This window comes from Leptonotus elevatus, chromosome 10 (assembly GCF_054856555.1).
Source record: "Leptonotus elevatus isolate MCC_2025b chromosome 10, RoL_Lele_1.0, whole genome shotgun sequence".
NCBI classification, from domain to species: Eukaryota; Metazoa; Chordata; class Actinopteri; order Syngnathiformes; family Syngnathidae; genus Leptonotus; species Leptonotus elevatus.
The window spans coordinates 4,239,048-4,311,136 of NC_141248.1; the positions used below are offsets into that span (position 1 = coordinate 4,239,048).

General features: G+C 39.2%; 1 long non-coding RNA gene across 1 annotated transcript; it reads right to left on the reverse strand.

Annotated features, from left to right (window-relative positions):
* Window positions 1-20,077: 20,077 nt before the first annotated feature.
* On the reverse strand, window positions 20,078-27,693 carry LOC147166786 (uncharacterized). The gene is made up of 3 exons (XR_015096230.1): window positions 27,561-27,693; window positions 24,436-24,468; window positions 20,078-20,144 (listed from the first exon to the last, which is right to left on the reverse strand). It is a non-coding gene; the product is annotated as an uncharacterized LOC147166786 (long non-coding RNA).
* Between the last annotated feature and the right edge of the window lie 44,396 nt (window positions 27,694-72,089).

Here is a 72,089-nt window from a genome sequence, read left to right on the forward strand (position 1 = left end):
GAATAATTACATTGCCAGAGTTTGTCACCAGAAATAGGTGATTCGTGAGGATAAGCAGTACAGAGAAGGGTTGAAGTGATGATTTTGATTGATTGATTCTGAACACAGCAACAACTCCAGTTGTAAGACGGTGGAGGCACAATGTGTGCAACCACATTTTTCCTTATTTTCCTTTCCTTGTTTTATTTTGTTCTGGTGCCATTATTTTAATATCCTAAAACCATGGTGACCGGCTGTGTAGATTTTTGATAGCCACTCAATCTTCTGCGAATTCCCATCTGTCTTTTAGTGAGAAAAGTAGAAGCAAGACTAACCCTAAGAGGAGCTCTTATCTGTCAGTGAAATCCGCAGAACATGGGCTATTTCATGTTTTAAAACCTTTGTGTGACGGTTTGTCTTTAAAGTGGAGAGTTAGGGCATGCTTTAAATGGAATATACTTCACATACATCAAGAACTTGTTAAGAGAATGTATGGATCAGTCCCAGGGCTAAAGTGATATGTTACAGTAGATCCATTTTGCTGAAACTACATTGCTGAAAACTGGACAGTGTAATTGTCTGCTGAGCCAATAGGTGGAAGCCTTCAATGATAACTCACTCAAACAGTCCATTGCTGACCATTAAACCGAGGGGCTAAGGGGGTGGAAGGAAGTCTTAGAGCGTGGTGTCAATGGGCGCGGAATCAATATATTGGATTATAATATACAAATGTTCAGAATGACTCTCCATTTGGGGGCCAACACAGAGTCTTTTCCAGCAAGGAATAATTGGTGAATATTTGTCAAGATGTGCAGATGGATATATGCTCTGAACTCTTCATTAGGTGCGTTTCCATTAGAGTTTTTCGCAAAAATAAAAGCGATATTGTACTATTTCGATAAAAGACAATTTTGACATGTCGGCGTTTTCATTGAAAAGCGTTTCGCTTCTGAGGCGCAATTCTCATAATATCCCGTCTTGCGGGATCTCGCAGTTCCGTAGGAGGTGCTAATGATGTTTACGAGACAGACGCCCGGAATTCTTAATATCACTTTAAAACCATCTTCCGCCCCTCATCGGGCAGGTTCGGGCATTTGGTGTTGGTGTTGTGTGCACTTATAACTCGTGTTATGGTGCGGACGGATGGATTTCAACGACAACGTGCACCATTTGTCGCTCGTTTGCTCGTTGCCCGGGGCAACAGCCATTTCTCAATTAACGATATGGGACGTGCATTTAACGGTGGCACATTGGCTCCATAGCTGAATCGGTTTGTGCTTGAAAAGACTTGTTATACCCTCCGAAGGCAGCTCCGAAACGAAAGCGAGTGGCCCTGTACTTCCTACGTCCTTTTCTTCGTGCTGGGCGGTGGTCACATGACTACAGGGATTGCATAAAAAGTGTTTCCATTACACTTTTGCGAAATACTTCTATTTCGACACGTCTCAAAGACCACCTCGTGAGAGCGTAAAAACATTTTCGCGATATTTGAGAGTTTTTTTCAGAAAATCACGTGTTTCTATTACCAGCTTGCTTTTGCGCAACTTGCCCTCTGTGCAAAACTGAGGGTAATGGAAACACACCTATTGTGACCCCTTTTGTGTTGCAACGCCACGGAACAGATTTGAAGTGGCAGCTTGGAGGCAAGTTTTCAAACTGAGAAATGAAATTGAAAAAAAAAACATATTGAAATTGATCTATCTTTGAGAATTACCTGATAATCATGTAGCAACCTGCCCTCATAGAGTGTGGTACAAAAGTATGAGCCCATATTAAACTTTTTGACCTTTTGTCACATTTCAGGTTTCAAACATAATGATATAAAATTTGATTTTTATGTTATTTATTGTATCATGAAGAATTAACACCAAGTGGGACAGAATCATGAAGTGAAACAAAATGTATGTGATATTCTAAACGTTTTTTTTGTTTTTTTACAAATACAAAGCTGAAAAATAGGACATGTGAAATTATTCACCTCGTTTACTCTTAGTTCAGCCAACTAAAACTCCTTGATGATTTCTGAATGATCCAATAATGACCTACAGCAAAGGTGGCCAAGTTCGGTCCTCGAGAGCCAGTCTGTTTTCCATGTCTGCATCCTTCAGCGCAGCTGAATCTAATGATCAGCTCATCAGAAAGCTTTGTAGAAGCCTGATAACGATCCTGATCATGAGTCAGGTGTGTTAGTGGAGAGAAACATGGACAACAGGCTGGATAGTCGCTCTCAAGGACCGAACTTGGCCACCCCTGACCTACAGTTTTATCTGTAATTCAAACGTATAAGTGTTTAAATTTTCTGTAAATATATCATGAAAATGTGACTTTAACCTTGCCTTGATAAAATTTGTGACTTTCCATTGACTTTGCATGTAATCGTAATGCAACATGTATTCCCTCTTTATGTGTAGCGAGGCTTTTGATTGTGGATAACGATGTTTCCCTAATCAAAGGGAAGTTTCCAGAAACCCAACACAATTGTCCATTTTTTATTTGTCCATGAACTTAACTATGCTCCCCGCTGTGTTGCGAACACCTTGCAGTGAGTGATACAGTAAAGCAATAGGTTGCTGGAGAAAAGCCTCATTGTCACTTTTTTTGTTTATATCCTTTTTGCTTCCAGGACGACCCATCAATAATTACACGCAAAATCCCTCTGGCTTCAAATCTGCCTTGCTGTCCCCCTACCTTCCCACTTTCCATTTTGTCTTTGATTTTCTCTCCTCTGGATGTCAACACAGTCAGGTCCCTTGGTAGTGACATAGCTATCCACTGTCGCATCCCCCTCTCCCTCTACCCTGTCCCATTACAATGACAATAACAGATAAGAATATTTATTATGTTGGCTTGCCACTCCCCGTTCCTCCAAACATCTCTCGGGGGAGCCGCTCCTCACTATCACCCTCAAAAGCCTTATTCAGTTAACAGGAAAAAACATCCACCCCTGGCCTTGATGCTTGCCTTTATCAGTTCTATGAAAGAAGTGCTGGAGCATGAAGGCGTCTCATCTCCTCGGCTTCTTTTCTTCTCTCTCAACTCTGCCGCCTGCTTTTAATTTTCATCTCTCCTTTCCAACTAATTTTGGAGAAAAAGAAAGGAAAAGAAGGAACGGGGCACAGCAAATGCAAGTGGGACGCAGGCTTGCGATAACTGCCACGCAGAATGGACATCTCCCTTGTTTATTGGCTTTTGAAATTCAATCCATTGTCTGGGTTGGAAAGTGATAAAGGGAGTGGAAATACAGACGCTCTTATCATGCCAGCTTTCTGAGAGAACCCCCCCTCCTCCAGATGCCTTCGTTTGTTGAGGAGAGCGTTTGTTGCGCGCTTCGCCACATCCGAATAATGGTTTCTGAGTTTCTGAGAAATGCATTCATTCAGCTGATTATTCAGATCCAGCAATGCCTCTGACTAGAGTGTGTAGTCATCACATTTTTGTCGAAGGCACTCTATTGAGAAGTCACACTTGTCTCCTTGGCGTTTTTTGGATGCATTTTGTTTGCATGTATTATTGTGAATTTAATGAAATGCATCTTTTATGCAATATGAATGCCCTTTTCATCACTTTAGAGCTCTACTTGCATATTTGCTCGGTCATATGATCATCATTGTTGAGTATTATGGACATTTTGATGTTGTGACTTAATCCAAACATGTTCAACAACCAACACATTGACGGTTACTAAAGAAGGCTTGTATATTGCCATTAAATGATGTTTACAATTCACACAATGACATTGTGATTAAAAAATTGATTTGAACATAACTGAAAAGAAAACAAACAAAACTGTCTGCCTGCTGCCTGGTCAGCATGAAATTAAAATTTAAGTCTGGTATGAAAGTCTCTTTTTAGTGGCCTTACCTGGGTAAATAAAAGGTAAACAACAACTACAAAAACTTCTTGTGATTGGGTGGCGACCATATCAAGGTGTACACCAACTTTTGCCAATGCGGCTCAACACTCTAAAAAGAGAATTGTTTAACCAATTTAAGATTACAAATTGAATTGTTGACCAACTTAATAAAATTGCTTCAATTGTGTAGGCATTACAATTTTTTTTAATAACAAATGACATATATGATGTATGTATATAGTGTAGGTGTGTATGTAAGTATGTAGGCATGTTTGTATGGACGTATATGTAGATGTAAAAGTTTTGTTAATTTTTTTATGTACGTGTATGTATGTATGTATGTATGTATGTGTATATATGTATATCTGTATATTCTATAAGGTACCTAATGTAACACTCGATGAAGGAAAATAGATCTTGTACATTGGTTATGTTTATATTGATGTCTACGTATAAGCTATGTCTTTGTTCATTTTATTTTTATAATTAGGTTTAGTGTATAAGAGAGTGTGTTTGGGGAGGGTTGGGAAAATGGGTTTTGTATTGTTTTCTTTTTTGTTGTGTTAAAAAACAATAAATATATTGTTAAAAAAATAATGCTTCAATTCAAAGAAAAACACACGATCGAATTAAGTAAATCCAAAGTCAATATATCAAGTTTAAATGATTATGAATTCATTCATCTTAATATATTCCCTTTACAAAAACGGATGGAAAAAATGTCTTACTTTACATTTAGCTTGATTCAGGTAAGAGCAAATGCCTTTAATTATTTTTCTGCAGGTGTAGATGTTAATATTTCATTATTGGGACAGTACCCAACAATTACTGTAACTGCCACATCTCAGCTACAGTACATTGTTTGTTTTTGATAAAACGCTGTGATTGTTGTTTTTTCTTCTTCTTTTTTGGGGGTTCTTTATTGTCCCCCTAATTTATGAACACACTTCTACCTATTTCTTATTAGGACCTTACTCTGACCGCAAACCCCCCAAAACGAGCTTTTAGTTAAAATAAAAACAAAGATCATGTAACAATTTCCAGTTGTATATTTCAATTCAGCTACCATTGAGTACATGCTACAAGTTGGAGTCTTAAGGAAGATTTTATAAAAATTCTGAGTGAGGGTTACAAATTCCGACATATTCCATGTACCTTAAACGCATCAGCAGAAGCTCCATGCCCCGTTCCAATGGAAGAGGAACGTTAGTTTTACCGGGGATTTTTGCCGCGGCGAAAGTAGATGGGAATTGATCGTGGTCTTTATGAAACTGAGAGGGACATCTTCCCCACGTCCTCAGAACCAACTGCGCCCAAATGTCAGACTTCATCATAGTTGCGAGACTGATTACAACTTGTGTCACTACATTTCAATTGAAGCTAGGCTAGCACACAGCATGCTCTGTGATCATGTCGACAAGATCTATCAAATAAAGGCATTAGGTTTGCTTGAGTTTTCTGCATTCTATGACCTTGGCTTTTGTTTACTGTGAGTGACACTACATAAATACAAACAGAGAGACCAATTTACTGACCGCAGGTGTAGTGGCGAGCGACCTGGCAGAATGAGGCGCGTCTCGTAGTATGACATCATCCAAGGATAACATAATAATAATTTGTTTTATGTAAATGATGTTGCTGAATTTTAGTTTTGAAAGGCAACAAAACTACTTTCACAAACTATTTTTTTTATATATAAAATAGATCAATAGATAAATAAATAGACAAAGGGGCACCCATAGATCCCCCCCACACCCCCCACCCCTGCACGTGCCTGTCATTCTTCATGACTGATTAATGTATTATCATGGCCATCCCTAGCATTTTGTAAAAACTTAAAGTGAACCCGTGCCCTGTCATGTTCGGATGCTTATACGACTTTGTGGAGGTCCGTGATTGCTGAGTGCATTTGTTTAAACGGTGTTAGCGCTTAAATGGTTTAAATCAATTGACTTGATAGAAAAATTACCTGGATATTACCACTAATTACTATTAAGGCATTCTCCATTATCATACAGCTTTCTGTTTGTGTGTGTGTCTTGCAGCGTTGTGAGGATGGACTGCACATGCGCATGTCTGTTGCCACCTCCAGATAAATGAAAGATAAATGTTTTTGTCACTCTTCGCTGACTTTCTGTGACAAAATTTTGGGTGCAAAGCACAGAGACTAAGAGAAGAGAGCCACATCGTCTCATCAACTTGCTACCAGCCATGAAAAGCAGATCATTATGGCCGTGCATGCTACAGTCACCCGCAGCTCTTCAGGCTTAATTGATTAGAGTTGAAGGTTTTGCATTGACATTGCAGTTTAATCACACCGGCGAGAATCCAAGTTGACATTTTTGACATTCCAACATACATATTAGATATCTTAATTATCTTATTAAAGTACCATTTTAATTAATCTTTTAGACACTGATTGATTGATTTACAGAGGACAGATTGGAGGTTGCTCTATTGTTACCTTGTGATAATATTTCCGTAGGCCATGTCAGTTTCAAAGGTTTCTAGTCATTTCAAGAAATGTGTCAACACAAAAATGCTGTAATGCTGAATATGGCTACGCTGTTGAAAACAGTGAATGGATATTTCTCTTTTCTCAAAGACTGCACTCTCGTAGATGTGCCAGTGTTTGCCAATTCTAATTCATAATTCAACACATTAATTCGGCACGTTTTCCAGTTTGGCACCTGCTGGTCCCAATAGAGTGCAAGGGGAAACCCAGCGTCCCAGTGTCTTCCCAAATGTCTATTTAAAAGGGGAAAAAAGTATTTCAGATCACTTTGGATGGAATTATATCATAAAGTGCAAATATATCATTTTGTACAAGCCCTCTCTATGGACTCATTAGCTGCTATTCCCTCACTGTCTGCTGTGGGGCTCTGTCGCACAGGACATCGCATACGTCTCTATCTCTCTCCCTCACCATTCCAAAACCCTCTCTCGCTCTTTCCCCCCTCACTCTACCATTCTTCTGATGCAACCTCAACCAGCACCCACAATTTTAGTCCTTGGCATGTCCAATTTTGTCTTCAAGATTGTCTCGGTGATGACCAGGCTATGAAATATGATGAACGTATTCATGTAAAGCATCTTCACAATTTAAAGTCAATGTTTACTGCTTATTGTTTACTGTTGAAAACGCTCGCAGCGATAAGAGCACCTCTGCTCTCCATGCATCACTTTTTATCACGACCACTTGCTTGCTGCCACCGCTAACTCCCGAGTGAGATTTACTATTTCTTACCCATATGGTGACCACAAGCATGGCATCAACATGAACTTCTTCACTCGGGTTTACAGGCGTTGGTCAATGTGATGATATGAATAATGTATCTTACAACAGCAGTTATTCTATCTATTCTTTATGTACTCTATATGAAATATTTTCTTACATGTAACCCATGTTACAGTTAACTCACATATATGGCAGGTTTTTACGCCTCTATTAAGCCATTACGAACCACACAATTTCCACCCTTCTAAGCACATTTTAACTTTTAAAAAGCAACAAGTAAATATTATGCCCCTGTTGTAAATCCTTGCACTTCTGGTGGAAGTTATTTTATGTTTTGCATTTAAAAGCCGAAAAAGAAGACAATGGAGAAGAAGATGACAAAGAAGACGATGACAAAGAAGAAGGGTAGTCATGGGAACTTGCTTTCGGTTTCCGCAACAAGGATTTACCATGCTAAAAGGTGAATTAACCCACCAGGACTGTACCTTTGGCTACAATGTGACGTGGGATTCTAGTTAATTACCATTTATTATACCAATTACCAATTATTACATTTTAGAAAATGTAATAATTTTCAGTACCCACACGATATTGAGTTCAATCTGCCAAATGACAGAATCCTTTCTGCCTCTTTTTGTTATTTTATAATCAGTAGAGAAATGTATCGCTAGGTTGCACAAAATGCAGCCATTACTCCCATGGACTCTCAAACTGAGTTGAATTCATAAATAATGGGGCAATGATGTCATCCACTGTTGGTTATGCATCAGTAAAGTTGTTTCCAAGTTTTACATTTACAGTAGAGCATAATCATATTATCCCCCATCTAGCCCCGTTGAAATTTTTTTTATTGACATGTCAATGGTAGTGAATGAATTTTAAAGTAAGCCATTTTAAACTAAAAAGAAAAACGAACATGGTTATTAAGCGGACATTTCATCGTCCTCCTGTGCTGTGGAAGGCAGAGCGTGCTCGGCTGACGTCAATTTCTGAACACATCTTAAAATCAGCATTTTGTACTTCAACTGTTCATTTTCTTTGGACTGCCTGATGCACAGGGCTCCAGTACTGTGTTTTCGTGGCACTCTGAAAAACCGAAAAGCGCATTTGGAAAATGTTGTGAGTTTTCCGAATGGTCCGAGTGAAGCCGTGCGCTCGAAGCGTATTTCCAAACACACCTACTGTTATGTTTTGATTTTCAGCTGTTTCTGATTTCTCCCTTGCAGTTGCTGGGGAAACAGCTGGAGGGTGGATCCTGCCAACACACCTGCTGCCCATTAGGTCATCAGGCCAAAATAAAAGCCTGGCAGCAACAGAGAGGAGTGTCGCGTTATTGCTCCGTGACGCTACTCACCATACCTGACGTTTTGATACTGCTACCTTTCTAGCGGCAATGCGTCTGTGGAAGTTTGTCATCCATTCACCCGGTATTCGTGAAGTCAGAAGTCACTGAAATTGGTTCACAATCACTGTGTAGTCAATCCAAAAGATGTTGGGCTTCTTTCATGCTGTACTCATCCAACCGGGCCTTTATATACAATCCTGATATGTATAGAAAGTATAACAAGAATAATGATAAACAAAAACATGAAAAGCCCCTTTCCAAACAACATACACAGTAAATACACCAAATGTGCAAATAGATTATGAGTGTTGATGAGGTTTTTAATTGGATAGCTAAGAGGAGATTTGTTCTAAAATCCCTGGTCACCTTTTGCGGGCACAATGTTTCCAAAGGAAATGGTACAGTGGTAAGAAGACTTAAGTGTTAATCACACGATTAAATACATAGGATTCACTGCCGATTTGGTTGTCCTCTTGTGTCAGACCAGGCCGTGGAATTAAGAGAGGGGGTCCGTTAATCCCCTCTCATTTTCCACCTCAGCACAGGCACATCTCAAAAACATTCAGGTGTTAATGACATCAATTTAGTGTGAGTGGGTGTGTGTGAAGGGTGGCATCTAAAAAAATTAATAAATATATTTTAGGTGAGCAATGAAACAATCAATTAGTCGTCATAGATAAATGCATCAGGCATGTTTTCACTTGTTATAGGGAACTTGTGGAATCCGGGGTTCCCTCTGTCTATCTGACCAACACATGCACAGACCTCTAATTAAAACCATTGTTGTGAAGAGATCTGATTCCATCTCAGTGTGGTTAACAGACCATCATGGATAAGTAATGAACTGCTCCTGATGCTGCTAATGGAAGAGGAGAACTGCAACCAGGTTTATTTTTGGATTTCACAATGGCGATAGGAGCTTTGTGGCAGTAGGAGTGTGAATAAAGAATAATGTAAAGACCTGAAATTCCGTCAACCCCTTGTACACAGTAGGTGATGTGTGACTGCGTTTTATGGCACTTAAAGAGTTGTGCGACAAAGAACACTGCAATTTCAGAAATACTGTAAGTTGTTACTTTGATTATCTGCACATTAAGATGTATGATTCACCCATTCGCATCAGTGCATCAACTATAAAAATTCATGACGCGACTGGCCCAATTAAAAATGAGTGGGCTGGGTATGATTTGAGATGAATTTGGGATGAATTCCAACAGCTTCATCATCATAAACGTTTTCTAGTCATCTGTATAGATGGCCTTCCAACTCAAATCTTAATTAAACTTTCAGGGTTTTAACCAATATGAGAGGAAAACCATTATTTAATTCAGTCAGATATCTGATTATTTACACACATATTCAGGTATCTACCACATTGCTAGAGCTAATCTGAGAGATTATCTATCCCTCTGTCCGTATACTTTCTATACATAACATCCTGGTCAGAGTAGTGGGGGGTTTATCCGAATTAACATCACAGAGGGGAATTAAACTCAACCACTAAACCATCAGTGCCTGAAAAAGAGATCCAGGTTTGAGTTTATCCTGTGTCATTATAACTCTTAAAACTAGGTTTAAATTCAGACCAGTGCAGAAAATTACACACCATGTAATGGCTTTTGTGGTATTTAGCACTCACACTGACAGTCAATCTTCGGGTTAAGGTCAAAATTCCAGTTTCTGAAACATTCGGGATAATCAGCTTACATTCTTGATCAGGCAAAGAGTTACTTCCGTATACATGGTCATTGTGGTCAATTGGAAAACCCGATCGAAACCGCAACACACGGATGTTATTACGCAAATAGACATGATTTCCACTTTTAACGTTCTATAAAATACATTATATTTAGGTAGCTCACCACGCTACATAAAGTAGTTGTTTTCTTCCTAACTCTAAAAGTGTGGTTATTTGCTTTGTCATCATGTTTTTTACCTCTGCTTGAGTATTTCTGTTGGTTTGCATGCCGTGTCGAGATGGAAAATAATGTGAAAATGCTGCAGAGAAATCAATGTATTCTAGTGAAACTGGTTTAACGAGTGGGACAACGCTGCACATACGTGTCATCCCTGTACTTCAAAGACCAACAAATAGAAATACGAAGAACAAAACCGGAAAACAAAGACTACAAAAGTACAAAAGGCAATCCAACGTCTCCTTCAATCGAGGCATTCGGAATGTGTTTATATGAACAAGTATTCTGGGGCCTAACCCACGGGTCTTATTTCAGTTTTTAAAAAGAGCATATTCAGGTTTTTGTGGGTGTTTACATGGCCTTACAAAACCCAAATATTGGCAATATTTGGGTGGGTTTTAAAAGGATTATAGCCTGCATGTAAATGTACTCACTGCCAACTTTTACCCTATAAAGCCTGAACCATGAAATGAGAGAAAACTCTTTGTGATTCTTTGTAAAATAAATAAATAATAATAATAATAATACAATTGAAAAACAACTTCCACATATGACTTTTGATTTGTGTCATACTTGATAGATCCGGTCACAATGCTTTCAATTTGTACATTTATAACTGTCATAATATAACAATAAACAGACATATTAAACATATTAGTATTTCAAAAAATCAGAAAGAATATTTCCCACTATTAATAAGTATCGGCGTCTCTGCTTTCTCAATTGGGGGGATCTTGCAAGATCAGCTGGGTGGTACAGCCCTCAAATGGATTATGCGTGCAATGCAGATCATATACGTTAGCATTTTAATGGGGGGAAAAATATACACATGAAATAGAGGGCTCAAAATGTCTTCTATTTAATATGATACGTTTGGCTTTATAGGGTTAACCACATGGATATCGTAACAATTCAATCGGACAGAATTTGTGACACTCTATAAAATTCCAAAACAACAAGATACTTATGACCATTAAAATGTTGTTAATATAATGACATTTTACCAGTTTTTATGTATATTTTCATTGTGCTGATATGCTTTTTTTATTTTTTTTGGTGTGACTCGATGCCTTTGCCTTTCCATGCAGCATTCATATTCAGCTACACTAACCTGAACTGCAGAGTTTCTGATCAATTGCTTTGGAATGCAGGTTTCAGATGATAGTTTTCACATTTAATCAAAAGAACCACATCAGAGTTTGTTTCAACTAAAGTGTGACAGCACAAAAAAATACCATATTTTGATATACTCAACTCAACTAAGAACAAAACAGTGAATTCTAATACCGTACTACTAAAACAAACAGCAGTTAAAATACACACTGCTTTTTATTAAGTTATCCAGCAGATGCAATTCTGTGAAAGAGGACAATCTCAGTGCCTGAAAAACAGGTTTTTAATCACTGCGTGTATTCATAGGTTTTAGCCCTTTAGCTGACACATTGGCCTCCCATTTTCAAGGTTGAGAGTAATTTTCAAGAGATGCTTTTCAGCAGATGAATGTGAAAACAGCCTTCTAGTGTCAAATTGCATCCTGCACAGTAATGCACGAACATTTAGTGTCTGTTATGTAATGATAAGCGCAATACGTCTTTCATGGAAGCATCGGCTATTATGTGTGACTGAAAAGCGAACAGAGTCGATGGTCAATAACGTGTGTAGGTGTTTTGGCATTCATTATATGGCCTTAGGCGCCGTCGTGGGCGCAGATTTAGCCATACACCCACACTGAGTTGTCAATAGCCAGGTTGGAAGATGGGGTGAGAAATGCTGTGAATAGATTGACTATTGTTGAATTGGCAATCCTAACAAAGACATACAGTATCTGTAACAAGCTTTAACCTTGTGTGTTTACCTAAATTTGCTTTGGATGTTTTTCCACAATGATCGTTTTTTTTGAATGTCTCTTGCCCTACTGCGGTAATTTTATTGTGTGCTGTCAATGGGGTTTTTGTAATCTTTTTCGAGGCCCACAGTGAGAATGAGATTTCCCTTGGCATTAAATGATGATGATGATGACACAGTGCTGCGGTAATGTTTTTTTCATATTGGATTTTATTATCAATTCAGCTCAATCTCCACACAGGTGATTAAATTGGGACCAGTTGCACAATTACAGCCACAACTTTTCCCTGATGTATAGCCACAGAAGGCTGACAAAAAGTAACTCCAAATATGGAAGCATGGCTTTAGGCTGGTGATATTTCAGAGGCATGATTGGGACTTAGTAACACTTCTGCCTTGTGCAAACATCATGCAGTCAGTTAAAGGATATGTTAAAAAAAAATACAGAGGGTACTTGTATTTGATATGGTTGTAAAATGAAGTCATTTAGGAAGAAAAAGTGAGTGTATGCTGCAAAACATCTTTTTTTTGCTGTGTGAGCTTTGAGAGTGACCTAGCTTGGACTGATTGGAGTGAATTCTCTGTCAGGCTATTGACAGCAGGTTGTAAGGAAACAGCAAAATAAGGAAGGACAATCTCACCCTGTCTGTTGGAGGAGATGAAAAAAAAAACTTGCGACTCAGGCTGTGTGTGCCATTCCTCCTCTTTTAACATATTTTCTTCTCTGTGCCTGTCGAAAAAGCAAGGCCACTTTGATCAGAGTGTTATCTGCACCGCTGCGGCCTAATCCGTGTATTTGCTCCGAGTCTTAGCTGGATCACCGCGCTCAAATCAAAGCAGTATGGAGTCAGAACCGGCGAGGGCATAAACGTGTGGGAACACTCAGTCATGCAGTTGGCATGCACGTTTTCAAACCCGCTTTGAAAAAAGGCGTCAAGGCAGACTTCAGATGCTCAATTTCCATACCACAAAGTACGATCAAGACCAAGTTAACGATGAATGTAACTTTGTTTTCCATGTCTCCCTCCTTCAATGCATCTGAATCCAATGAATCCAATGATCAGCTCATTAGCAAGCTATACAGAAGCCTGATAACGATCCTGATCATGAATCAGGTGTGTTGGTGGAGAGAAACATAGAAAAAAGGCTGGATAGGTGCTCTCCAGGACCGTACTTGGGCACCCCTGGTGTAAAGTGTGATATAAGTGCGCTCCATTTACCATTAATATGATATATTGTTCAAAACGAATTTGATCAACTATGGCACATGTTTAACTCAAATATAACACTTTATTTATTTAAAAATAAAAATAAATAAATAATACTAATTATTATTATTATTGTGTTTTTTTTTTTGTTTTTTTTGCAGCGCTTAAATAAATAATAAGTTGTGTTAACTTGTGCTCTGCTCTTAGAAACACTTAAGTAATCTTCTTCCATTTGCTTGGCAGGTGTTGCCTTGAGATGAGTAACCCAAATTAAAGTTTTTTCGAGAGATGAGCTTTTTTTCAAACTTTTTTTTGTTGCGAGCAAACATTTGAAATACAAGCACTATATGGTAGCTGTGAACACAACTCACCTCACAAAAAGCATCAGAAGTTTACTGTCAAGTTTAATTGAAAACAAAGAGAGACATAATTACATGTGTAATGCAAACAACCACATAGCTTTTCCGAAGGATAGTCCCTGGATGTCACAAATTACAGAATAGCTTGGTGTTGTTATTTAAATTGGTTGTATGTGTTTTGCGTTATTCAGGCTACGTAAGTATGTGCTTAAACGTCTGTCATGTACTTTCCCTGAATTGTCCCAAACGACATCACGTGATAACGTACACCAGTCCGCGGCATCAGGAAGCTTGTTAGCCTGCGAGCTTTTGGGTGGCTAGTACCAACACTGGAGCCAGCCACGGAAGCTTTAAGTGGATGTTTTTTCAGGGCTCAAACATAAAAAGAAGGGTAGGCATAACACAACAAGACATACAAACAACATATGAAGCATCCACTAGCACTGCCTGAGCCTAGCACATGCGTTAGCCTAGCACGTTAGCTTGACTGATGCAGTCAAAATATTGCCTTAAATTGACCTTGCTGGCAAATCTCACACTCTAACATCCATCGGTCGATCAAATAAAAAACAGCGATCAAAACACACATATTTATTAAAAAAATTCTCATAAATCAAATGGGGCTGGTGAGATTAATCCAGATCAAAGACTGTGGAATCATATTCCGAATGCCTTCTCTTTATTAGGTAATCTAATGCCCTTCTTGTGGCCTCCCAGAGGAGGCAATACTCCTATGCAGATAGAAAAACAAAGCACAGAGAGGGAACACAGAGCTGGCGCGATAATGAAATAACTTACGGAGATGTGACTCTCTTGGCAAGGCTACGAGAGGAAGGTAGCTGCTGTTGACTCAAATGATCGTAAGATCAGTTTGCATTGAGGACGCTTTCTGAGACCTCATTCTGTTGGTCACAGAATAGTGGAAAGTACTTTGTAGGTAAAAACGTTCTTATCCTTTTTCACTATCTATTATTTATGTTAATTTCTGCATTTTCCTCATTGTTCACGCTTTTACATTTGTCATATGGAAATAATTATTGAAATATTTAATAATATACAATTATTTTTGGTATAACTTTTATGATTTTCTCACTGTAACCTATAACATGGCCTCATTCTGGATATTTAAAATTATTTTGATTTTGTGGAGTTGATTACAGATTGATCTCCTCTTAAAACTCTGATTAAAGAAATAAAATCATGACATCAGCTAGAGGAAGTGGAATGCCATCAGTGCTGTGTCACGTCTCCCAGCAATATTTTTCCTGCTCAATATGTCACTGAGACTTAAACAGGACATCGGATCTAATTCCATAGAAAACTTTTCATTAATTCATTGAGCATTCATTTTCCTCATAGCCTACCATGGACCAAAAATGAAATGATCTCAATTACAGTATACCACGAGCATTTCTGACACTGGCCACAGTAGTGTGCCATGATTGATCAGGAATTTGTGCACGAGTGACCATAACTCTATTCCATCTTCCTGCAAGTCTGGAACTGAAATTTTCATGTCTACAGTACACGGATTACAATGGCATGAATCACAATTAATTCAAAATTGATGTAGATACCGATCGTTTTGGTGATACATGTTGATGAAAATTCCAAGTGCTGCTTGAGTACGTGCAAACTTTGATGTTGTGCTTCCTGCATTGATCTCATTGAGACTTTCATGTTAATAAATGAGATCTCAGCACAGCAATACTGCTTTAACCCTATGTATTATGGATGAGGCAAAAAGAGAGCAAAACTAAAAAGGAAGAATCACCTAGGCACACATAAGTGCCAGAATCCAATCTTGGCTCCATTAGTGCAAGACAAATCCTATACAGTGAGGAGGGTCTCCATACGTTTCCATGAAGGAGCACAGAAAACCATTATGGAAATGAAAGAGGACAAATCACATGATACAGATCACTGCGTAAAGAAGGAACAAAATCTCGCTGCAATATACTTTGGAGGGCTTGTACTGAACATCTTCTTTACAAGACTTCCAATAATCTTGGGGGACAGTTTGAAATTTCAATCCTTTCATTTGTGTCATCTTGTATCTACAATGAAGTTGTTTTATTGTTCGCTACTATAGATCAATGATTGCGACTCTTCGCACTCTCTTCTTCACTTTGCCACCTGAAATACTGCAGTTCAACGGCATTCCATCATGTGCCACCCCTTTATCGCTCCCTTCCTCTCAACAACCCAGAACTCATTCTAAGTAGATTGGAAGTCACAACAAGGTTATTTGGGAAGACAATTTGCCTGTGTTTTCCAATGTGTTAGCATCCCCTGCCAGCATATGCTCCATCACTGTAGATACAGATCCTTACAAACAATCTCCCTAATGCTAATTGAGGTAATTAAAGCTGCAGCATCCAGAGCATACAGGTGCAGGTGGAAGGCATTACTCATGTCTTCTTGCCCTTGGAGGTAACCCTCTCAATCTAACGAGGTAAACAAGACACGTGAGTCATTTTTCACTGTTGTCTATGTAAAGGTGAGTGAACAGGAAGCCATATTTCCCCAGTAGTATGAGAGTGACATTGTTATTGTGTATGAAAACAATCAAGATTCCCTTCCTGTCTTTTGAATCACATTTGACTTTGTGCAGAAACTTCATCAACATTAATGCAGTTTTTCAAGGACTAAATCCACTGATTGGCTGGGCCTAATTCAAATCGCGCACATCATATTTACTGTAGTTGTATGGTAACTTAATTAAGAAAATGGAATGCTGAGCCAAAAATACCTTTCAACACTTGAATGAAAATGTCGTGGTAGCAAATGCCACGGATGGCTTGAGATTGGTAGTGATGGGAGCAGGCATCTCGGATCTTGTTTTTATCACACAGAGATTAGATTAATACTCATTAGAGAATATTTGCATCTGGATCACCGTCACCCCAGGCAACTGGAACCATGGAAATTAGAAATAGGAAACAATAACCCTCCTCCCTCCTTGCAAATGCGGTGACAAACCCAGACATGCATGTGTGCTGAAATGAAAAAAAACATAATCAAGCTCACATTAATTGTACGATATGTTTTTATTCAGTGGCTTAAATCGCTAAGATCCAATAAAACAACGCAATAAGAAATTGCAACATGACTTGAAGTCCCGAATAAAATGCAAGAATCCTGACAGTTATTCTGCATCTGGACGTAAACAGACAATTTATCAAACATTTATGACCTTTCCCTGACACTTCAAGCAGATTATTTTTTACTAAACAGGAAGATGCTATTTGTATTCTGAATGTGCATGTTTGCCCTAAAATCCATATTGCTCCTCTGCCAACATCTTAAAATGGAAGCCCATTCATGCAAATTCTAACACCGTTGATCAAACATTTTGGAACGTTTTATCGGTGTTTCATGGTGACACTGACAACAATTTTAAAAAGCCACAATTAGATCAATTGAACTCGATGTCAAGTCAACTGATACTGCGAATGGTAAAGCTGTGCGATACTTGAGATTTTGGTATAGATCGATACCAAGTAAATACTGTTGCCAATATCGCCGATACCAAGTAATTTTAGGTTTAATAAAATATTATGGTATTTTAAGTTATTTGTCATATTAAATAACTTTTTCTTTTTTTGGGGGGAGGGGGGGGATTAGACTTTCTTGTTAGGTTCTTAAACATGCCATAATATAATATCTCAAGGGAAACATACCTGGGCTGCTATTTAAATTAGCAATGTAGTAATAATCCCTCTCACTCTTCTGCACTCAAAGAAACGTCAGCCATCGAAGTTCCTCTAGTCTAGTCACATTACATAAACAATGCTTATATGTTGCGCTACATTAATACGTAGCTCAACTAAAAGTTGGAAAAACTCAAGTGAAGCATAATATGACTCATTGTCATATTAAGTCTTTCACTGTAAAAATAATTATTTGTTACCGCCAGTGCCGCCCACTGCCGTCATTGGCAGGCCAGCACATGTGCTACAAAGGGATTGCATGAGGGAACCATGAGAAACCAAAATAAATAAATGTAAAATATCGATACTAGCGCTCTGGTATCAATCCGATACTGATACTCACGTTCATATCGATTGTATCTGCACAGCACTAGCGGATGTTTCTCAAATGGTTATCACAGTTTGCGCATGCGTTTCAAATTGATACAACAAACAAACTCCTCACTTTTTCACAATTTCTATTGAATCCATTTTATTACCAGATTAAAACACACCAATTAATATACTAACTGTCAATTGTTTGGCCACCTGGAAAAAAAATCGAATCTATACAGTAAGTCACTTCAGGTAGTAATTTTGGGGGGAAATTCATTTTACAAATCCAAGACCAGATTGCCAATGAGTATTCACCAAGTGCTAGTGCTAGTTTAGCATATGGCACCCGCCACAACAAGGATTTTCTATTGACAGCACCAACAGGAGCAATGACTGACCAAGATTTCACCTTTGGCCACAATGTCATACGGGATTCTAGTTCAACTATAAACTGAAAAGAACAACTTTTTGGTAGTTAGAAGTGGAAGTTTCAAAAACGTGTTCACTGCATTGCATGATTAGAGAACAGAGACTTTGGGTGCTAGTCCGAGCTCTAATTTAATAATTTAGTATACAGTACAAGTCGCAACTGAGTATAAATTGCAAGACTAGCCAAACTATGAAAAAAACAGTAGCTCCTTAATGTAGCATTTGTCCTCCTTAAGACCTTGTTAAGAACGACACAGCCATCATCATTGCTTCAAAACTGAAATAAATTATCATCACTCATTATCATTGATAATGTATACATATATATCCTATTTGAAATATTTTCCAATAAGGAGCCAATTTGTATGTGATCCTCATATGTCCTTCCATCCCCTGGGATCAGTGAGAGATGGTGATCTTAATAATTAGTGCTTATAAAGTCACCGCTGCCTTTGTGACGCCACTACTTTAGCTGTCATTATAACTGAATGTATTCATGACATCTTTTTGAGTCATTTTAAGCACCGTTTGGTGCTCTATTAGCTATGGGTTATGATCATTAGGATAAAAGGGGCGTACTTAACTAAGCCCGAGTTTGCCCAAAAGGGACAAACTTCAGAGAGCACTGCTCCCTCAAAGATAGAGGCAAACTTTGTGCTCAGGCTGAGGCAGCTTTAATTATGCCTGTCATAAAGGCTTCACTTCCCTTTGCAAGTGTAAAGGCGCAACTCTGATCTCCTGTGTCTAGAAAAGAGTTCTTCAGATGTTCTTCATGCGATGGCTGCCAGCTGCTGCTTGCAGTGAGCATCGCTATCAGTCAGGCCTCCATAGTGATGGTTAATCCGGCCTCTCTCTGCCTAATTATCCCAAGTACCAGCATCTCTGCTGTGCCCGTGTCCTTCCCTATTTGTGCACTCCAACACGCCATTATGAGAAACATTGCAGAGGTGTGATTAGACGAGTCGGGGCTTGTGAAAAGACAGCAGACGCACGAAGGAAAACAAATGGAAAGATACTTAAATGGCACATTAATTCTGTCAGGTGTTTGTGAGAGTTAACAGGGACTTGATTGGTTTAATTTACATTGCATTTTTCAGAGACATTATTAAAACCTTTAAAAACAATTTATTTTTATATTCGCACAGGTGAATATGTTGAACTATATTTATGTTTTTAAAAGCCCTGCAGCTGTAATTCTCCTCCTTTGCTGTTGCTAGTGAAAGATTGTCTTTTCAGTTTTTGTCATTTTTTGTTTAGTGGTTTGATGTAACAAAGTAGTTTGAAAATGAACTGAAGTTTTTATTGTTGTTCCACGGTAAAGTGCTGTCATTAGTGCCTCTTGGATCAATATGCTCTTAACACAATGTCCATATTCACTTGAGTGCAGGGGCCTTTAAAGAAGCTGTTTAACAGCAATAATGGCCAAAAAGATACAGGCAACCAATTGTGTGTCCCTTTGAAGCTTCTGTCAAATTGTGGAGAGGTGAGCTACTGACTGAAGATGAACTCTGAAAATTAATAGCACATGAATAATCACAGAATAAAAAGTGCAACAAGCAAACAAATTTTAGCTGCAATGCTCTAGAAAGACACTTTGTTCCATTTCCACACAGGCAGGTTTTTTTTTTCTATCCAAGGGTGCATAGGTTGAAACAGGCTCAGGTTGTTGTCAATAGTCATTAGAGGGGACCAGTGGCCTGGGGTCGGAACCTGCCTCACGCTGGTGACAGGCCCAACATCATCTGTCCATCTTTTGCAATGCTTCATAAAAAGAAAGAAAGAAAGAAAGAAAGAAGGAAAGAAAGAAAGAAAGAAAGAAAGAAAGAAAGAAAGAAAGAAAGAAAGAAAGAAAGAAAGAAATTATATACCATAGATGCTAACAGTATGTAGAACGTCTAGCTGCTGCTTCTTTCCTTTTCTTCGATGACATTTGCACAAAGCTTTCTGCTGGTACAGAGTAGGAAGGTAAATGTTAGAGGTGGAGGTTGCTGTTGGTATGTGCATTGGCCATAAGTACCCTTGTTTAATTCAAAGCATGAATTCCACTCGAAGTCGTGTCTGCACAAACCACCTCTTGTTAAAAACACAAGCACAAAGTGTGACTTTTTGTGTGCAACCACACTTCCGAAATCAATAAAGAAAACCTTTCATTTATGTTCTGGCTGGCCTCTTTACAGTCTTATTGATTTTTACACAAATGCAGATTTTATTATGCTACATGGTGCTCTGTGACTGAACCCCACTGTCAGTTTCTTAAATTTGGATATAACCTAAGGCCCTTTTTAATCAACATAAATGATTTAACACAGTCCTATGCGCCAACTCTCCTCTAAATCCAAAATTGATCATGTGGGCAGCACGTTTGCTTCACAGTGTAAAGGTTCTGCATTCCAAAAATGTGCATGATAAGTAAATTGTTTATTCTACAACCAGACATATGTAGACAAAGTAGAGGTGGTCTTCGGTTTACAATGTTGATACACAACTACTTGAGGTTGCAAACGGCACAATCACTTACACTGTACTAACTGTTGCATTCCAAGGTGGCCGTGACGTGACATTACGTTGACATCAGAAGGCACATCCAATAAGAAAGTACCTGATCTTTTATTTCACAGCAATAAAAGCAATAGACCAATCAGCGTGAAAAGCCTACCTCTTACTTCCTGGTGGGCTGCCATGTCAGCAACGTCCAGTTGTAAATTGCAGATGGGAACTTTCACCGGTTCTTTTATCTCGAATGCTCGCTATACTAATAATAACAACCAGGAGACTGCATGTTCTCGGTTGAACTATTTACTGGATGCCAGAAAGATCGAGTACACAGCTGTGGAGCCTTATCTGCTGAATGCGGAAGAAGGTCTGCTCCATTCAAAATGGTCTTTACTCTTATACTGACATGGCCGCCCACCCACTCAGCCTAGCCCATATGAAAATGTGTGAACTGATGGTCTTAGCTGGTTTCAACTGGATACGTGCACCAGAGTGCAGATAGATAGGAAGACGCTAAGCCAGGACAGGTCACAGCAACAACGGCCTAGCTCAAGTCATTCAAATCATTAGGAGGCCTAATCTAACACAAATATGGGCAAGCTTGCATCAGGGCGCTGTCGTCCTTGTGCGCTGACTTGCACACACCAAGAAAAACAAGTGCAGTGTGAAAAGGTCTTAAAGGTGTTATCAAACTTCACTTTTAGATGAAACTTACATTTGCTGAAGACAAATGCTTTGGCCTGTTGTGATATTATTTATATATGATTTGTCTTTTTTCCAGGTCACTTTAAGCCCACTGTAAATTTAATTCCATGAATGGCAAAGTTCTGATAGAAAGCGTGTGTGTTCTTTGGATCTGGTCGCGTCCTATCCCAAATTTCCATGATTCTTTATCTGTAAACTTTGTGGGTTTTGAACCTCTCTTTTGAGTATCTCGATTTCTAATTCAAACGCTTTCGTACTGAACCACCTCCATGATAGTTAGCAGGAGGTTCAGGATGAAGATTTTTTAATGGACATCAGTTCTAAAGTCCCTCCCACTCTCTTGCATCCTTTGTCTTCTCCACCATGTTTTGCTTTCAATTGCCGTCAAGCTCTGTTTGTTTCTGTAATTACGAGCCGTAAGCGTGCTTTCAAAAGTCCATTTTGAAAATGGCAAACGCACCAATGGTTTATTGATAACACATTACCCCCTGCTGCTGTACATGTACTCGGAGCTCCTTGAGCCTTTTCAGGTGGCCTGCCTTCACTGAAATGACAAAATGCTAAAATAATATTTTTCCGCCACAGACAGGACGGTAAAATTTTGGCAGCCCACTCCGTCTTTGTGTGGGTAAAAAAAACATTTAAAAACTATAAACATGATAGTCACTATACATTCAGTTGAATCTGAAGCAGTCAAGAGACATTTGATGGGCTTAATTTGCCTCAGTGGTATCCAGGGAGAGCTATAAATGTGATTCTGGTGATCCAAGAAGGCTTTCCAGGGTTCCATGATATTTCAAATTGACATGGGTGACCCTTCACATTTGCGAGTTGTCATCGCGCATCAATTGGCAAGGTGTACGGATTTAGATTTCCAATTAAGTTTTCAAATTATATGATTATTTTCTGCACTGTGCCAAAGCCTTTTTAGAAACGGCCTGCACTACTAATTTAGTTATTTGCTTCGATAATAGCATCAGTGGCTAACTTGCTTGTGCATTGAGAATATTAATGTATGCTGACTTGTCAACCCAATAACCTGCTTATCATGCACATCTTTCTCTGTATCTCTGTCCTCCGTTTGCAATTTCACCTTGTTACTGGCAAATGGACTGCTTTTTATATAGACAATAACTGCAAAAGTCCTTAATGGCGCAAATGCAGACGTGCCTGCAACATTGTGAAAGCCCCTCAGTAAAATGACACCAGTCACACGTACTATTTGGAGTACCTAATGGAAGATATGGATCTCCAACAACCACATGCATATACACGTGTGCACACAGAAAACAACACCACTCATTGAATGTGAATTATTGATTTGAACATGTTGGCTAGGAGAAGATGCAGACCGTCACTGTGGGGAAATCTTTGTGTGTGGCTTCGCTGTGCTTGAATGTTCACAAAAATTCGACACAAGCATAAGCAAGGGTGTGGCGACCTTTGGGAATGGTCCCACTATACCTTACACGTAAAGGTGTACTGTATTGAAAATAAAACGTGATACATCGATTGTGTAGAATTTGGTCGATGTGTAGATGAAATCAGTTGAAGCGCAGATTCTCAAAACTTAGAACATGACATCACCCAGAGGAAACAAAATGGTCAAATGAGACATGAGATCTCAAACATGTCTCATTTACTTCTCCTAGACAACAATGAGATTGGTGTGAGACCAAACTGAGACTAAGGTGTATTGCTCCTGTGTCTCGTCTTTTTCTCAGGAGCAATGCCATGCACTTAATCTCAAATTAGTCTCCTTTGGAGTTTTATGATATCTCAATAAGGTCTCACATATTTCTCAGTGTTTCTCAGCTCACCGCTTGTGTCTTGTCCAGGTCATTTCGTCAATTTGTTTGTACTATTAGTTCTATAGTTATACTATACAACGCTAATTTATATCTTATACAGCTTATATATATCTATATATAAATCATATTAATCTTTTATATCTTATATATTATACCATATATTACTTACATAATGTACAGTGCAAAAAAAAATGATTTTAAAGAACGTACAAAAGAAAGTTGAAAACACACACATTTGTTTCTGGAAAACAACAAAATGTGGATGGCTCTTCTGAATCAGAACTGCACTACTCGCAAAATACAGTTAAACCTAATTCAGAAAAAGGTAATCAATTATTAGCGATGTGATATAGTTTCACTTTCAACTTCTTCTGGAGGAGTGTTGTGTTTTTTTTTGTAATTGCATGCTCCTGGTTTGTTTGTTTTACACTACTACAAATACAATTGCTATTTGACAGTGTTAGTTTATGTTAATTTTGTTTTCAGGTCCATTCAATAGTTGACAGCTCAGTGGTCTTGTGGTAGAGTGTCCACCCTGAGACTGGGACGGGTCATACCAAAGACTATAAAAAGGGGACCCATTTGCCTCCCTGCTTAACACTCAGCATTAAGGTTTGAAATTGGGGGGTTAGATCATCAAATGATTCCCGAGCGCAATCCCTGATGCTCACCGCTCCCTCAGGGGATGGGTCAAATGCGGAGAAGGAATTTCGCCCCACTTAGTTGGGTGTGACAATCAGTGGTACTTTAACTTTCATTTTAACTTTAGTTTCTGCTCAAACAATCAGACATTGTATTTATTGTACTTAAATGTGCAAAGTATGTGCATGTCACTTACCGGTCAGAAGTTCTTTAAAGGTAAACAGCAGTCACCAATTTTTAAGTAAGTGAGTAAGTATATTATTTCCCTATGGTTTTACCTTTGATATTTTATAGCTTCATATACATTGTGGTCTTCTCTATTTGACGCAGACATTGCTGTTTGTGGTTATCTAGAATTTTCCTCAGTAGTTCCTACTATTAATGCCATAATATTTAGTTAGGTGCTGTCGAGACAATCTTTTTCCATTTGACCAGAGTTTCGCTTCAATTTAATAAAACAAATAGCAAATTAATTAATAATATCTAAGTTGGATCGCTGTTTCACAGTTATGCCACCAGGTGGCACGCCATGTTTCTAACCAGACACAGACACACACCGCGTAAGAAGAAGAATCTCGACTTACCAACAGACGTGCTTTTGAGTCCGTGGCTGTGAGCTGGAATCCAAAAGTGGCAGTGTTTCAGGTTGGTAAAATGTGCATTAAAATAAAACCAACAGAATGTGTATCACTCTGTCATTTTTCACTCCTGTAGCTTAGCATATGTGGTCTTTAGCGGTGGTTTGACTGAATAGATTATTCCGAATCATCCTAAACGTTGAAGCTAAGTTGCTAATCATCTATTGACCATTTGCACCGACGTCACGTGATCACGTGACTGCCCTATGACGGACGGCGGAAAGAAATGATTGTTGAATGGAAGTGGACGTGACACGGAACAACTTACTGACTTAGCGACTGTTATTTTACTAATTAAAAGTTATTATTGCCCATAGAGCCATGGAATCTACTACTTCAACCAAAGTTCGCCTGTCAGTCGAAGTTGCACATTTAGTCGGGACTCATCGAGCGCGATATTTACTTAAGTTGGAGATCGCTATTTTGTAAACAGCCCATAGTAAAAATACACGTTCAGCCATATTGCCTAGCCATAGATCAGACTTAATTGTTGGCGTGATTGAGTGGTACAGTGGTCGTTTCGCAACCCAGAGATTGTGGGTTCGATCCCATGCCATTGTGATCACGTCAAAGTATCATTGAGCAAGATACTGAACCCCCAGTTGCTCCTGCATCATTAGTAGGTGAATGAGTAGTCAAATGTTAAGTTCTTTGAGGGCCTTGTAAGGTGAAAAAGCACCATGATCACCTTCTTAAAATAATTGCCTAAGTGATTTTTTTTGCCTTTTTTTTTTGTTGCCTAAATCTCCTTATGATGCAAATGGTAAATGTTTTTGTTTCCTGAAAAATCTGAAAAAAATGACTTAGGCAATTATTTTAAGAAGGCGTCGATTTAGCATTTACAAGGACAAACACAATTTGTAAAAGTCATTTATGAACCCTTTTTTTTGTCTAAATTTCTGCTCTCATCCTGCCTAAATTTGGCATTGCTTCTCAACAGAACCCAATGTGTCACGTTGCTTCATTTACACTGATGTTTTGCTTGTTGAAATTTCCTCAAAATGTAACTGAATTGGTGTAATTCATAGAGATATCATATTACAATGTGAATTTTGTGATATCAGGAATTAAAGAGCTCTTACGGTTCTCAAATTTGTCTCACATAGAAGAGCAAGCTTTGAGCAATAAAATTTTCGTCTGGGCAGCTATGGGAAGTTGAACTACATCAAGGTCCTCGAGGGCCGGAATCCTGCAGGTCTTGGATATTTCCCTTCTTCAACACAGCTGATTCGTGATCAGCTCATCAGCAAGATCTGCATAAGGCTGATAATGATCCTGTTAATTGGAATCAGCTGCAGTTCGAGTAGGGAAATCTCTAAAACCTGCAGGACTCCGGCCCTTGAAGACCGCAGTTTGCCATCCCTGAACTACATCATCCTGTACAACTACAGCATTATTTGACTTAATAGGAATTCAGAGCATCCAAAGAGGGATTCTCTTAATCCATTAAAACTATAATTAAAAAGTGAGAATTGATTATTAATTTTCTTTATAATCCAGGAATTTTTTAATTATGTGAAAAGGCCATCTGTAAATCTACTATAGTAAACAGTGAAAAAGTCATTTCAATTGAAGCATGTGGTTAATTTCTATTCTTGAGTTGATAGCAGTTCATCGCGTACTTTGCAGCCTCCAGCTTTTTTAAACTGCAGGTTTGTTGTGATGATAATATTTGTAGTAACAGCAGTTTAAAAAAAAAAGAAAAAAGATTTTGCTATAGCTTACAAATAATTCGTTTATATAATGGGATGCTGCTCTATCTCACTAACATTTATACAAAACTCGCAATAAATAAATAAATACAACTTCTAAAACATTTCTGTATTGTATTGCATATCACTATTTTTTCAGAGAGACAAATTGGCTTATGGCCATCTTGCAAATGTAAATTTAATATCGCCTCTTAGTTTTGTTTTCATCTCCACTTACTCCTGAGGGAAATATTAGGTTTTAGTAGCTCAATAATGCAATATGCTCAATACATAGCGCTCGTCTCTACACTGAGCAAAAATTCTTCTTTGAAATTTTGGATCATCCCATAAAGACAGCTGCCAAATTATTCTACAAATTAGTTTCATGAGATACTGATGTAGTGAAGTGTTTTTGTTGACCATAACCCTCCAGGCATTATATCTGAGACACATGATTCCCCAGGATTGTCCACGGAACAACAGAAGCATGTGATATTTGTGTTGTACGTTTTTACATTCTACGTGACACCAGTCATTATCCATCACAATTTAATTCCTAGATGATAAAATGGGGATTCTTCACCTTTAATTTCATCATCCACTTCACGTCTCATTTTGCTCAAGTGTTTACTGCTGCCAAATGTCTGCATTTTATAGAGTTGAATCACTTCAACAGCCTATATGTTCGCCTATATGTGTGTATCAAAGTCCCACTTATAGGTGTTGAAGTGTCAAACCTTATTCAGAACTTTTTGAAGTGGTTACAAGATAGAAGCGAGCAGTAGATTGGGTTGTGCTAGAGCCTCAAATGTGAGCAAGGAGGAGAGAAACAGCTTGTCATCCTTCATGATCATAATCTCCTCGGCGCTTCTTACAGCACACCTCAATATCCAAGGCAACACCAGTCAGATTGTACCTTGTGACAAGTATAGATTGCGTTACAGCAGCTGGCAAATCCTCAACCCATGGATGCATTAGCATATCTCCTTCTAATTAGAATTATTTGCAGCCACTACAGGATTTGTCTTTATCATTCACTTTGCCGTAGAATGCAAATTCAGAGTTCAGTATATTCCTCCTTTTGTGTGCGGCAGAGGAAGAAAGATGTACAATGATGACGTGGTGTATTGTGGTATTAATTCAGTTTTCTTACAATAAACAAACACAGTTAATGCACACGGACGCTATCTGTGTTTGGACGAGATTACTTCCCCTTTCCCCTCTTTGTTTGCAACATTGTTGGGAACGATTTTACTGAAAGCCTTTTCTGTGCTAGCATGATACATTCCCAGCTAACACTCCTTAACCGGCTACATAGTAGTTAGCTACTACTTAGATTGTGTCTCGTGGTCAAAGTCAGAATAATTCTAGAGAACTCACCTCAACTTCCTGCCATTCTTCTTCGGTGAAGACACCAAGGTTTTGGCTTTTTGGCTCAAAACGACTTGATCCAGATTGTCTTTAAGGCAATCAAGTTTTTCCCTGCTACGCTCACTGTGCTAGCTAAACTGTGTTTGTGGCAAGGAGCATAGGACTGATGATCAAAGAAGGCTTATTTCTAGGGTTGGGAAGGTTACTTTTAAAATGTAATCCGTTACAGTTACAAGTTACCTGCTAAAAAAATGTAGTTAGTAACGTAATCCAAGTACCATAATAATAAAGTAATGTAACTGGATTACTTTTGGATTACTCCAATATTGAGTATGCTCCTGAAGACAAAATAAAAATAAATATCACCACAATATATATTCTATACAATGTGCCCCTGCTATATGCGGGTGATAGGGACCCGGGCAGCCTACAAATAGCAAAAATCCTTGTGTAATTAAAAAGCATGTAGGCTATTGATTGATTGAAGGCTGTTTTTGAACTGTCACTGAAAGCAACCACAGCTCACAGATAGATAGATAGATAGTTAGATAGATAGATAGATAGATAGATAGATAGATAGATAGATAGATAGATAGATAGATAGATAGATAGATAGATAGATAGATAGATAGATAGATAGATAGATAGATAGATAGATAGAATGAAGATGATGATGCGTGACATCAACTGCAAAACTAACTTTTATCCCAGTCACAAGTTTAGCCGTGTATATGTTGTGCATGATGTTTAAATAGTGAATTGGTGGGAGGAAGATTTGTTTGGAAGGTGTAACTCACATTATGGTTGTAAACTAGCGGGCTAGCTAGCAAAAAGCTACAGCGCGTAGCATGCCGCTGGACTCTTAGCTCAAACGTTCAATCTGAGTAAATTCCAGTGAATACCAGTTGCCATTTCCTCCTCCCGTCCGTGAAGCTTTTTTAAACTGCCCGCGGGTGGAGGACTCGACGAGTCAGTTCGTTCCTTCCCACCTCCCCGACATGTACCAACGGTCCCACTCGCGCGGGCGTGCACGCACTCTCTCTCGCTCTGTTACTCTGTCCCTCTCCCTCTCTCGCTCTGTCCTTCTCTCTCTCTCCGTCTCTGTCTGTCTCTCTGTCTCTCTCTCTCTCTATGTCTCTCTCTCTGTCTCTCTCTCTCACCCTCTTTCACACTCTCTCTCATCGTAGAAATTGTAATCCCTCAAAGTAATCCCTATTTTTAATAAATGTACCTGTAATCTGATTACATGTTTTTTTCCTGTAACTGTAAAAAGAATACAGTTAAAAAAAATTGTAATCTGATTATTTAATGGTGGTACATGTATTCCGTTACTCCTCAAGCCTGCTTATTTCACAGGCAATAATTGACAATTACGAACATACGGGCATTTCTGACACATACAGTATTTCCGCAATCTAAATGCTTCATTTATACGGTGTAAACAAACACTTTATTGCTTTTGCCTGTGACTAGCAGGCAAACCAGGCAGAGTTTTATAGTAGTCAAATTACATTTTATTACATTTTGAAATCAAAATAATTCTCACAAATCAAATTACGATCCAAAGTCCAATGCTTTTCAATGAGCAGAGAGCTTCCTTTAATTGAGATCAGACTATGAAACAATATATTAAAAATTACAATTAAATACTAGAGTTTGAATTTAAATGTTTTTTTGTTATTCTTATGTTGAACAGTCTGTCTTTTAGAATATTTGTGAAATAAATGCAATGCCTAATATGGACACCAAACAGCTGGAAATAACCTCCGCATGTCCCGAATAAGTGTGTGAAAACTTGCTTTTTAAACTTTTTATTTTATTTTTTTATGTCAGGCTATTGTTTCAGTGGCAAACGGGATACCTCAAATGTATTAATCTCACTCTAACCATCTCACAATCAGTGGTACTTTAACTTTAACCAGCCAGCCTCACCACGTCCCTGCCTCCCACACACATTTAAAGCAAAATTGTTTGCGGAGGAAGCATTTTATCACCAAGCTGCTGAAATACACTTGTCAATTAATTTCGCGGTGAGGTGCATAACATCGGTAAACACAAATACAACCCATTCCCACGTACACAACCGACAGCAACAGTATTCTTAGCTAATGCTAATCTGCGCTTACTTTGCACCTTTGCTTTCCTTCTGGCATTGACATGATAGTGCTTTGGCTGCTGTGTTTTCTTTTATTCTAGATCTTTTTTTTTGTCAATCTTTGTCTTGTACTGTACATTCTTTTAACAGTTTTAATGATCTGTATTTTAAGTATGTGCTTTAGTTCTTCGTTTTTGAATGCTTTCATGGAGGGTTTTTTGATAACACGTTTTTTTCCAGACAGATTCGAGAACTCAACTCTTTAGTACTCTCTAATAACGATATGAAGTGCCAAAACCACTAGTACTTTTGAACCACTAGTACTTTTGATACTAAAAAAATAAAAATAAAAAGATAGATCATTTTAAAGAAATACTAACATATCCCAATATAGCAAATTTCCCTAAAATTGCATTCAATAATAGCAATTTTCTATTGTCATGTTCCATTTGTTACTAAAAGCCTTTTTTTGGGGGGTATAGAACACATGATAAAATGAATTGGAAAAAATACAAAACAAATAATCTAGTGGCCAAAAATATTCCCAATCGAAATATGTGGTTGTACAATTTATTTTTAAAAGGAATCCACTGAAGTGACAGTACCTGGCTCACTCATCCCTTCTTGCATGTTGTACTTTTAATCATGTAAAGCACATTGATTTACATTTTGTACTGAATGAAATGTGCTGAGTTATATTAATTAGCCTAACTGGTCTGTAGCAGAAGTTGCATGGCTTGCTCATGTAGTTTCACAAATAGGCAAATTACTAAATATTGACACTTGATGGGTGAGCAAACACTCCAGAACGATAACTACCGTACTTCATTTGGATACACGCATTAAACACTAAGTTTCCCATAATATTTCCCCTTTATGTTTGAAGATTCTCAACACATTTATATTACTTTATGACATTTTCATTTAATTTATTAACTGTTGTATTTATGACTAAATCAAAATACCAATAAAAGGTATTGGATGGCCCACAGAGAGAGATTGGTTTGTGTGGTTGATGGGTTCACACTGACCGTTTTCTAAGTGTTACAAATTCAAATTCGAAGTCTGATGGCACAGATTTACTTCCATAGTTTTCAATCAGGTTCATATTGTCTAATAGAAAGTTGGTATTTATCCTCTAACTGCAACAAATAATTCAACAATAATTATTGTTCTTCTGACAATAAACCAAAGCATTTATAGAGGTATATAATTTAAAGGCTATATTCTCTACAAGTCTTGATTCTCACACATACTGCTGGTAGCTTTTGATAATGAAGAAGCGTTGAAATAATGGCAAAAAGTAAAATTTTATGTATATAGCACTTTTAAATTGCCATAATTGCTGCACAAAAATGAGACAGAGGCGCAAAGAGAGCAATCAAATCATTATGGTTTATTGGGAGAAAATTTGTGAATCCAGCTCCAAGGACAGCATGAGTGATTGTCTACACATGGGCCGCGATGTTTTACTTGTGTGCTGAGTTTGGAGAGCATATTCCATCTTAAACCTCCTCTTTATTATCTGAGCTCTTTTTCCTGCACAGGGTCATGTACCTTTCAAAACATTTCCTTAAAAGAAGCATCTAAAGAGTGGTTTGCAAAAATACTGCACAACAGTGGACCTTTTTAGTTCCAGACAACTTCTGCTGGGCTGTAGTGCAAGTGAAAGGCGGTTTTAGCCTTGCATTGACCTTCGGGCATGAATAGGGATTAGTCTGTATGGATTCTGGAACGATATAAAGCAGATATGTCGAGGCAGGGCATTTCTAGCGCATGTCTCAGGCAGCACATCATCTTAGCGCTTGCGCTTGTTTTCAGCGTGCACGATGGAAAAGTAAACCGGTAATAGCTGAGGTTATTTCAGGTAAAGCCCTATTCATTTTTTTCCTTGATCTAAATCTCTCCCTCGGATAATCTATCCATCCTACAGCTGAACAGGAGCACTCAGATTGTGCAAAATGATAAAACTCAAGGGAGGAGAGTTTCAGAGTGAGAAATGAAGGGGCAAGAGGTGAGCTGAAGACTTGATAGATTCAATTTTATGGCCAAGAGGAATTTGAAAACCCATCACATATGGGCTAGAGATCATTGCAAACCAGCCTTCTCCACCTTTTCCCCCTCTTGATTCGAATAAGTAGCAGGGAATATGAGACACAACCCCATCCCCTTTCTAAAAGACACCAGTGCATTGCCAAGATTTGGATCATAAGACATACTGCCCAATTGGATCTTCCTATTGCTGATATTCACTTTTACCACTAATCTGCATGTGTTGTAAGAAGAGAGATGGAAAAAACAAGCTTCAGACATCAATTTCATTTTAATTTGCTGTGATCTCTTGCATACTAGCTGCAATAATTGGACCACCAGAGCTCTAGTTGCATGTTGCATGTATTGTAGGTTGACAAGACATTGTGTTTTGACAAGACAGTCCTCAATAACTACGACCACATAGGTCGTTTTGAAAAAGTGCCAAATTACGACCAAGTGTTACATATTTTAGTTTAGCAACCTCTATTGGCCATGTTAAATAGCGCAAAAATACAAAAGCGAGACTTGAACCCGGTCCGCCTGGTTGGAAGATGAGTGTTTATCTGAGTGAGCTATTGTTTTAGTGTTGACTACATGTTTTATTAGTGTTGACTACATGTTTTCTAACGGTCTACAACTTCACTGTGCCTTTTCCTAATCTCAACCATTAAGCCCCGTTTCCACTTCAGGACGTTCGGATATAAGGAGGGACTTACACAAGAACCGTCCTCTCAGCCGGCCCGCTTGTCGCTGTGTCTCCACTGCGGAGTACGACCCATTTCACGACGTTATCAGTTTCGATCGACACGTAAACGGCGTGCCACGTGGTTTCTCCGGTGACGTCACCCAAGCACGGCGCGGCGAAAATCGCAACAACGAGAAAAGAGGAAACTTTAGGTGGTTGCTGTTTTTCTCTGCTTTTTATTTTTGTGTACTTGCCATGGGTGGATGTGGACGGTTTGAGTGAGCGGAGACAGCGTTTCGATGAATAATTTGAAAAGGCTGACTCGCAAGTCACGAGTTTCGATCAACACGTAATCGCCGTGCGACGATTTCCGTGACGTCCCCCAAGCACGCGGTTGCCTTTTTTCCTACTTTTTATTTTTGTGTACTTGGCGTGGATGGACAGTTTGAGTGAGAGAAGACGGTGCATAGATGAAGAATTTGAAAAGGGTTAGATATATTTATATTATATTTAGATATTGTAAGATTAAAGATTAAAAAATATATGCACATTTCATATTGTGTTTATGCGTCGGGTTCAAACAATTAACTTTTAATTTTACTGTGTTGCAGAGTATTCTGTGACGCACGCGATGTGCTTCTCCCATTGTTTGGGTTCACAAAAGAAGTGATGAATGGTGGAAAGTTGTGGTTCTGACTTTCTCTGATGATCAGTGGCTTGCAGAACTTCAGGATGTCACGGAAAACCTTTAGGTACTTGTGTGAATGTGTGCAACCTGCGATGGAAAAGCAGGACACAAATTTTTGCCTCTGCGTGCCACTCCAGCAAAGGGTTGCAATCGCAGTGTGGAAGCTGGCAACAAATGAAGACTACAGAAGCATATCCCACTTGTTTGGTGTCAGCCGATCAACTACTTGCAAGTGTTTGAAGGACTTTTGTTCAGCTGTAGAAAATATACTTTGGCCTTTAGTTCTCCAGTTTCTAGATACAGCCACACTGCAGGAAATGGCAAACTATTTTGAAAATAGATGGGGATTGCCACAATGTATCTGTGCAATAGATGGATCGCATATCCCCATCTTAGCATCACACGAGTACCACACACAACATTTTAACCGAAAAGGCTGGTATTCCATTGTCCTGCAGGCTGTTGTGGATGGCAAAGGACTCTTATTGGAATGTTTTTGCTGGGCTTCCTGGCAGCATGCATTATGCCAGAGTTCTGCGCAGGTCTGGACTTGGGAATATGCTGGACACTGACGGCAAATTCCCGGGATCAACACGTGTCGTTGAGGGACATGACATGGGCTACTACATATTGGGTGATGCTGCATATCCGCAGACCAACTGGCTCATGAAACCCTTCATGGACAATGGTCGCATCACCGAAGAACAGACAAACTACAATTACAGAATAAGCAGAGCTAGAGTGGTGGTGGAAAATGCTTTTGGGCGGCTAAAGGGCAGATGGCGCTGTCTGAAAATAAATTACTCTAACACTGATTTGGTCAAATCGATGGTGATCACATGCTGTGTGCTCCACAACCTGTGTGAAAGCCATGGTGAGGATTTCTGACAGGAATGGACAAATCCTGTTCACCTAAACCAGCCAGATGCACAGCTTAATGGTGGGGTTGATACAGGTGGTGCGGTTTGTGCTGCTATAATGCGCTACCTAAAAAAACGTTAGCGTTCTACAGTGTCACTAGTGTAGTCTACTTTTAAGATAACAATAACATTTTTACATGTGTGACTTGATTGCTGTAAGTACTTTAACTTGGAAACACATGCAGGAGCGGAAAGATGCAACTCCATATAGATATTTGCTTTATGCCTTTTTTGTTTTTTGATCGCTGTCATTAATTTTTTATTTTTATTTTTTGTGTTAATCGGGGGCAGGCAAAACCAGTTTTACTTCTTTCTGTCCTCATTCATTTATTTTACTTTACTCATTGCTTTATATATTTTTTCTTTTACAAATTAATGAAAAAAAAGTTACTGGCAAGTATCACAAGTTAAATGAGTGTCTTTAAATCTGCCGAATAAATATCCAATATCCAATTCAACTGTTTGTATACTCACTGTAACGTTTGGATTTCCCAAAATGGCGAGGAGTGCTGCAGGTGGGTGATTCCACAAACGAGACCTGCGTTGTCTCCGAGAGTTGCTCTAAAACACAGAAAACATGGAGAAACATGAGAAACGTGCCATATCTTCAACACAAAGAAGTAAACAAGCCAGTCTTCGTCCCACAAATTAACTGAGCTGCTGGGCTTTGAGCTAGGCTGCGTGCTAGCCACTTAACAATAGGCTAACGTTAGCCTCCTTAGCAACAATGCTAAGCTGAAAACAACATGAAATAAAAGTGGAATGCTGTTATTACCTGTAGACAAAAGCTCGCCGGGACTTGAATCTCTGCTTTCCTCCACAGTTTCATTCATGGATGTCTTCCCAGATTGTGGAGTTGAGTCGTTTGTTGTTGCAGGGTTGGTTGCGTTGCACGGTCCGTGTCCGAGGATGGCATCGAGTTGACTGTACCACTTGTTAATGTTGCGGTCAGAACCGGCTGTTGTGATCTTTGAGCTTTCGATAGCCTTGTTTCAGTTTCTTTATTTTTTCGCGGCATTGCTTTGCCATGTGGTGTATTCCAAGTGAATCGAGGTGGGCTGATATTTGCTGGTATATTTTCTCATTCCGCCATGATAAGTCAAACCCGCTATGTATTTCCTCCGTACCGTAGTAGGCAAGCAAGGCCTGCACCTCCTCGTCTGTCCAGTTAAAGTGCTTTTTTTTTTTTTTTATAATTTTTTTTCCTTCCACTGGTGAGTAACACGCGCCTCTTCAGATGGGATATAAAAACTCACTTTTATGGTGCGTTTGGATAGCGTCACATCCTGCCCTAGGTTTAGCCAATCAGCGCCGGAGTCCGATTGGGACTTGTTTATCAGGCTGACAGAGTACCTATCTTCGAGTAGGACCTCCGCTCCGATCCTTAAGTTCCCGTAAATGTGGCCCGGCCGAGAAGGCTCCTGCAGTGGAGACACGCACATACGGACGGGGCTGGCCCCGTAAATGTACCCCGAAGTTCCTGCGGTGGAAACGCGGCTAATGTTCGTCTTTCGACCAGACGACCTGGGTTAGATTTCATTGTTATTTTTTCACTAATTAACATGGCTGGTACAACATGCCCGATTTCGGTGAACTACAATACGTAACACTTGGTCGTATTTTGGTGCATGGTAAAACAACCAATATGGCCGTTATTGTTGGAGGACTTGTTGGTTTTGACTGTGACAGTCCCGTTTTGAGCCTTGGGTCCCGCGTCCAGGCGGATTTCCCAACCTCATTATCAGTCCGTGGGTAGCAGGCGTTAGCTGGAACTGGAACTACTTCCTGCTTTCACAACTAAGAAAAATGGGAAATGTAGTCCTATCATCCACTGCGGTCGCCATTCGCCGGTCAGACAATGCAAGCTAAGTTTTCTAGCGGTATATTTCTAGTGTTACAACGCGTGACTGGTAAATAGTTCCAATAGTTGTCAAGAGAAAGTAAAAAATGTTGGATAATGGTGAATGCATTGACTTGTTTAGCACTGTTGAACTGTCAACACAGATAGCATTTAGTATTAGCGATTAGCCACCCCTCCCCCATCCTAGTTAAAGCTGCCCTTTGTTGTAAAAAACACGAGCTTTTTCTTCACAAGAATCTCTGCCATTGGCACGCCAACTCCAACCCCACCCTCGTTGACGAAGATTGACTAATTAAATAAATAATAAGATTGTTTTTGATGACATTTTTGTATATTTAATTTTCAGCAAAATTGTAGCATCACGGTTGTTAATTTTGAAAATCTGGTCACCATGATCTACTGTAGTTCTCAACTTTATGGTGATTTATGGCCACCACAATTCATCTCAGGTCAGCAGTTTTGCGGGTCTGTGAGATGCAATCATTGGTGGGCGCACCCGGTTAGTACAGTAGATCAGCTTCCACATCTGTTTGCATGAGAAATCATGTTTGCACCCATTTTTGCAAACAGATTTTTTTTGGAAATGAAGACCTATGTGTCCTCTTGCATGTCCTCTTAAAATAAGTAGATTTGTTTATGTTTAAAAAAATAAATAATTCTGCATAAGCACTGAATAAAAATTGGGACCATTTTTAATGTGAGGGGTTTCATGGTCAGGGGTCATTCTACCACAGAGGGGAACTTTATTGCAGCTGAGAAATACTGGACTTCAATTGAGCTTGATTTACATCTTCACCTCAGACTCTCCGCGTGTGGTCTCTGTGTTCTCCACTATGTCACCACGGCGATTTGGTGGTCAATCAAAACATCCTCTCTCATTTGCTGTGTCAATTAGCAGCTGCAGGACTTAGTCGGGTTTATGTTTCTCCAAATGAATTCTTGCCTCCTGGTCACCTGAAGCAGGTTCATTCATAGTCATTTCTACTTTTCAGCTCTATTCTAAGAGATTCTCGCCACGTCCAAAATTGGACTCTTTTGCCTTTCATGGGAGGTTGTGCTGTGTGCACCTCTTGCTTCGTTACAGCAAAGTATGAGCAAGTACTTTTTCTCATTGCTCCCCAGAGTATTCCACCTCCATGGTGATGAAGAATGAGTCAGTCCATCACTTTTTCGGCATTTATTAAACATTATTATCCAACTGTGCGGTATCATTTGTCATTGTGTGGCAACAGCAGAGAAATTATTACTCCAGCAAGCTTACTTTGTTCGGATTATCTGTTTCACTCCTTTGGTGTGATCGCCGCACATTGAGAAAATCTCAAGATTGCAGTGGCTATTAATACATCAGACACTGTAATTAAAACTCCTTTGTGGTGCTTTATGCCGCAGTAGTTGTGCAGAGACACACCTGTCCTGTCACAAACCTTGTACATGAGAGCCCACTGTCAACATTTGATGCATCTCTCCAAAAGCCAGACACTCAGCACTTATTCTTGTCATGTAAAGATGAGATGTAGCAGGTGTTTTAGGACAGTATGATACAGTGGTGCCCAGGGGTGCTGCTGGTGTTGATAGGCCCACATGCATAATGAAGCACATAGCCAGATGGGAAGCGGATGATAAAGTCTGGTGGATGACAAAAAGGAAATTGGTATGTTTTGAATTTACAGATGCAAGAAAAAATATGTGGACCCGAAATCAATTTGTCGTAAAATGTGTTGTGCTCTCGGTCACGACAGAGGAACTTCGCAGTCATCGGTCTGCTAGTTGAAGCTGAACAGAAGATGTGTGATATGACAGTACAACAATCCAAAGGACACAAGTACAACAATAAGTGAACGGCTTTAACCCAAATAAAATACCGTAGGCCTTCTGAAGTTGCCCAGCCAATTTACGGCAGTCACCTCAAGAATATTGTTGAACTGAAAGAGTTTTGATTTGAGGATATAGTCCCAAATTCTTCTTGACTGTTGAGTAGGTCTGATCTGCAACTACAGGAAACATTTGGTTGTGTTATTGCTACCAGAGGCTCAAGCACTTATTAAACCCACAGGTTCATGTTTCCCCTCATGTACTGTAATGTTTACACGTTTTTGTTTTTTTTACAAAAAAACATCAAACTTGATTTGTGTGCTATCTGTTTTAACAGGATGTGTGTCTATTGGGACTTAGATACAGATCCAATCACATGTCATGACCATTTTATGCAGACATCTGAGTCATTCCAAATAGTTCAAAAACGTTTTCTTGTAAATGTATTTTCTTCAACAACAAAAAAAGAAAAGAAAAAAAGAATAAAAAGTCATCTTCTTCAGCCAAACAAATTTGCGGTGTATCGGAAAAACAATCCAGGACTGTGGTTACAAAATATATATGTCAATCCCAAACTGCAAATGTTTCCCTTGAATGTGGGCCAGACGATCAACCATCATGTCCATGAAGAGACCCTGCGGTGAGAAAAGGCTGCTTCACCATCACAACGCAACTGCTCACAATGCCTTGAGCATTTGACAGTTCCTTGCCTAGACATCAAGATGGCCGTGACATCAGAGCTTCTGAAAATCCCAGGAGAATACCTCCAGGAATCCATGAGGACATCGCAGAGACAGCTGGGGAAATGTGTTAGAGTCCAAGGAGATTACTTTGAATGGGAAAACTTCAGTGCGGATTTTGAAATATATCATTGTGATGCCAGTCCTGGAACTTTCCTGACACACCTCTTTTAATGCTGTATTGTAATGAGGTTCATCACAATTGGTGCTTTGGAATTTGCATTTGTATTTATGTTTATCATAACCATTATGATACGAAACAAGATAAACCGCTGGAGTGCAGTGAAGTGAGGAGGGCAAATATGCTCTGCACGTGTGCACATGCACATACCAGGAAATATTTGTCTCATGTAATGCTTTTTAATTTTTTTTTATCCTGTATGTGTTTTGAAGTGTGTGCTACTGTTAAAGTGGGCTTTTAGCAGTCAATCAGGCTTCTCTGACTCCTCTGACCCAGTGTCCCTGGATGTGGTCCAAGTAGCCTTCAGTTCCATCTTCTCTGCCAGCGTGGTCTCACAAAACCTTTTCTTTACACAGCCACCATTTTTTTTTAAAGTCACGCTATACTGATATACCACTATCTCTCACTTACTTTCTGTTAGACAGTTACTATATCCTTTATTGTGTACCATTCTATCCTGAGTCAGTTTACTTTAATATTCAGATCTGACTGTCATGTTTAATTTATATGTTGCATTTTGTTCTGAGTGCACACAAATTGTTTGTGCAATACCTTTAGAGAGTTTGCAACATTTAGTGCTGCAAGGCTATGTTTTATCGCTCTTACATTTATAGAAATGTTGATTAGTACCGTGAAGGACCTTAACATTTATTGCTCCTTTATCAAGGTATTGTTATCCTGAAAGGTAGGGCGGAGATGTGCATAAAAGCTTTATACTACAGCAAAGTAGCGGCTTTATGACAGTTGCTCCCCCGTCTGCTACTTGCTGCATCACTCAGTGTGCATTTTTGTCAGACAGCCTCCAGCACTGCACAGATAGATGTGAAACTCCAAATCTTCCTCTCAAATCTTGCCCCTGATGGAACAGCTCTTTTAATGCAATAGCGGTGGTGATGCAAACATCCATCCACCTATCCAGTTTTTATAGAGGTTGACCTCGTTAACTCTTTGACCGCCATAAACGTTATAAAACGTTTAGCATAAACCTACGGAAGGGCGCAGAGGACGTTAAAAGACGTTCACTATGTTTTTTTTGTTTTTTTTTGGAAACGGGTGGCGGAAAGCCTTGGGCAGCTGTGCTGAAAGTATCAGGCAGATTTGGTTAGTATAAGGACTCGTTTTGGCCCCTAGATGGCAGCGATGACTCTTTGCACAAGGTTGGATGGGCCGCCCACCGTGGGCGTCAGTAGAAGACGTGAGGCGGAGCTAGAGTGTTGAGGAGACAATGGCTGATGAAGCCACAATGGCTGATGAAGCAACCGGTTGCAAGCAGCTCACGCTTGAGCACTTTTTTCAAAGACGGAAAGCATCGATCAATACTAAAAAGCGCATTGATGTCGACGATGATGATGACTCCGAGCTTGACGCCAAAGTTGGAAGCCTTGACGCGACCGTTATGATTACGTAGTAAGCCTCACCGGCTAAGCGCGGCTAGCGCTGCTAACGCCTGAAAACGCGCACAATAACCGACCGGGTACTTCTACACAATCGGACATTCGAGATTTGTCGAAAAGCATCGACCAATGCATTGATGATGATGATGATGATGATGGTGAATCCCGAGGTTGACGCCACAGTTGGACGCCACAGTTGGACACGGCCTTTATTCTCACGTCATAAAGCATCACCGGCTAGCTCTGCTAACGCCGGAGCTCCACATGCGGACATTTTGTCGGACAATGAAGAGTACCCCGAGTCCAATGCATATTCATCGGAGGAGCGGGTACAGTCTGATCACGGAGAAGACACTGTTTCTGGACTACGATGCCACCATGAATGGAGTGGATACAATGGATCAGAACATCTCTTACAACCCGGTGTAGCAACTGAAGGACATGAGGAAGCCAGACGTAACACCACCGTAACGTAACCGTAGCATGATCCTGATATTAGGCTTGATGGCAACACACACTGCAGTATATACTTGCTATTCCCCGGAAAAAACGGCCTGCAAGAAAGTGGAGCTTTTGCACGCGAAGAGGCAATCTGTTGTGCAAATGCTGTTGTGTCTCCTTGCACGCAGGGGAGAAAAAACAAAAAGAAAAACTGTCGTTGAAACATCCACATATTTGTAAATAGCACCACAGTTGCACACATTTGTAAATAGTTTGCCAAATTGTTGTCAAATTGTTACACTGTTGAATGTAAATAAACGTATTTTGCTATCAAAAAACACTTTTTCATTCTTGGTGGTAGTGTTTTATAGAAGTAAAGCACTATTTAGGTGTTTTTGTGGCATCATTCATGGACAAAAAGAAGTGTAAAATTCACTAGAATGCATGAAATAATATCGTTTCACTAAAAGCTTGATTTCTCCGTATTTGAGTCCAAAACAAACGAAATCGGGGGAAACTAACCATTTTCTATTGTTGATTACTAAAGAACGGAATAAGGTAGAAACAAACTGATGAAAGATGAAAAGTCCAATATTTCATTTGGTAGTATTACCATTACCATATTACCATTACCATAACATTTTCTGTGGACCTTGAAAGATCAGTCAAAATGATTAAATCGGCTGGCACTGACGGCATCCCTTTTCTGAAAACGTCTGGCAGTCAAAGAGTTAAGGTCACGGCTAAGAGGTGACGTTGGTCGAGAGAGCAAAGCACATATAGAGAAGCAACTGTTTGCACCTATGGGGAATTGACAGACTTCAATTAACCCTGCGTGCCTGTCTTTGGAAATATAGGTGGAAACAGGATAAAAATGTGTACTCTTCACACGGCAGGGCCTGAGCTAAAGCTTTGAACCTTTCGACTGTGAGTGAAATATGCTATATCACTCCCTCGCCATGCTACTTGTATTGCAAACAGCTGTTCCAAATAATTTGGTTACTTTAAAAAACTAAAATAAGTAAACATCAGTGAACATGCTTGCAGCATGGCTGGGCACAGAATACAGGAGTTTACAATTAAGGGTGGACGTAATTTCCATACTTTTCTTGACAAACATCAACAATTTATAAACAGTCTAACTGTGCGTATGGATGGAGTTTTCTATCTTTTGGTATTTTCTTAAGACGAGCGCAGGTAGAAATCAGAATTTGTGCCGGTGTGGGAATGAACACAGTCGGCTTACTTCAAGTGGCTCCTCTCATTTCCTTTAAGTCATTTTATCCCCAAAACGTATAAATGCGATCAATTTTAAATGTTTTAGGTGTCCCAAAAACATATTTATGTGTTGTTGTTTTTTGTGATGTCAGGGGAGTAGCGTGTTACCATGCAGGAATAAATTGTAATTGCACATCCACTACACTAGGTGGCACTGGTGCTCTCATTGTCAGAGAGCACACAAAGATGATATATTAGAGTATTACCTCCTCTGCAGAAGCGTACATACAACAATTTTATAGATAAATGATACTAGTCGAGGCGGAGAGTTTGGTAGCAAAAAATAACACTGCACAAGCACTGACTGCTTGAAAGGATACATTTGTGTCTTTTTTTTAAGCAATTCAATATTTTTTTAAATCACCGCTATATTATTTATTCATTATTAAGAATTGATAATTGGCATTTTACCTTTTCCAATAAGGTTATATAAAGCAGACTGATTTATGAGATAATATTGATTGATTGATGGAATGTAATTAATTTATTTACTTATTCACGTAGGCCTATTTAAAAGATATGCCACTATGACTATAAAATCCCCATGTTGTCATTTATACCCACCTGACAGTGGGATGCAACAAAAGTTAAATGCATTATAGGTAATATAGGAAACAGTACAAACAATTTCAAAATCTCAAACGCAGGGGATGAACACATTTTAAACCATTGTGAGACCCTCACAGTGAATGAGACACAAAATCTGTGGATTTTCCAGGGACCAGCATGCCATTATATATCACTTATCTCGATTGTAGGAATGATCTGTATTGTAGAAATTATACATGATGGCATTGACCATTGCATATTTGTTTGGTTAATTTAAGATTATTATTTTTTAATTATCATACAGTCCAAAGTCCAAGATGCTCCTTTCTTAAAGAGCTGGAGAAGATGTTGTGCGGCTTAATATGGGATGTGGGATTGTGCGTGGGAACAGCATGAAAATGGGGGAAGGGTGAGAAGGTTAGTCTGTTTATGTGTATGTGTGTGTGTGTGTGCGCACGTGTGTTTTTGCTGGGGGGTTGGTTGCCTGTGGGACCTGCCTCTCAGTGTAATTGAAAAATGTGACCTGGAAAATGTTTGCCCAGCGGAGCATGAAAGTTACCTCCACATGGATGGTGGTGTGCTACGAGACGGCTCACCTGCCCCCTGACAGCAAGAGCCTTGTACTGGGTGGAAGCTCACGGAAAGAGCCACTTTAAAGCCCCGGCATAAGCACAAAAATTAATTATTTAATAAGAATCCAAAAGTGACCGGAAAAATGCAAAATAATTCATGCATAATCTCCCACAAGATTGACCTCAACAAGGACTCCTGGTGTGCTCCTCCAGTGTGATTGTGTATGTATATATGCATGTGTCAAGTTTCTCACAGAAAAATACGGAATTTCCCTTTCACTTTAATAGTCACATTAGAAATCCGCTACCTGATATGATCCACATTGGAAGCAGTTACTGGAAAATATATTTCATGCGCAGAAGGGAAATAGGAGATAGAGAATCTTATGGTTCATTTATTATGAGGGTGAGAGGGTGATAAAATGCAATGAAAAACATGACCTCCCTCTTGCACACCCAGGTTCCCTTGAGTCATTTTCATTAACTTAAAACCATTATTTAACCAAACGCATGCGTCCCTCTACCTCAGCAAGTAGGGAGATGCATGAGTGGCCCCACACTCAAGTATCATATAGGCCCATAAGATGAATACGCAGAAGTGCACAATCAGCACAAGATGGTGGTATGATATACTTTCTAATTACAGTATTGAGACTGACCAACAGTTCATTATGAGTGGTCACAGGGAAAGGAATGCATATGTCAAGGCCATGTTTTACTTCACTGAGCACGTTGAAATGCAATTTTGTGGATGCAAGACATTAACTTGTTACACATTTGGATTTAGTCATGCATTTTAACCTGTGCAGGTTTGATTCAACTATATGCGCACGCTCAGAATCAGAGGTGGGTAGAGTAACCATAAGTCTTAGTCAAGTAAGAGTATTGTTACTTTAGAACAGAGGTCACCATGGGCACCAGGACCCCCAAGGACCACACGAGTAGCCTGTGGACCTGTTCCAAAAATAGTGCAGCATTGATGGGGCATTGTGATTTTCTAGCAATGTTGCAATTTTTTTTAATTTCTAGAAATAGAATATATATTCATAATTATCTGTTTCCTAATTATAGAGAGAAACTGTTAATATGATCAGTGTCTTCACATAAATAAATGTCATTAATTATAATAGCAGCTAGAGTTGTCACTAACAAATATTTTTAGAATTGAATCAATTATTCCAGAAATTACAGAGGTAATCGCCCCCATTTGGATGAAATTTCTTTGTCAACCAATTTAACTAAATTAGTCGATTTTTTTTCTTAACCAAATAATAACATGTAATAATAATATGTCCATTGTCTGAACTGCTTATCCTTACGAGGGTCGGGGCATGCTGGAGCGATTAAACAGAAATTGAGCAAATTTGTTATTTCAGAAGTGTGTATCAAACTTTTAGCCCTTTGCACTAATCAGTCGAGAAGTAGCTCTCAGTTTGAAAAAGTTTGGTGACCCCTGCTTTAGAATAATCTAACTAAAGTCAAAACTAGTTGTTTTGAATAATTACTTAAAAGTAAATTCATAACCACAACAAAAAACAAAACAAAAAAACAAATGACATAATTTTCTGAAGGACCTTTATATCACAATATAGTATTTTTCCTTAAAATTACTGGCAGTTTTCTATTCTTATTTCAAATTTCTAGTTTGTAATCGTAAATTGGCCGCCGTCATGAGGACCAATATTTTGAAATAAGGCCCGATAACCGCTCCCTGGTATTGATCCATGCCTAATCAATACTTCAGGGAGGAATGAGAATAGAGGAAGAAAACTAATCGACGGTTAGATAATAATGTTTTGATTATTTAAATAATCACTTTAAGTGCATCTGAAAAGTATACACAGTGCATCCCAAACTGGATAAAATAAAATTGTTTCCCTTGAAATGCTACACACAACAACCCATCGTGACCTTTTTTTTTTCAAATATTTGAAAATGTATGAATAAAGGAAAATAATACAAGAGTTGTACTGTATATAAATACTTCCTGACTTTGCCTCAAGTCTTTTTGAAAATTATGTCTTGGCATGTTAGCACTTTGCAGCACCTCTCCAGCTGCATCAGGTTGAATAAGGAGCAGCAGTGCTCAGCCATTTTCAGACTTCTTCAGACATGTTCATCGGATTCACGTCTGGGCTTTGGCTGGATCACTCAAGGTCATTTACAGATCCTAAAGCTACTTCTTTGATATCTCAGCTGTGTGCTTAGGGTTAATGTCCTGCTGGAAGATGAGCCGTCGGTCTAGTCTCAAGTCAAGAGAGCTCTGCAGCCATTTTTCTATCCGGGATGTCTCTGTACATTGCTGCATTCATCTTTTCCTCAATCCTGAGTAGTCTTACAGTGTATGCCACTGAAAAACATCCGCACAGTATGATGCCACCAACATGCATCACTGGAGGGATGGTGTCTGGTTTCCTCCAAACATGATGACTGGAATTCCCACCAAAGAGTTCAGACCTAGTCTCATCAGACCACACAATTTTGTCTTGCTGGTTTAAGAATCCTTTAGATCCATGTGGACAATCTCCAGGCAGAAATTTTGTATTTGGAAATTATATTATATTTTTGGACTTTTCACTATTAACTCGTATGACAAGCTCCAGAAAATGACTGTGAGTGTGCTGTGTTTTTGCCCTTGTTCTCTCGCTATACTTTTTAATAGGAGTGGGTTTATTAATTTATATTTAGTTTTAACCCCTTCGGATCCATAGATGATTGCAGTGGACATGTGGAAAAAGTGTCAAAATAAGTAAAAAACAAAACGCAGGTCTGAAGGGGTTAAGTTTCACTGCCTACACAAAGTCATGCTTAGTGTCATTTCGACTGACTTTTGCCATCATTGACATTCAGGTCATCATATTGTTTTGGTTTTTTATGGAAGCAAAAATAATAAAGTTAATAAAGTTTCGACTTTGCCTCTTCCAACAATCACACAAATTTACTTTCATCTTTACCCTGTAAACAACACATAGAAAATGTCATATCAGGCGATATATTAATAACAACACAAATGAGCTCATGGAGTGTGAATCTAATTAAAAGATAATGTCAACCAGTTTGTTGAATGCTTCCTGCATAGGCCTGCCATCAAAACCTGCAGCTCGCTATCTGTTGAGCTCTATTGCTCTCGGCTTGGCAGCTGTATCTTGAGTTATACTGCAGTGCTATCTCCACTCCTTCTCTGTGGACGGTATCTCCCTGACTTGGTGGCATTTATGCCAGCCATCACGCTCGTTCGTGCTGTTAGACTATTTTCACCTTCGAATGATCATATAGCTTTTTAGATTCCTGTGTTGCATACAGTTTGGAATTGTATGCATGGAAGTGGAATATAATCAAAATGGATCATACAAATAGGCACTGGTGTAGTAGTAATGTGTGAATTACCTCCTAAGCTGTGTTTTTTAAAGTGCTCAAGTTGGATGTTCTCCACTTTAAACACGAGCCAGCCGGGCATCTGTGAAAAGTGTCAAAGTGTTAGCTTAGCATTTAGCATGGCTTCTCCACCTTTTTCTCGTCATCCCTTTGTGAGTATGACAGTTGTCAGAAATTTAGCTTATTTGCTGCCAACAGGCGGTGATTACTGACTTAGAATCATGTTTAGGTTCACCAGTAGCCAACCGAAGCTTTTGCTAGCTAGCTGCTTCTGCGTAAGTAGCATAGAGCGCAAAGCTATGAGGTGCCGCCTGGGCCATAATTGAGGATTAGCTCTCACCCGTATAACTGAAATGTTCTAAGAAACATCACTGAAATGTTTTTTTGCTCAGACACACTAGTGAAACGTGCTCATATACACTATTGAAATGCATTTATTCATACAAGTGAAACGTGCTCATACACACTAGTGAAATACGTTCATACATACAATTGAACTTTGTTCCCCATCGCTTCGACTGCGACGGGGTGGGGGGTGGGGGCAACCTGTACCTGACAGGAGCTGTCACATGTCATCTGGTGGTATGGACTCTTCTGGATCTTGTAGTCCTGCTCATCCATAAAGATCCAAGTTGGACCAACAACATTACTGTTTAGGGAACATTTTACAAGGATTATCTCCCAAATTCAATCAGATGGAAAGTGAAAATTGTATTGAGCCTGCAGTATTTACCCCTTCTAGTAAATAATTTTCATTTGGAATGTTATGAAGCCTGCTGAAACATTGTCAAATTGTAATTTTACTTTATAAGATATATCAACATGATCTGTGCAATTGTACCAGATAAATTGTTTTGTTTTATTTATTTAATTTAAAAAAACAAAAACGAGAAAACAACTGTAGTCGAAATACATTGAGTGGGAGTGACATAACCGGTGTGAATACTTTTTTTTCTTTTAGCTAGTTCAACATCACTTGCACCCAGTCAGTCAAATAGATATCCGATGCTTCTCACAATTATTCATTCAGCTAATGGTGGTGTCATGATAGGGTGTGCATGGGAGAGGGTGGACCCAAATGCGGGGAGAAACAGCAGCAAGACAAGAATGGAGAGTTATATGAGGAACTTTATTAAAACAAGTAGAGACAGATGAGTGGACGAAGACTGAACGTGACGTGACTAGACTAGACGAGAGTAGGCTGACCAGCCAAAATGTGGGCGACTTGGCAGAGCGTGGGCGACTTAACTGTCACGTGGACGAATAGACTGAGACGTGGACAACTAGACTGAGACGTGGACAACTTGACGGAGATATGGACAACTTGAGAATCAATTGTTTCAAATTATTTGATCATTTCAATGTTACATTTCTGCCATCCCTAGTGACGAGGGCTTAGCTTGACGCGCCGAGAAACACAGACTCCCACACACAACGTTGACATCAACAATGCTCCCACACAGACTGGACAAAAACAACAAACCAAATACACCAACACTAATGAGACACACCTGGGGAACACAATAGGCTGAGGGCAATGATTGGTTACACACACTGGGAAGGGAAGAGACACACAGATGGACGTGGTCAGACATAACGAGACATGGGAAGAACTCAGGAACACATGATAAACACCAATCACAGACAAACAAAACAATTACATCCAAAACAAACAAAACCCCAAACCCCTACAAAACCGAAACAGTGGCAGTGAGGACAAAGAATGCTGTGGCAGTGAGGACGAAGAAGACTGGGCAGTGAGGACGAAGAAGACTGGGCAGTGAGGACTAATGGACTGAGACGCGGACAACTGGACTGAGACGTGGACAACTGGACTGAGATGTGGACAACTAGACTGAGACGTGGACGACTTAACTGAAACGTGGACGACTAGACTGACATGTGGACGACTAGACTGAGATGTGGACGACTTAACTGAGACGTGGATGACTAATCTGAGACAAAAATGACTTAACTGTGACAAGTATCCATCCATCCATCCATTTTCATAACCGCTTGTCCTCACAAGGGTCGCTGGGGGTGCTGGAGCCTATCCCAGCTGGCTTCAGGCAGTAGGCGGGGTACACCCTGAACTGGTTGCCAGCCAATCGCAGGGCACACAGAGACGAACAACCATCACAATCACACCTACGGACAATATAGAGTGTTCAATTAACCTGCCATGCATGTCTTTGGAATGTGGGAGGAAACCGGAGTACCCGGAGAAAACCCACACAAGCACGGGGAGAACATGCAAACTCCACCCAGGAAGGCCGAAGCCCGGACTCGATCTCAAGTCCTCTGCACTGGGAGGCGGACGTGCTAACCAGTCAGCCACCGTGCCGCTCCTGTGACAAGTAGTGATGGCAAAATAGAAACTGTGTTTTGGTACGTACTGGAACCCAGGCGGAACTTGTGATTCGAATTGCGTTCCTAAATCTGTCTCAGAATCAGGATGTCACGTGACAGTTGCCTTTCACGTTCCATTACGTTTCAGCCTTTACTAAAATTAAATACAATCCGACCATTGCACTACATTAAAATGTCTTAAATCAGAAATAAATCCAACCTAAGTATACTTCGTATGTAAAATTGCCCTGCTGATTCATCGCCCTGCATTATAAAATGTCAACATCCTCTTGAACACTTTGAACGCGGTGGTTGGTTCAGTGATAACGCCACCCGTACAATGGGCTAAGAAAAAGGTCCGTTATCCAGGTAACCCAGGTTCAATTTGTGCTACGGGTGTCATGTTTTTGCAGGCTTTTTCCTCTCTAATACTTGTTTGTCAAAACTTGATGCCGTGTCGCAAAAAAAAAGCCTTTGAAATGTAGTTTTGGATTAAATGTGATACCACTGGGGGTTTCATCAAAGCATTTGTCATGTTGAGAGGCAAAATTAAAAACAAACCAAGTATCAGCAACAACAAGCTAATTTGTACTTCTATACTTATTTTGACGTGGTGGGGGTTATTTAATTTTTGTTTCACATTATATTATTTCTCTCTCTTATGGCGTCCATTACAATTATAGCCCGATTGCCAGTTGTGTAAATTAGGTGATGACAGACAGCCAATAGTTAGTTTCCTTACTGGGAAGCTGGCAACACTGATCTACTGTTTGAATGTATTATTTTACACTTGGCCACCAGATGTCGGTAGTAGGGAGATGTTTTGAAGGTTCCAAAAGATCGATTAATTTGGTGAATCAATCGTTTCAAATGATTTGATCGTTTCAATGTTCCATTTCTGCCACCCCCAGTGACGAGGGCTTAGCTTGACGCGCAACACCGACTCCCACACGTAACGTCAACGGGGGGAAGAACATTACTTAAAAAAATAAGTGGCCATAAACAGATTGAAGTTCAGAACCGACTTGCTATATGGACATACTTGCATTGTAATGATTTTCTAGGCAACACAGATACTGCAATCCTTCTTGTGTTAGTACAGGAGATTCAAAATCTTAAAACTCTGTCTGCTGATTTCCCCTTCTCCCCAAAAAAAGGAACAATTTGCAACTTCATATTCATAAATAGTAACTTTAATCTAAATAATGACTCTATCGACAGAAATTATGACTTGAATACTGTAGTCACTTATTTATTACTGTATTGACTTTACTCATGTACTTTAATCTTAGTAAAACGTTACAATCATCTCATAATACTAATACTAATTATTGTCATTAATAATGATGTTATTCTTATAAATAACTTTATACTCATGGACATGACTTTACACTCATAACTTATTTCTTTATTCTCGTAAATACTGACTTTAATCTCGATATCTGCAATTATGTCTTGCACCAATACTAGCAAGCTATGGCTTGCTCCTGCCGCTAGCCTGCACTTAAATGTAGTTATCATGATTAGAGAGATTCATTTTACCGCATCAGTGTCAACAATCTCCTCTTCTTTTTATCCCGATGCAAGCAGTGGAACGATAGAGATATAGTTTTATTGACATCGTTTCTGTTATTACAACACAGGTGACGGGACACGGCTTATTCGGCTATGATGAAGTAGCCAATAGCCAACATATATATATATATATATATATATATATATATATATATATATATATATATATATATATATACGTGAGCATTCGGCATTGCTCAGCTTCACTCGGCTTCTACCCGTTTTCAAGGTATGTTCGGCTTAGCTTGCTTGGGTGTTCGAACTCCGAAAATGAGTTCAAACTACGAGGCATTTTTTACTCCGATTTTTTAGTTGAAATCCGATTTGTACGAGTTACGAGACGTTCAAACTCCAAGGTCCCACTATATATATATATATATATATAAATAATTGTGTCAGAAATGCCAATGGGGGATGGCTAGTGGCTACGTCATCATAGCTGAACAAGTCACTTCCTGTCCAAACCAACTCTTGATGTAATGGCGCAGTGCTGTGTCCTGTCACCCGTAATGTAATAACAGAAACAATGTCAATAAAACTATATCTATATCTTACCACCGCTTTCATCTGGACGAAAAGAAGAGGAGATGGCTGACACTGATGCGATAAAATGAATCTCTCTAATCATGATAATCACATTTAAGTGCAGGCTAGCGCCAGCAGCTAGCCTAAGCTTGCTAGTATTGGTGCTAAAACGTAATCGCAGATGAAAGTCATTATTTACGAGAATAAAGGGAGAAGTTATGAGTGTAAAGTCATGTCTATGAGTATAAAGTTATTTATAAGAATAACGTCATTATTAATGAGAATAAAGTCCCGTTTTATAACGTAACATTGCAGTCATTTAGGAAAATAAAGTCACAATTTAGTATAAAATAAAAGTTTTTGTTTTAGGAGATTATAATCATAATTTATAGGATTTAAGTTATTTCCGAGAGTTAAGTTTTTAATTACAGTAGTTTTATGAGATGAATGTAACTGTAAATGTTAAATAAGTGACTATAGTATTCATGTCATGATTTCTGTCAATAAAGTCATTATTTAGAATAAAGTTACTATTTATGAATGTCGGGGAGGACATATTTTTAAGCTTTTGAATCCAGATCTACTGCAATACCTCCTGTACTAACACAAGGAGGATTGCAGTATCTGTGCTGCCTAGAAAATCATTACATTATAATGGAGAACGCAAAAACAAATATTCATGTCCATACAGCAAGTCTGTTCTGAATTTACAGAACCTACTTCAATTTGTTTATGGCCGCTAATTTCTTAAAGTAATGTCCTTTACTTTTTTTTTTTTAATGTACACGTTTACTTCCACTTATCCATCGGCCGGTGGTAGATTTAAAATAGCTTAGCATGCTAAACACTATTGCTACCTCGGTAGTGGTACAGTTCAACAGCAAGTATATACACTTACCAGCACTCAGTTTACCACTTCCTTGTTCACCATTCGGTTCCGGCTGTCCGTATTGTTGCCAACAGACAGGTTGCTGTGTGCGACATAGTCCACCCCCGAAGCTGATTGGCAGCCGCGAGGCGAAACGCGAAGAAAGTTGGCCAAAAAGGCGAAAGTGCAGATTTCCGCCTCTCCGCGCCGCCTCCCACCGCTCCAAATGCATCCTCCATACCGCCCCACGCCCTTTCGCACCGTTCCGCGCTAAGTACTTTGACTACAATGCAATCGCGCTGCCGGAAATGCCTCCCCCACTGTTGGTGTGAATGCAGCATTAAGCTGTGATGCGAAACACATTGCTATGCAAATTCATTGACCACAAACTGCTTTTAGTGGCCCCTTTAACAGCAGCCATTTTGACAGGGTCAAACAGAAAACAGTAGGACAGTTACTTTAAGGAGTGATGCAAAAGTTCAATTTGGTGAACAACTGAACACAAAATATGGATGGTCTATTGTTTATTTTCAGCTCAATCCTAATGACACAGTCCTTTCTTCGTTCAGTTGAACCAGGTGGAACATTTTGTAATCCCTTTTTTTTATTTACAATAAATGTTAATAAATGAAGTGCTAAAGTAGCAAATGCAAAAAAAATTAAGATAGTGGAGTTTCCAGTAGGGCTTAATTTCTCTTTGCTGGAAAATCCTAGCTTTAAACACGTCTTGCTAGAAGAATTTCTCTGGGATGTTTAACTGTCCATATCTTCACAGCAGCAACTGCATGTATCAACATTACGGCAGATACCAGCCAATGCAGGGAAACTGGAAAGAACACGAGTGAAGAGTTCTGACACGGCCCTATAACATTTGAGGACAGTCTTCTTCAAAGAGTCTGTTTTGAATGTAATGGACAAAAAACGCAACAGCCTTCGCATGCAGTGCAAATATTCATCAAGAGTTTAGGCTTTCATTCAGAAGTGATTTACACTTTTTTTGTGCTGTGTCGTGAATTAAATTTGTCTCTGCGTCTCATTATTGACATGCTAAAGCTTGCATGCTTCTTCTTGATTTGGATGTACTGTATACTATATGGGACTTGCAATAACATCAGACAGCGTCTGATGTTATTGCACATGGCGGCATTGGATAACGCTTTTGATTCCTGCGGTTCTAAGGGAATGTGTTGCGGGAAAAGTTGCCCCAGAGGCACATGTTGTTTATTTGCACAGATATATATTAATCCAATCAATTTTCCTCACTCATACCTTGTGCTAAATTGCAAAACAGCACATGGATGTTGAAAATTCTTAAAAAAATAATAATAATAATCTTCATGCCCTCAGACTAAATTTCAGCTACTTTACATGCTGGAATGATTTTGTATTTATCAATTTTGGGTATCTGCAATTTTATGGTTTGATAACGATTTATAGATTACTTATATATGAGTGCAATGAAAGTGTTGCAAAAAAAAGACAACATTTGTGTTTTCAAGTAATTTTTGCAACTTGCTAAGCATTAAAAAGGAAGGGAAATGTATGAAACATTTTCTTTTATGCCATTTTTCCTGCGTCCACATTTTACAGAAGGTCAATTAAACAATGTACAAACATGATGAAAACACTTAGTCGGAATATTGTGTAACCTTTTCAATCGTGTTTTCATTTCATATTTATTGCCCTTTTTCACACTAAAGTCACTCTCAAGATCACTGCTGGTGTATTCATTTCTTTTACTCCATAAAATATCAAGCCCCAGGACACGGTCTCACAGTCCTGTTTGAGAGAGAGAGTGGGGGGTGGCGAAACGCCTTAGTGTGAGGTCATGTGTGAATGCATGTGTGTATGTGTGCGCTCAAGCGTGTGCACTTGCCTGTGTCGCAGTGTCATCCCACCCTGGAAAATGACTTATTAAAATGAAATTAGGCAGTGCCCTGACCCACGGCAAACGGCATGAGCCTCAATTTGTCTAACAGTTGAGCTGTGAATAAAATCTGATTGGCAATAATTTGGCTTTGCTGTTGATGTAGCATCTCGTCGTCCTCCTCTTTTCTTCTATCCCCGTTGCGCCCACCCTCTGCGCCTTATCATGGTGGTGTTGATCTAAGGGTGAAATATTACTAATCTAAAGAGGTGGGGTCAGTGAGCGGAGCACTGTGATGGCGGTAAGTGGGTGGTTGTGATGTTCGAGAAGTGTTATATGAAGCAAGAAAGGATGATGTCAATATGAAATGCCAAAACAGACGACTGATCATCAGTAAAAGTGTGACTGATGGGATGTTTGGAGGCTGGTTATTGTGCCTGTGTGAGAGCATCCATTCATCCATTTTCCGAACAGCTTATCCCCACGAGAGCATAAAACTACAAAAACTGACCAAAGTTAATTTCCCTATTTAGGCAGATGTTATAAACTGTTGTGCATGGCGTAAATCCAGCCTGGTGTGTGGCAAGCACAGGCCAATGGCTCTGAGACAGGGAGGATTACACCACTGACTACGTTTACATGCAGTCAATAATCAGGTTAAGGTCAGAATTCCGGTTTTTGAAACAATCGAGGTAACAAGTGTACATGCGTGGCAGAAAAGCTACTCCTGTTTACGTGCTCATTTGTGCTCGATTGGAAAAACCCGTTCGAACCGCGACGTGCGGACAATGTAATTACATAAATAACGTCGTTTCCGCTTTTAACTTACTATACGTTCAATAAAAGACATATTTATGTCACTCACCAAATAAAGGAGTCGAGTTTCCTCCTCGCTCCAGAAGTGTGGTTCTTTGATGTTTTTGACAACGGCATGAGTATTTTCGGTGGGTTACATGCCAGAAGCATGGACTTATATACTTGTATTTACTGTATGTGTATATAGACACAAACTGTGGCGTTTTCGCCGTAGAGACACAAAATAACGTGAAAACGCAGAGGAGAAATCAATGTATTCAAGGGAGGCTCCTTTAGCAAGTAGGACAGAGCTGCGCATACAAGTTGTGACTACATAGACCAAGATTCCTTGCGAATCAAATAAGCAAAGAAGAAGAAAAGAAGACGAAAATAGCGAGCATGCGCACAGTGAAAAACATTGCCCCGATCGATCAAGATATTCTGGATGCGTTTATATGAGCAAGAATTCCGGTTATGAAAGGATTAACCCATGGGTCTTATTCGAGTTTATAAAAGCATATTCGGGTTATTCTTAGTGTCTTTAGACCAAACTGTCACACTCTATTTTTTCTTTTCTTTTTTCTTTCTTTTTTTTATATTGGATCTCAGCTCAGTTAAAGAGCAGCGGCAGCCTTGGACAGGTTGATATAGTTCCAGCAATGAGCAGCTCATAAAAAGTGCTATTCTGTAGGCCTCAGGAAGATATTCTATCTCTGTGATGCAAACAGAACAGCCCCAAAAAAGAAAATAAATACATTAAAAAATTTTTTTACCTGTTCCATAGAAATCAGAACAAGTCACTTACATGAAAAGTACTGGGAAATCTATAAAGCTGACATCAGAAGAAAATGTTTGTGATTCATTTGTAATGGGTGTAACCCACCTAAATAGGGTTAATGAATAATCTTTATTCATTTCCAATCATTTTTTGTTCATATTTGACTTCTGACTAAAATATATTGTATTTTGAAAACCAGTAGTTTATTTTGTACAGAAACCAGAAGCAGCATTGTAAACCCGTGTAAATATAATTTAAGATGTTAACTGACAAGAAGGCATTTTACTGCCCAGACTTTTAGGGTGGAAAGCCCCCTTCCTTGTGCAGCGAGCTCTGGAAAGTTGTCTGTCTGTGATTGTGTGTGTGGAAACAAAAAGTTTGCGGCTTTTTTAAGATATTTGTACATTTTATGTTGTTTCTGGAGAATGTATTTTTATTTCCACGTCTTCCTTTGAGGAAGCAGAGTCTGGGGACTCTGAGGTGGGCTCTCCTATCTCTGGGATCAAAGTCACTGAGGTGGTTGGAAAGCTCCTCAGTGGCAGGGCCCCATGAGATCCGTCCAGAGTTCCTGGGAACTGTCGTGGTTGACATGCCTCTACAACTTCGCGTGGACATCCGGGACAGTGCCTCTGGATTGGCAGACTAGGGTGGTGGTCCCCCTTTTTAAGAAGGGGGACCAGAGGGTGTGTTCCAACTACAGAGAAATCACACTCCTCAGCCTCCCTGGTAAGGTCTATTCAGGGGTGCTGGAGAGGACCAGCCTTTAGGGTCTGTCGGGAAGTCGAATCTCGGATTCAGGAGGAGCAGTGTGGTTTTTGACCCGGCCGTGGAACAGTGGACCAGATCTACACCCTTGGCAGGGTCCTCAGGGGTGCATGGGAGTTCCCCTAACCAGTCTACATGTTTTTTGTAGATTTTTTAAATTTGATTTATTTGTATCAGGTGCAGTACATATTAATAAACATTTCAGTAAATATGCCAGAATTCGCCAAAAGGCAATGTTTCATCTGCAGTCCCGAGACAGATCGTAAATGTCACCCTAGTAAAATAAAAATGAAATACACAACAATAACAATACATTCACGAAAAGAATATTAAAATGTTAAAATTAGAGCTTCTGAGCCACCTGAGAGACATTATTGCCATAAACGTAAACAACAGTGTCATCAGCATACATTTAAACGGCTACATCAGCACAGACAGATGGAAGGTCATTTATATAAAGTGAGAACAACAAGGGCCCTAAAATTGAGCCTTGGGGAAAACCGGTGGAGAGATTAAGGGCTGCTGATCTACATGACTGGACTCTGACATGTTGGGAGCAGCCAGAGAGGTAAGACTCAATCCACTTGATTGCAATTGGGGAGAAATTAAAACGGCATAACTTTGACAACAAGATTTTGTGATTGACAGTATCGAAGGCCTTTTTGAGATCGAGGAACGCAGCACAACAACCCCACCTCGATCAAGCAGTGCTCTGATGCTGCCAGTGAGGAGACAGGTGGCAGTCTCTGTAGAATAATTAGCTCTAAAGCCAAACTGCATGGGATGGAGATCATAAGGTGTGGTGTTTAAATGGTTAATTACTTGTTTTGCCACCAGTTTTTCTGCAATCTTAGACACTGTAGGCAATATACTGAAGGGTCTATAATTTGCCATGGAATGAAGATCACCACTTTTAAAAATGGGAAAAACAACAGCTGATTTCCAAATGCTTGGGAACAACTTTGTGAAATGGACAGATTAATAATGTTTGTGATGGGCTGTGTGACTGATGTAATGAGGCCCTTAAGCATCACTGTGTCCATATAAAAAATGTCCTTACATTTGGATGGTCCAAGTGATTTTATGGTCTGTGATACTTCTGTCTCTGTGATGTTTTGCTCAACTCAAAACTGGTTGGTTTGTGTCTACTGATAAAGCGCATGTGTCAGTAGATGTAAAACTGCTTGCTATGTCAGCCACATAATAAATAAAATAGTGATTGAATGCCTCTGCTACAATTTAAGTATTATCTGTTAGTTATTATTTTAATGTCTAAAGTGTTGTGGTCTTTGGGATAATTACCTGTCTTTTTTCTTAACTGTTTCCATATTATGTTAGCATTTCCATTTTATTTTTCAATTACGGTGAGAAAAAAAATCTGCCTTTGCTTTTCTTAAGGATCTGACTACTTTATTTCTCAGCATGGTGACATATTGTCTGTCATTGGTTGATTTTGTTTTATTTGCTATTTTTAGGGCTTGGTCCCGTTCTTTCATAAGTTTAATGATGTCTGTATTTATCCAAGGAACTTTGTTCTTATGACTCCTTTGTAAAAAAAATTGTGTACATTTTTTAGTAGTGTGCTCAAGTGTTTTTCAGAAATATCTGGCTATACATTTCATAATCAACTAATGGTAAAATGTAATTCCAAGGAATTTGATTAGCTGCCACTACAAAGCTTTGATATTGACTCTTGGGAATAGTAATAATTTCTTTTTTGGCAATGTTGGAAACGGTATTTGGTTAGTTTTCTACAGACAAGAGTTAGATAAACCTGTTAACATTTTATATGATTTTACAATTCTTTCTGGCCTATTGGTGAAAAAGAGATCGATTTGTGTCTTAGTAGAGTTTGTTATATACGGATAACTTGTATTAAGTCAAACCTGTGATTTGTTTAAGCTTTTTTTCTAATCATTTTGTCCTCCCAATTAATGTTAAAATCCCCCACAATAATGAATTCTTTATCCAAATTACTTTCTTTTAACAGCTTTTCAAAGTGTTGCAAGTTTAGTAATCTGCAGAGGGAGGTCCATAAATTACAACAAGGACAAATTACATTTGTTGCGATAGAAAGATATTGAGACGCAAGCACTCTAAATTAATGCAATTTGACCATTGAATTTTGTGGCACTGTAATGTGCTTTTTATATAAACCATCACACAACCCCCTTTTTGAGCTCTTTCTGTCTTTCCTGTATAAGTTGTAACCAGGAATAATCAGAGCTGCTGATGGAGCATTTTGATTAAGTCAAGTTTCAGAGAAGCATAGAAAGTCCAGATTTGAGTCAAGAAGCAGATGATATATTTGCACATTTTTTGCGAAACATTTTAACGGAAATGTTTGGTCATATAAATGCGTATCGGAATTTCCTCATTGAAAAGAACAGTTATTTGTGTTCTACGCATGTTCTATCTGCATGGAATATTGGGGTTTTGAGTACAAGAACCACTTGTATGTGTGCATCCAGCAGACATAATAGAGCTCTACAATATCATGGACACGTTCAACAACATAACAATACAAATACAAATCAATTATTCAATTTTCAATTAAATACGTAACAGCAATAATTCTAGCAGAATGCTTTAAGGACAATATTGTATACTGTGGCAATGCATGGCGTACTATCTCTGTAACCATATGGACAAATGTGAAAAGATAAAATGGAATCATAAACAAGTGAAGCCAAAGTAACGAAAATATACAGCAAGTTGATCTTTGTCCAATTTATTGCTCTTAAATGTCTTCAACCAATTTTAAAGCATGTTGACAATAACTATTTAGGGTGAACCTTCTGAGTTGTTTTAGGGTTGCACTGCCATCATCAGTCACTGGACAATCGGGCAAGAGTGCGTCTCTGCTCAAGTCTTCCTTGGACACACAGAACTTAAATTTCCTTTCAGAGCTAATAGAAATTTAACTCTGGCCATAACTCTACGGAGTCCTGGAGTCTCAACACAAGGCAGGACCCTGGAGGAAATAGCTTCAAATGTCATTTACTTTAACTGTTCTCGTCTTATCTTTTTCATTTCTTCCCTTTCCCTTCTGCCATATCTTTTCATGATGTTTGCTGTCATTGGCAGCCACTTGAGTGGCCATGTCTAAGAAATATTGATTTCTCACCCTTCCTCCTCATTCCATCTTCTTAAAAATCCCACCTCGTTCCCACTGTTGCATCTAAGGCTGGAGTTTGACGCAAAATAACTCCAATGAGCATCTCATCCGGTTTCAATTTTCTCACTTTTCTTTTCTCTTTTCAAATTGTCTGGCCTTTTGGCAACGTTTGATGTCAATCTTCTGATGACTCACTGTTTGAAGTAACTGGGAATACAAAAGACTGACATCAATATTCCTAGATTAACTCAATTGAGGCAAGGAATGTATTATGCAGTACACACACAAATAAACAAAGAAACAATGTTCAATAGTAAGTTTGTTGCAATTCATGCAGGCATACACTGTCGCGAGGTGGACTCCCACGGACAGGAAGTTAAAACTGTTGCAACAACTGTTTTGCCCATAAAGTACACTCCTGGCATGGCATTTCTTAAAATTTATGAAAAATTGGACAATTTACAGCTATTTCCCAAATGTCTAAACTCAAGCGGCTTGACATATGCGGTGAATAATGACAGGGGCACCAAGGGGGAATTCTATTACTTAGCGCCAGAAGACAACTGACGGGAAAAAAGGTTGCTTGTCTCATAGTGGAATTAAGTTTGTGCCTTAACCCCTAGACTAGTCTAGCAGCTGACAAGTGTGAGAGTGAGATAAGGTGGAAGTGACGGGCATTTATTTGACGCTTTGTGAATAAGAAGACATATTAAAGTTCATACTTCGAATAATTAATTCCAGTTTTTATGGTCATAATGACACTCAGAAGGAGTATCTGACATAGAAAAAGCAAAGCCTCACGTACAGTGATCATACAGTCTCTTATGCGACAAAATTGGAGCGTAAACGGCAATCAACATTTCCTGTGCCTTAAACAACTTTAGTGCTTTTCGCTTGATAGGAATCATGAATATCACTAGAAAATTAAATACTCTTGGGGACTCACTCGCTGGAATCGGTTTAATATGACATATTCAAATTTGAATAATTTTTTAAAATGATCAAATCACATTTTTTTGTACCTGAGCCACCTCATTTGGATGATTTGCTGATACGGAGTCCCAATCCAATATCTTGGCAATGAATTGAGAAAATAAAAGTACATCAAAATTGTTTATTCTAACCTTTATTATTATTTCAGGCACATTTTATTCTCCACACTTTTTTGCCCTGCAAGACCTCCCACATAATACTTCTGATTTACACCGTTCAAATTTCAACTTGCTTCAGAAATTCACGCCTCCCGGGGTATATATCGTCTGGTTCCACATTACTTACAGTATTTGCACAATTGAACGTTAAATATCAACTTTTCCCCATTAATTTTCAATGGGACTGACATTGAACTTTGATGTACCACTTTACATGCCCACTTCCATACATACAACTTATCATCATTATCAGCAGTCTGATACTGCTCAGTGGCACAGTTGGTAAAGTGCATTGTCCAGTAACCAGGAGGTTAATATATCCATGGCCATTATGCTAAGTGATATACATGTATACCAACTGACTATCATCCAACAACAATTAAATAATACTTAGTCATTGTCACGTAATTTATCTTTCGATTTACTTTATAAGCATTTCACAAGCATTCCACATGCATTCAGCTTTTATTACCATTCAGCTTTCAGCATTCCCACGCGATTTCTGCAGAAATGGCACTTTTTCTAGATTAACTAAACTACCCTAAAATGACACCTTTTATATGGTGAGTGGAGCAGTAAGTAAAACAACACATGTTGCTCAATCATAATGGCTCTGAGCCCGAGGAGCCGCTATGACTGGCCGGGAAAACGATTTGTTGCATCCCAGAAAGGCACACAACTGCACAAATGCCCTATGCGCACAGTTCTACCGACACAAAGTCTATGAAAAAAACAAAACGAACGATGCACATAGTCAGACTGCACCATCCGCCAGACTTGCGCTGGGAAGAAAAATAGGGCCCTTTGACTAATCACCGGCAACCTGTAGTACACCTTTGATGTTACACATACTGTATGATTACCATGCAATTGCAAAGTAGTACCATATAAAACAAGCTCTTTCAAAACACTTTTCCTTGAATTTGTCATACCCAGATACAGTCTACAGTAGGCTGATTTGATTAGAATTGCAAGCTTGTGATGTGTAGCTGCAGTGCTATCTCGCAGATATGTCGAGGCTCTTTGCTCCCGGAGAAGAGAGATGATGCCCAGATAAGACATTGAGGGATACGCTCTTCAAAGGGGCACACGGGGAATTAAAGGTGTCCTCTCCCATCGAAAAAAAATGGTCCCTGCACCTGACACCACGCAGCACCTTTACTCAAGATAAGACCTAATCTGGACTTGCTTATATCTTTCTTCATTTGAGTCAAGGTTATAAGCACACATGGCACAGAACATCCTTGTCCTCCTTCAATCAAACTTGACATTAAGGTAAAGTATGACTTTGATGCTCTATATTTACAGTAAAGTCTTTAACAAATATTTTTGGGAAATATTTGCTTCTTACATAGCCCAAAACGTGGAATTGACATCAATGTATGCTGCTTGTGAGCTGCATGTGGCTCTTTGGCTGCCCAGGTATGGCTGAGCATAAGTCAACTTCTGATTTCCATAGAACTGGAAATTGAATTTATAGCATGGTGACAAAAGTACCACGTACAATCCAACTCCTCATTCTCACTGCGTAGTCGTAGTACGTAGTGTAAAGTGTTAGTCAATGTCCTTAATCAAACTGATTATTTTTATAGTACTTTCTATGGCAAAATCACAATCCAAATTTTAACGTAGAAGTAAATCATCATCCTTGAACGGACTGATTTTTGTTTCATGTTTCAGTGCATGATACTGTGTAAGTGTGCAGTCCCATCCAAAATAATTGGAATGGCAAGGTCAATTGCTTTGTTTTTGTTGGATACTGAAGATGTTTGGATTTCCGATCAATAGATGAATATGACACACTAGTTGAAAATACCAGCTTTTTTTCCCCATGGAAATAATGTCTAGTTGTGTTAAACAATTCAGGACAGAACACCTTTTGTTTAAAGCAACTTACTTTTCAGGTAAGCAAAAGTATAACAGACATAGCTGAAATTCAATAACAATATTTGGTGGCATAACCCTTACTCGCCATACCTGTATCACACCATCATCTGATGGTTGCATTCTTCTTTTGAAATGCTTTCCCAGGCCTTTACTGCAGCCTCTTTCAGTTCTTGTTTGTGTCTGGGGGTTTCTCCCTTCAGTCTCCTCTTCATCCGATAAAATGCATACTCTTTTGGGTTAAAATCTGGTACAACAAAAACAAAGGAATTGACCTTGCGAGTCCAATATTTCTGGAGGGGACTGTATATTGCAGGAAATGGATTTTGAATGAATAACAATTCATAGAAAATTCAACATTTTGTATAAACCTAAATTTCCCATTGGATGTAATAGTCATAAATCTTCAGGGTGACTGAACAGCATCTGCCAAGCATCTTTTAATGAGTTTTACCTCAAAAAAACAAAGGATCTTCATGTGTTTGCTTTGACACAGTTAATGGTGCCAGCTGTTTACAGAATGTATGCATTCCATCAGGTAACGATACACATTAAGTAAAACGGCCTAAGCGGTACCTTGTCTTCTCGCTTACTGATTTTCTCCTTAGGACACACTGGCTTGTTATGTGCAATAGTGATGACAGACAGTGGATCTAAATTCCCAAGGTTTGTTTCTATAACCTTTCTCAACTGAGGAATAACAGAGACATAATCCTGGCACCACTGCTCTTTCGATTGCTCCCTTGCTGTCACTTGACACAAATAAGACAGTGACGCCTGGAATGCGACATCACTTACCTCACCACTGTGTGGGGGAATATGCCATCTTTTGACCCCCTGATGGATTTCAGAAAAGGTCAATCTGACAGACGTTGTTTTATCAACCACTGTTGTGATTTTGTCAGTCTTCCAGTGGGACCCTCCAGAGGTGGGATGGTGGGTGGAATGCGGTTTTAGAACAATTTTCAACATTCTGATTCCCCACCACCCACCATTTGCTTGCCTTAGAGGGTTGGACTAGGGAGGGGGGTGACCTTCGCAGCTACCTTATCTTGTGGAAAGGTCACAGTGAGGCCTCTTGAAAACCAGAGGGGTGGGGAGGATCGATCTGGAGGCTTCTTTTATTTATCTCAGTGGACATGCTGCACCTGGTGTTCTTCCAGGCCAATAGTGAGGGGGCGAGATAACGATCTATTAGTGTTGCAGATATCCTCCTACTTACCTCTCTCTCCCTGCAGCTCACCCTTGTCCCTCAGTCTCCCTCCCTGATACCCTAACACTAAAGCGGCCCCTGGTCCTGAGCCAGGAGCTCTCGGTGTAAAGAAACTTGAAGGTCATCAGAATCACATCCTGGGGTCAATGCAATCAAGCCATGTCACAGGTTAATACAGTGCTTATACAGTTAAGAAATGGGGTCATCCTGATGGAAACTGCAAAGCTATTAGGACCGTAGGAGTAAAAGGCGGGAGATCATCAAAAGCCAATGTAGTTGTCTGTCCATCCCCTTTGACTTTTACAGTGCAGATTATAATGGCTCACTCTCATCAGTTTATCTTTCAAATTGTGCAATATGTAGGAAGTGGTAGGATTTGCCAAGGGATTCGCTGAAAAGGTATAGATGACATCTGGCAAGATAATTGAATTAAATATTTTTATATGTATGTTCTGTACCTTGTTTGGAGGAGTATAAAATGAACCAAATTACTCATTGGCAATGCTGTTGACCAGTGTTGCCACAGTTACCCTAAAAAGTAAAGTTTTTACTTCACTGATTACTTGCTTTAAATAGTAACTAGGTTAGATTACAAGTTACTTTAGGAGTTACATTCAGCAAATACTGACAACACTGCTTTTAACATGCATTTAAGAGTGAAATTCAAGAATAAAGTTAGTTTTTATTAGAAATAATTTAATGTATAACAATTAAAATGATTACAAATAAAATAAAAACAAGTGTTTAAGGAGGCGTGTACGAGACTGAGCCGGTGGGCGGCGGGGCGACAACATCACAATCCACAAGTGAAGTAGTCTGCTACTTCTCGTGAAATGAGAGGACAAACAGTCAAAAGCCTTGTTTCCACCGATGGTATCTACTCTACTCGGCTCCACTTGCTAAAAGCAGTGCGTCTCCACTGCCACGGCCACCACCTGGGAGTCGTTACTCACGTCGCCAGTGATGTCATGCTAAAGCGACCGCAGCGAGTGTGCACTGCACACACAGGCAAAAACAATGGAGAGCGCAGATGTTTTTTTTGTACCCAGTGTTTGGTTTTTGGTTTATTTTAGCCAGAAGATATCAAAGGAATATTGCAGCAAACTGAAGACTGCATTTAATCATGTTAAAAAGGTTGGCAACTCCTCAAAAGTCCAAGCATGAATCTTTTTGGAAGCGATTGTTGTCTTCTATTCATTGTTATGGCAGCTGTTTTCCCGGGGTGGTGGTTTGCACAGCTGCACTTTGATGACGACATGTCTCGAAACAATCATTGGCCAACAAAATAATTACATCACGTTTTGGAACTGGGCTACTTTCTTTTTTTTTTTACCGCAAAGGAGCAGGTACCAGAAAAAGCGAGTAGAGTAGAGCACAGAGTAGATTTGTTGGTGGAAATGGGGCTAAAATGCAGAGTAGAGTAGAGTAGAATAGAGTAGATACCGGCGGTGGAAACGAGGCTAAATTGTGTTTATCTCAGTGTTTAACCTTAAGATGGCACCAAACACACGGGGTTTGCCCCAAATTCAAGCTTTCAACAAACATTAAACACTAAAACACTAAAATGTCAAAAATAATGACCAGGATATTAGACACCAGTTTATACAGTTTATCAGCAAACAAAAGTTGATTTAGTGTTGAACCTTTGAATTAAAACTAAAATAAAGTCTTATTTACTTGATCTATTTAACTATTAATGTTGTAATGACAAAATTCAGCATTTATAATGTACATTGTTGATAACTATAATGATAATTTGGAGACTTTCTACACACACTCAATCTGGTGTGACCTTCTCTTTAAGCTTGAATGCATACTGTGATCTTTTTTTTTATTTTTTATTTTTTTTTACCTAGTGTTATCGAAGCTCCATACCCAGGCAACACAAAGCGTTCCATAAACCTTAACATTTTTGTTTTTTAGCGGACACAAACTCAAATTAGTGACTGTACTTGCAGCTAAAAAATGTGAATCTCTATGACTGCTTCCACCGTTTCTGTTTCTGGGCACGTGAGTAGTCAATGTACTGAAAACGATCATGTGAATTTGAATAGACTCTTCCCACAATGCCTTTCACCGTTTTCAAGCGGTAAATACCAGTTTCCCTTTTTTTTACATGTTCTAAAATGTATAGGTATTTGTTTAGTCAAAGTCAAGTAAGTACTATAATGTTCAGAATCAGGTGTTTTTCTGTATTGTATTATTTATTAGTTTTACAATTAAAATACATGTGTCATCGTAGCACTGTGGGTGAGAAGAGTGTGCTGTTCATTAAAATATTTTAAATTCTTCGCAGGCAGTTATACTGCCTGCCTGTAGTAATAAAACGATCTTGCTCAAATGCTGATGTTACTTGCATATTGCTGGTGTCCGGCCAATACCTCATAAGTCACAATTTGATCAATTTCATATAATTTCATAAATCTATACCTTTGGTGAGTCCACATGTGTGGTTGTCATTTTTACACATTATTGACCAATCTAAAGAGTTTAATTGACTTACTCTCAAACAAACAAATTTTGTTTTTGGAGGTACAAAGTTTTGATAAGTGCTTACATATTTCAAAGTAACTTTTAATGATATATGGAGACTAACCATAATCTAATTAATTGACTGGAAATAGCAATGCGAGCGCATTACCAGCATCACTGCTGCTGACTCACCTTAACACTGGTTATATTTGTTCAGTAAACCTGTGCAGCATGTGCAAATGTGTGTCCACAAACACAGTCATAAGTCTCTGTTACAGACAATAAAAACATACTTGACACATTTGCAAATATCACTTCTGCATGCGGCCCACCCTAACTTATTCCAAATATTTCTCCATTACCCTGCCAACATGGTCAATTAGGCCACACCTTTTATCTCCTTAACCAGGGTCCTCATCTACTGCTTGTGTCACAGGCCCTACCTATAAATAATTCAGGAGAGAGGGGAATAATTTACAGCTCCCGTCTTACACAGTCAGGCTGTAAATTCTCAATGAGGGTAAATGAGAGAATATAGTTGGGGAGAAGGGGAAGGTAGATGAGGGAGGAGAGGGGCTGTGGGGAAGTGTTCCCAGGGGGCCCATAGTCTCACACAGGCAGCATCATAAAGTCACCATTAGAACGCTGTATTTATAACAGAGGGTTTGCCCAAGGCTGTGGCTGTGATGCTAAGTTCCCCTTTCAAACACATACATACTTACTGTCTCCTCCACTTTGGAGCACACTAATCACACAAGTACAATCATACACACTACACACTAGCATGTAGGACACATTGCCCATGTCCACATGATAACGCCTTTTCCCCCAAGTATTAGGAGAATTTCCTCATAAAACACACACTGTGTTCTTCTGCTGGAACTTTTGTCCCTATATGGAATTCAGCAGGGCTCCCGCATCACAGAATATCAATGGCTTAATGAGGCGAGGGCTCTTTCTGATGTACGCAACATTGCCTCTTTGGGGGGAACACAAAGAGTGAAACGGCTTTGCGTAGAGATAACAACGCCCCCCGATGGACTGCTGGCCTGCATGGAGCATACTCACAAGTGCCTGACGGAATGGCTGCCTGAAATGAAACCAGCAGCCCAAGAATCCTTTTTTCTTTTCTTTTTTTTCTGCATTATACGATGTCCAAAACTCAAGAGGGTTTTCTTTTTAGTTTAGTTTTTTTTTCGAGCTGTCAAATACAGAACAACAAAATGTTAGTAAAATGTTTCAAACTGAGTCATTCATCACAGTGTTTTTGCATGATTGTTGTGTTAATTGAACTCATATATATATATATATATATATATATATATATATATATATATATATATATATATATATATATATATATATATATTAGTGCTGTCAAAGTTAAAGCAAAAATTATCGCATTAATCATGTATTAATGCAAATAAATCACAATATTAATTTTGACTGCAGATGAACCTTTAGCTGACAGCGGATGGTTACGTTAAAAGTAGCACAGGTTGTGTTTGAGCAAAACATAACTACATGCATTAAAGTAAAGCATTTAATAAATGTTTGCGTATGACATACAAAATATTTGTTCATGTCAAACTATTGGGCCCCCCCCCATTTTAAATTATGCAACTAATTAACTGATTAGAAAAAAAGGAGGATGAGCGTGTGCAGTGAATCAAGAAATGTTGAAGACGTCCTCATAACATTAAAGGTAGAAAGAGGTGCTCTTTAAATTTGGCAGGCGAAAAATGTTGATAAAAAGCCTTTTTAATTTAGCGATTAATTGTTATTAATCAAAATTCTAAAATGTGATTCAACTGATTAATTAATCGTTTGACACCTCTAATATATTTACTAAGGATGTAACGATAACGGCAATATTGTGATATTGTGATATTAAAACTGCCACAATATCGTCGTCGTCATGTCACGATATTAAAAGCAACACATCTCAGGTCAGTCAGGTTGATTTCCATTTTTGCTGTTTTAGCACCCTCTGCTGGCTAGTTTTTTAGTGCAGTTTAATTTTCATTAGGGATGGTTTGTGTTTAAAATCCACACTAATGGAAAGATGAAGGGGAACATAATGTGCCTGTGAACAGAGTCAATATGTGGAGGAACTCAATGTGTTCGTGCAGTAGTAAGTAAGTGCCTCAATATTAAGTGTTAGTAAAGATTGTAGGTGGCTTATATGCATTTTGTTATGCACAAAAGCACAACCATTGTGCTTTTTTTTTTGTATGAGCTCTTTTTTTTTTTACAATATTGTAACCTTTTTTTAACTCTTTGACCGCCAAAAACATTTAATAACGTTTAGTAAAATCCAAATGAGTGCAGCCAAAAATGTTAAAAGATGTTAACTATGTTTTTTTTTGGGGGGGGGGGGGGAACGGGTGGAGGAAAGCCTTGGCTGTGCTGAAAGTATCAAGCAGATCGAGTTAGTATAATGACTATTTATGGGCACTAGATGGCAGCGATTACTCTCTTTGGACAAGATCGGGTAGGAGTCAGTAGAAGACGTGAGGCGGAGCAAGAGTGTTGAGGGGAGAATGGCTGAGGAAGCGAAAATGGCGACCGGTTGCAAGCAGCTCACGCTTGAGCATTTTTTTCAAAGACGAAAAGCATCGACCAATGCTAAAGAGCACATTGATGATGATGATGGTGACTCCAAGGTTGACGCCGAAGTTGGAAGCGTTGATGCGGCGGCTTCGATCACGTCGTAAAGCCTCACCGGCTAGCGATGCTAACGCCGGAAAACGTGGTGCACAACCGAGCACTTCTGCACAGACAGACGTTCAATCGGACGATGAAGAGTACCACGAGTCCAATGCATATTCATCGGAGGAGTGGGTACAGTCTGATCACGGAGAAGACACTGGTTCTGGACTACGATGCCACCATGAATGGAGTGGATAAGATGGATCAGAACATCTCTTACCACCCGGTATAGGAACTGAAGGACATGAGGAAGCCAGACGTAACACCAGGTCACCGTATCATGATCCTGAGAGTAGACTTGTTGAAGAAAGTGTTGTGGTGCAAATCCTGCTGCGTCCCCTTGCACGCAGGGGAGTTTTACACAATATACCACACAAAAAGAAAAACTGTGTAGTTGAAACATCCACACAATTGTAAATAGTACCAGTTGCACACATTTGTAAATAGTTTGCCAAATTGTTACACTGTTGAATGTAAATAAACGTATTTTGCTATCAAAAAACACTTTTTCATTGTTGGTGGTAGTGTTTTACAGAAGTAAAGCACTGTTTAGGTGTTTGTGGCATCATTCATGGGAAAAATAAGGTGTCGAATTCACTAGAGTGCATGAAATAATATCGTTTCACAAAAAGCTTGATTTCTCCGTATTTTGGTCCAAAACAAAGCATTTGGATGAAACTAACCAATTTTCTATTGTTGATTACTGTAAAACGGAATAAGGTAGAAACAAACTTCTTTTTTCTGATGAAAGATGAGAGTTCAATCTTTCATTTGGTAGTATCTGTGTTTCCATAGTCAAAACACAACATTTTCTGTGGACCTTGAAAGATCAGTCAAAATGCTTAAATCAGCTGGCACTGACAGCATCCCTTTTCTGAAAATGCTTGGCAGTCAAAGAGTTAATATCGCCAACCTCCCCACAATATCGTGATTATTATCGTATTGTGAGCTTCATATCGTGATAATATTGTATCGTGATGTTTGGATATCGTCACATCCCTAATATTTACAGTTTACAACTATTTGCTTTCGCGTCCCACATAAATAGATGTGGTGGGCCGGATCTGGCCCCCGGGCCTTGGGTTTGACCTGTAATGTAGTGAGGGTTCTTCAACTTAATTGCATATTGCAAAAACATATTATAGTTCGTCTGTTTGTCCTCCGACTGGTATAGGATGTCGTCCACAGTCAACTTTCATTGGTTTCAGCTTGCTCATGACACTAATGTTTAAATCCAAGTAAGAAAACATCTCTGTTGGTTTTAAAAACTAGACACCTACATATATGTATAGTGTTGTATCTGTGAAACAATACGTGAGTCATGAAAAAAATATGCCAATAGTGTGTAATCATATTCAGTGGAGGCAGAAAACACAAAAACATTGAGAATCCCCAGAGCCTTTTCATACCCTGCCGAAAAGCAATAAGAAGAGCTACAGTACCTTTTGTTTATCTGTCCCACTCATGCGTTTATTGTCAAATCTTGTTTGGGAATATAATTTCCCTTTAACTGGCCTTTTGCCTTCCTGGCACTCATGTCAGCGGTCTATAGTGGGGCCTGTGCATTGGAATAAACTCTTTTTATTTAAAGCTAGCCAGAGGGGTCGGAGAGCCTGATCTGTCATTGGCAGTGTAATAAACAGAGAAAGAGAGTTCCACATAAACACCTCCAACCAATATGAACAGCCCACTACAGGAAATGAAAATGTGGCCACAGGAAGTTAACCCTTTGCATCGCAGCGGGTAGGTGAGTCGCAAATCCAGTGTTTAAGTGAATGCCTCATCCCCTTTGTGTGGGTTATTTTAGGGGGCATTGCCCGAGGGTGTCTGAACATGCATTAATTGGTTGTCATGGAGAGATACGACTAAATGCGGACAGGGTGGCGGTGTCGAATCCCATTTAATGAGAGAATAAAACAGACTCCCATTGAAGGCAGATAGGGAGAATCATATTGACCCGTGTTGGTGCTCGTGAATAACCCGTTGTCTCCCTCAATCGATCACAGCACAATGAGACTCAACAAGGAAGGAAGGATGTCATGATTTGTGAAAGACACACAAGGTTAAAACACATTGCCGTGATTCCGGCCACGCCATATATCGGTAATTTTGTCTTTGATTCTATACGTGCGCATGTGCCTGGTATGGTGTGACAGTGTCTTCTCCAGCTTCCAACTCTCACCCATTTATGGTCATTAGACGCAAGAGCGCAATTCCCAGGGAGGCAGTGCCAGAAACAGAGTTGACCCTTCAAGGGCGCCACTCTGACTTGTTACTCCATCTCCTTCGTCATCCTCTGTTCTTACTCATCTTATTCCCCACAGTATGCCTGTCAAAGGGCCAAAGCTTTGGCTGCTTGTTGCGCATGCTAACTTCTGAAAATGTGAACGATGGGACAGAGAGGGAGTGGAAGACGGACAGAGGCCAAGACGGTTAAAGCTACGGTCTAGAGACACACTTTGAGAGTTGAGTGAATAAATGCCCTGTCTACTTGGGACTGGGTGCACTCACTCTCAAAACCCGGCACGCATGCATAAAATCCTCAGGGTCGGAGGCTGGGGAGCAGGGAGATTTTCCGCAAAGAGATTGATAACACCCCCTGCTTCAAACGGCGGACGATCCAAGCGAGCCCATGTGACTTTTAAAAATCCAGATGAATTGTGGCTGGAGATGGGTCAAGGGCAAGACGGGCGACGGGTGGGCGAAAGAGGTTTTCTTATCAATCAGGGAGTCATGAGAAGAATGTGAGAACACAACAGCCAAGCTGGGATCGTTTGGAAGAAATGATGGGAGCAGGATAAAGCTCCGTGGGTAGTTGTGAAAAAGACAAACAGATGCAGAGAAGCGGGAGGAACATTTAAGTCTGATGATGGTAAAAGCTTGAGGGGGCAAAGGTTCACAGGTTTACCGTCAGGTGTGTCATGTCGGGAAGGCGATACTGCTGTGGTCTTTATGTATTTATTTTTGCGGTATTTCTAGCTGCACGTTTTCTAAATATTCAATATACTTCATACCTGACTAGCAATACTAACAAGCAGGCTTGTCTTTTCCATGCAAATGTTGGTAGATAGGTTTACTCTAGAACGGCCATAAAAATGCAGTTAAAGGAATTAAATTGTTTAAAATATTTTTCCCTTTTATTGCCCTTTAACATTGTGCAGCAGATTGCATTTAGCAATTTGATTGTGTCCGTTTACAAAATGGTAAAAAAGATGTGCTTTAGTTAGCACAGTAAATAATTTTTCTTAGCGCATACTAAAGGTTGGATTTAAGATGAACTTGCACTTCTGATTTAAATGCCACATTCCAATTTAGTGTCTATATCTAGGGATGGGTGAGTAATGATAACGGCTTGATTTCACTGTATCGACTTCTCATAAAGGCTGCCGATACCAGCCACCGAAACTCAAGAAGACCTCATGTGTCTGTTCTACTATCAGGAAATACATGACATGCATGGCTGACAGAACCCAATACGATGCAGAGTTTACATTTATGGGGTTTATATTTTTCTTTGTGTAATATTAGTGTGTTGGTACCAAAAGTTTATTTGGTATCTCAATTTGGGCGGTATGATGACTTTCTGCAATACGGTATTTGAGCCATACAGTATATTTACTTTGCACATTTACCTGCTTTAATCGACTGAGAGTAAGAGCATGTTACTATTCTTCAATGCGATTAACAGCATTTTTACTGTTGAATGCAGCTAATTCACTTAATTGTGTGTATTACACAGATATGCTATCCTCATGACATACCAACATTCTCTAAAAATGCTCACATCAACATCTGAAAATATAAAAATCACACTAATAACCTGTATTTTATGGACATTAAA